Genomic DNA, 55,000 nt, shown 5'->3' with positions numbered 1-55,000 from the left:
TTTAGTTGCCTTTGTAATCACGAGTGATTGTTTAGTTATATATATATATATATATATATATATATATATATATATATATATATATATATATATATATATATATATATATATATATATATATATATATATATATATATATATATATAAGTCGTATGTATACGCATACTTGCGAAAGACTCGTGACAACCTGGTGTCTTTTCCGAAGTTCCCGTCATTTATAAAGACTTACCATTTTTCTACAGTATAGTGTTGAGGGTGTGGACGTGTGCTTTGAAGTATCGTTATTATAAAAGCATTGTGAATCACGCTCAGACAGGTTTTGGCGCCAGTGTTTCCGTATTCATGATCATTGTGTTATAACTATTAGCACAATGGGAATGTTTTGCGCACTTAAGTTAAATCGTGAAAGTGCGTCCTCACGCGCTATTATTGCGTCCGTACTGTTGTCATATAAACGCCACTGTTACCATGCGAAATTCTCGAATGGAAATGGAGGCGAATGTGCCTCCCCTCCGTATACGCCGAGACCATCTGGCCCTGTCATACGGTGTGCAGACAACGAGAAAAAGTAATATCGGCAATGTGGCCTGTACCCCCCTTGGCACCGAAATTACCATTTTGGGTGATTTTAACATACATAATGTTGAATGGTTATTGCATTCTGCCCGGACTGATGACGCTGGTCTAGAGTGCGAGCTGTTTGCGGAATCGTTTCATCTCACCCAGTTGGTAAAGCAACCAACCAGAATGCCTGATAATCCTGACCATAATGCCCATCTCTTGGATTTATTCTTGACAAATAATCCAGATCAATACAGGATAGAGGTACTGTAACCACTTGGATCCTCTGACCACAATCTCATCAAAGCCTCATTAGTTAACCCTCCCACACCTTCCCGTTCTGAACCTGTCAGGGTGACCCGATGGCACTTTGATAGGGCAGACTGGGATGGATTTAGAGATTGTCTTGCTGACATTCCATGGCAGTCTTTCTTCTCTAGTGATCCCAATTCTACCCAGTCGCACATTTGTGACGTAATACTAGCTGGTATGGATTTTTTCATACCAAGTCAACAGTTCACTAAAAGATCGAACTCTCCAAAATGGTTTGATGGCAACTGTGCCAGAGCAACAGCCCAAAAGTCATTAGCATATAACTCTTACTTAAAATCAAAAACATCTGAATCACTCTCCCAGTTTAAAATTGTTAGAAATCATGCAAACAACTGTATTAAATCTATCTAAATCAAACTTTCTTCAAAAGCAAGCATCAGAACTACTTAACAACCCTAAGGACAATAGAATATTCTGGTCAACTCTTACTTCTTTCAATAATAAGTTTAACAAGTCATCATTCATTCCCCCACTAAAATCTTCAGATGGCAACATTACAAATGACCCACGTGGGAAAGCAGATATCTTTGCCAGTACCTTTGCCAGAAACTCTACCATAGACGATACCAGCCAGAATGTCCCAGTACTGGAACTTGATTCTCCCGAAATTGACCCACTTAAAATACAGACAAGATACGTAAAATCCATCCTAGACAATTTACCTACCAACAAAGCTCCAGGCCCAGGTGGAATTCCGCCAATTGTTTTGAAAAAGTGTTCCCCTGAACTTGCCTCTGTCCTAGCTAAATTATTCAGACTATGCATACGTACTTCTTTATTCTCAAATTCATGGAAAGAAGCCAATATCCACCCAATTCCGAAGAAAGGAAGTTCGTCTGACCCCTCCGATTACAGACCAATAGCTGTCACATCTTCTCTTGGTAAAGTATTTGAAACTTTAATTAATAAGCACATTGTTAAACATCTTGAATCGAACAACTTAATTAGTGACAGATAATATGGTTTTCGCAGCGAAAGATCCACCATTGACATACTCAATCTCTTAACTCATACCATCCATCAATCAATTGATCTTTTTGGGGAAACTCATGCAGTAGCTCTTCATATCTAAAGCTTTTGACAGAGTATGGCACCGTTCCCTGCTGTCCAAACTCCCTTGCTATGGACTAACGTCTTTTGTTCCTTTGATTTCTTCATATCTTAGTGACAGGAAAATAATAGTAAAAGTAGATGATGTATATTCCAATTTCCACTCAATCAACGCCGGCGTGCCGCAGGAATCAGTTCTGGCGCCAACCCTATTTCTGGTTCATATTAATGATCTCTTATCTGTCACCCACAATCCCATTCACTCATATGCAGATGACTAAACACTACGTAGTTCATTCACACTCGGACACCCATTTACAAAGTCTAATATCTCTACCTCTCAACTCAGTACAGCCATCTCCATAAATCAAGATCTAACTACGATCAGTGAATGGGGACAAAACAACCTTGTCTCTTTTAATGCTAGTAAAACTAAATATATACAGTTTACTAATAGTCAGATACTGCCAGATTCGTACATTACCTTCAATGCTACTAATATTCCCATCTCCAAAAGTATTGAAATTCTTGGCGTCTCACTTAACAGTGCCCTCAGCCGGACCTCTCATGTCAGATCACTTGCTAAAACCGCCTCAAAGAAACTTGGATTATTGTACAGGGTCCGTAACTTCTGTGCTGATGAGCAGTTAGCTATAATTTAAAAGAGTCATGTGCGCTCTCAGCTTGAATATTGCTCACCCTTGTGGAATGGTTGTGGAGAGGTTGCATTAAGACAACTAGACAAAATTCAGAACAAAGCTGTTAGAATCATTAACAACCCTGTCATTACATATAAACTACCTCCCCTGCATGTAAGAAGGAATGTTGCCTCCCTTGCATTATTTTACAGATATTTTTTTCGACAAATGCTCAGACGAAGTTGCGTCCATGGTGCCACCTCTCCATGCCTTCCCTCGTGCTACATGGGCATCTGGTAGCGGTCATGACTGGAATGTCACTCAGCCATATTGCAGAACTTCTGCCTATCAGAATTCTTTCATTCCCAGAATTGCATCTCTCTGGAATTCGCTTCCCCAGAGTTGTTTCCCTCCAAATTTCAACCCATACCTGTTCAAGTTTAACTGTTACAGATATTTTATGAATGGAGGACGCCAGTAATCTAGTGTATGGATTGTTTTTTTTTTTTTACTCATTTGTTTTTCCTTCCTCCGTTCTGTTGTTTAAAGAAAAAAAAAAATCTTATGCGGGGGGTGCCGTTCGCCTTCACTTACTAACCCAGGAGCTTGGTGTGGACCTCAATGACTGTGACAAGTTGGTTTAAAAAAATATAGCGCCTTGGGAGCCACCCGGCTTTACTGTGGATGTATCATAGCTCCCAGCACCAAAGGCCAAGGCGCCGGAGGCGGAGGTCCACCACTTGTTTCGTAACATCATCGTTCGTCATTTGGGGTCCCACTAATTGTACACCGACGGTTCCAAGTTGAGTGAATGTGTGAATGCTAGTGTGTTGTCGACAAAGTGCCCTCAGGTATCGGTTGCTGACTCATACATCTGTGTTTACCTCCGAACTTTTTGCTGTTGACAAAGCCATATACTATGCTCTAAATTCTCAGCATGACTCGTCATATTTTCAGACTAGAAATCAGCCCTTCAGGCAATTGCATCTTGCACTACGGACTTGCACGAGATCCAGGGCCGCATCGTTAATAAGTTGCATTCATGCAACAAGTCATTCACGCTGATCTGGGTGCCTGGTCATTGTCGTATCTACGGCAATGAGCAGGCTGACTTACTTGTAAAGTCGGCTGTAGAGCTCGAGGAGACTTGGGACGTTCCTCGTGATCTACGGTCGAGTCCCTCTCTTGGAAAGAAATCAATAAATCTTCTGTGGCAAGGTCAGTGGACCACAGTAAATAATCCAATGTGTAAGCCGTAACTGGGCGACTGGGACACTGCCAACCGTCCCAGTCGTCTTGAGGAAAAAGTATTGGCAAGATTGCGGCATAATGCCATCATGGTAACGCACATGAAACCGTACATGGAAAGACGATTCCCACCGCACTGTGACATCTGTGATGCGGTGTTATCTATCAGTCATATCATCCTGCGCTGTCAGCGATTTATTTGTCAACGTGCTTCACTTACAAATTACTGCGGCGCAGCAGACGTCCCCTTCATCCTATGTGATGGGGACATTGTTATGACTGATAAATTGATGGCTTTCTTGAAAGAGACCGGACTGATCAGAGTGATGTGACTTTTTTACTGTATGGTTTTGGTTTTTATCAACTGTAAATATGTATATATTGTACTATTAATTAGTGTTGACAGTTGACATATTTGAAATAGTTCCTCTTCCCACTGATCTATTTCTAATATAGATGTTCCCTACATTAAACCCCATTCCTCGCCTGACAGTCACCAGCTGATGAGTGCAACTGTGCAATATAGAAAGGTATTGGGCACTTGCAGTCGATGGTGGTCTGTTGGGCGAGGTCCTTCACTTTTTGTACATATTATGTAAATACATTATACCATCTTGCTTAACTTATTCTAATTAGGGCCGACAGCTGACGTATATGGAATTGTTCCTGACTTGTCTGGTTCCCTTTCATATATTGATGTCCCCTATATTAGGTTGTGCCTCGACTCACAGTCAGCAGGTGATGAATGGGTATGTAATGTAGAAAGGCATTACAAATCTGCAGTCGATGGTGTTCTCTTCGTCGAGGTATTTTTCTTATCATTACTGTACTGTAGGTTTAGCTATTTGTCTTTTTGGGATTTAGTATAGGTTAACGATTTGTCTGTTAGGTTATTAGTTTTAGAGACTTTAGGTTTAGGCTTTTTTTTGTTACAACGTAGGTCTTAAAAAAATTAATAATACAATTAAAATTATTATATAAATATGTACGTGTGTATGTGTGTATGAAAGTGTGTCTATATATATATGTATGGATGTGTATGAACGTATATATATATATATATATATATATATATATATATATATATATATATATATATATATATATATATATATATATATATATTGTTACGGAACAGCGAAAGATAATGTACACTTTAAGTGAGAATACTAAAAATCACTACTGTCCCTAAAAATCACTACTGTCCCGTAAAGTTCCAGGTTCAAAACAAAAGAGTTAGGTAAAATTACAAGTTAAAGTTTAATGCTCAAACTAACAACAAAACATTCAGGACTCATAAAGATAATGTAATGGCAAAAACAGGTTAAATATATGGTTAACTGCAATAGCCTCTATTAACATGAAATTAGCAAGAGTAAATTTACCTAAGTCAGCCCTGATAAAATGAAAATACACTGGGTAATGCTCAGTTAATGCAAGATAAATTATTACAGATACAAAATAATATTAAAACTGGCTGACAAAATGAATCCTACATAAATTACAAAAAAAAAACTCACTAGGCCTACAAATCAACACCTTATGCTACACAGCACAAGGAAAAAATGCAATAACAATTATACTCAAATTACACAGCTTCTAGATGGTTGGAGACTTTCTGAGCACTCACAATAATAATAACTGTACAGGGGAGGACAGAGATGTGAACAAAATGAGGAGTAGATCTAAGTGGCAATTAATGTAGAGACTGAGCTCATTATATAGGGGCCGGCAGAGCTTGATACAACTTGTAAGAAGGACGCGCAAATGAAGCCATGGGGACAAAGAGTTGACAATCCCGCTCTGAACAACAGAAAGAACGACTCACTCTACTATAACGGTAGAAGGGGGGGACTGAGGCAGAACACGCTCGTGATCAAACATGCAGCATACTGTGCGTTAAAATTACACAAAGGATGATGAAATCATAGGCTATGTAACACCTCCCCACAAAGAAAAAAGAAATTTACAAAGGAAATTTCTTATTATTCTAAAACAATCTGTAAACCTACTTATGTACCTAGCCTTTCCGATCTTGTCTATGCAATCTTCCACGCGAGGGAGAGGGTAAGTGTCTGCCTTGGTTATCTGATTAACACGTCTGTAGTCGATGCAAAGCCGCTGTGACCCACCTGGCTTAGGGACTAGAGTGACAGGAGAACTCCACTCGCTCTGACAGGGCTCAATCATCTTGTGGTCCAACAGGTAGCCAAGCTCCTTCTGGATGAGAGGAACTTTCACTGGGTTCATACGGTAAGGAGGCAATTTAATTGGCTTTGCGTCTCCAACATCGACATCATGAATCAACACAGTGGTTCTTCCTGGAGTGGCACGGAACACTTGCGGGTACTCCTGCAGTAATGCCGAAAACTCCTGCCTTTCCTCGGGAGGTAGATGAGAAAGCTTAGTCTGGAGATCATTCATGATATCAGGATTCTTCCCCAAACTATCACTCAGACTCATGCTGCATGGGAGAACTTCACTTGCAGACTCGGGTGGAACAGCTACAGTGCAGACTGGGTTATTTTCATCCCGCCTGTGATATAACTTTAGCATGTTGATGTGACAAAGTTGCTTGTTCTTTCTACGATCTGGTGTGGCGATGACATAGTTGACATCACTGAGTTTCTTCTCCACGAAATAAGGACCACTAAACTTGGCTTGAAGAGGTTGCCCATGAACCGGTAGCAGAATCAAAACCTGATCTCCTGGCTGAAAGTGGCGTAACCTGGACTTCTTATCATACCAAGTCTTCATCTTCTCCTGAGCAGCTCCTAAATTCTCTCTCGCCAGCTGTAAAGCAGTGGACAGCCATTCTTTGAACTTCATCGCATACTCCAGCAGGTTGACGTCATCTTCCTCCGACAGCCAGCATTCCTTGAGTAACTTAAGGGGTCCTCTTACTTCATGGCCAAACAGTAGTTCAAAAGGTGAGAAGCCCAGTGATTCATTTGGAGATTCTCTTGCAGCAAACACAACGAATGGAAGACCTTTATCCCAGTCTTTCTGATGTTCCAAACAGTATTTCTTGAGCATCGATTTGAGTGTTTGATGATACCTCTCCAACGCTCCTTGGGTCTGGGGATGGTAAGCTGAAGACGTGATCTGGGTGATGCCCAACTCTTTCAGAGACTGCTTGAAAACATTTGACATGAAATTACTTCCCCGGTCTGACTGTACCTCCTTGGGCAGACCAAACTTGTGAAGAACCCCAGCATTTCCTTAACCACGTTCTTTGCTGAGATATTTCTAAGTGGAATGGCTTCAGGATAACGAGTAGCCATATCAATCAGGGTCAACACATAAGAAAATCCTGAAGAAGTCTTAGGATGAGGGCCCACAATATCCACCAACACACTGGTGAAAGGCGCCTCAAAAGGAGGAATGGGAACTAGAGGTGCAACCTTTTCGGTCTGATTACACTTCCCCACAACTTGACAGGTGTGACAAGACTTACAATACCAGGAAACATCCCTGAAGATACCTGGCCAGTAGAAGTGTTTCAAAATGCGTGCCACAGTCTTCCTCACTCCAAGGTGTCCTGCCAAACTGGAATCATGAGCCACTCTAATGATATCCTGCCTACAAACACGAGGGATGACAACTTGATGTACAACCTCCCATTCACAGTCGGCTGATGCTGTTGGGGGTCTCCACTTCCTCATAAGTACTCCTGACTTTATATACTTACAAGTAGAAGCACCGGCTGACTCTTCCTCACTGCAAGCAGAGTTAGCTAGACCTTTCAACTCAGGGTCAGCAACCTGCAACTCAACCAACTCTTGACGAGACAAATTATCAACACTACGCGATACTGCCTCATCTGGTGAGTGGTCCAAATTAGCAAGAAAAGTGTCAGCTAGGATAACATCATCATCATCATCATTATCCTCTAAATCACCAGTAACTTTAGACTTAGCCCTAGTGACAGCACATGCAGGGAACACATCAGGGACATCAAAATCCTGGGTCGCAGTCACAGGCTCAATAGACAACTGAGGAGCTGGACACACCTGACTTCCACCAATATCATTTCCAAGTAAGAAAGTTACACCTGACATTGGGAGTGTCTCAACCAACCCAACCATAACGGAACCATTAGCAAAACCAGACTCTAAATTCACTCTGCACAGAAGGACAGAGAATTAATTATTCCCTACACCTTGTAAGATTACAGTTTCATCAGAGGAATTAACATTAGAGCCTAGAACACTGGTCAGCATAAGGGATTGGCAAGCACCTGTATCACGATATATTTTAACTGATTTCCTGTCATTACTGTCCAGAGGACTGACAAAACCATCAGACAGGAAATTAGCACATGAACTCTTGAGAGTGTCACTCACGTTACTGCACAAAAGAGGAGCTCCATCATGAGAATTTAAGTTACCCCTCAAAGCAGGTTCAGTTAACTCAGTTAAAGAATTCTGGGAACTCTCAAGAGTGGACACTAGACCAACTGACTGAATATTTAAAGACTCCTTTTTGTTCACATCACGCTGTCTCCTGAAACATTTCTCCGTAGTATGACGAAGCTTACTACAATAAGTACATTTACTTTTCTGAAATCTAGAGGTGAAGCTGGTATTTACTTCCTGAGAAACATCATCCTTATTCTCTTTCCTGTTACCTGTACTCTGAGTAGAGGCAACGTACTTACTCTCAGCTTTCCCTTTTTTCTAGAATATCTCTTGTGAGTGAGAACATATTCATCAGCTAAAACTGCAGCATCAGACAAATTATCTATTCTTCTCTCATCAAGATATAGGCTTACATCTTTATTAACACACCTCTTGAAGTCCTCCAGCAAAATCATCTGCTTAAATTTACCAAAATCAGAATCCACATTCTTAGAATTTAACCACTGCTCTAACAGATCTTCTTTGATTTTTGCATACTCAACATGGGATTGCTTATCTTGCTTGTAAGTTGTCCTAAATTTTACTCTATAGGCTTCAGGAACAAGCTCATAGGCCTTAAGAATCAAGCTCTTAACTACATCATAATTATCAGATTGATCCTGAGGCAAAGATGCATAAGTTACTTGAGCTTTACCGGTGAGAACAGTTTGAAGGAGTACTGACCAATACTCCTTGGGCCAATTAAAACCTGTAGCTACCCTCTCAAACAACTGAAAATACTTTGTTAAATCAGATTCATTAAAAGGAGGGACAAGTTTAACATTTTTAGCCACATCAAAATCATCAGAGCTAGATGATCCAGTTCCACCTTGTTTCATGCGATACTCATGGTCTGCCTGAATCCTGGCAAGTTCAATTTGTGCCTGTATCTGTGCCTCCTGAATACGAGTATTTGCCTGAAATTCAGCCTCCTTAGCTTTTGCCTCCTGCAGGGCTAGCTGTAACTTAGCTAATGCAATCTGCGTTTGCTCATTTGGAGGAGTTATATTAAACAAGCTTTCATTAATCATGTCAACAATTTGATCTTTAGAATGATGAGAGCGAACAGCAATTCCCAATTGTTGAGCAACAAGCTTAAGTACATTCTTTGTTCTGTTTTCTACATCACACACTGTTTGCACATTTGACAAAAAATCTTTGGCTTCATCAAGTGTAGTAATAGTAGACATCATGAATAAGTAACAGTCACAAAATATCAAACAATATCCTTATGATAATATCCTGAATATCCTGATATGAGGTCGCTAAATTTATGTTACGGAACAGCGAAAGATAATGTACACTTTAAGTGAGAATATTAAAAATCACTACTGTCCCGTAAAGTTCCAGGTTCAAAACAAAAGAGTTAGGTAAAATTACAAGTTAAAGTTTAATGCTCAAACTAACAACAAAACATTCAGGACTCATAAGGATAATGTAATGGCAAAAACAGGTTAAATATATGGTTAACTGCAATAGCCTCTATTAACATGAAATTAGCAAGAGTAAATTTACCTAAGTCAGCCCTGATAAAATGAAAATACACTGGGTAATGCTCAGTTAATGCAAGATAAATTATTACAGATACAAAATAATATTAAAACTGGCTGACAAAATGAATCCTACATAAATTACAAAAAAAACTCACTAGGCCTACAAATCGACACCTTATGCTATACAGTACAAGGAAAAAATGCAATAACAGTTATACTCAAATTACACAGCTGCTAGATGGTTGGAGACTTTCTGAGCACTCACAATAATAATAACTGTACAGGGGAGGACAGAGATGTGAACAAAATGAGGAGTAGATCTAAGTGGCAATTAATGTAGAGACTGAGCTCATTATATAGGGGCTGGCAGAGCTTGATACAACTTGTAAGAAGGACGCGCAAATGAAGCCATGGGGACAAAGAGTTGACAATCCCGCTCTGAACAAAAGAAAGAACGACTTACTCTAATATAACGGTAGAAGGGGGGGACTGAGGCAGAACACGCTCGTGATCAAACATGCAGCATACTGTGCGTTAAAATTACACAAAGGATGATGAAATCATAGGCTATGTAACAATATATATATATATATATATATATATATATATATATATATATATATATGTATATATATATATAAATTTACCTTAATGACCAGGGGCTTCGGCCCCAATAGTCGATAGGCAAAAAAAAAAAAAAAAAAAAATGACATACCACAAAGCCAGCCAGGAGACTGGGCGTGTGTGCTGGGCAATCCCCAGGCCCTGTCTTCCCCCATTACTGTTTTTTAATCAGCCGATACCCCACTGACCGGGCTAATGTATGGCTCGACCTGCACTATAGGTGCAGGGAATCTGTAACCGAATAAACATGCGAAAATCAGTTGAGGGCTGAAATTTACGTGAGCAGGGGCTGTCGACGGAATACCTTAATATTTGTTTTCCCGTAATGTAAGCTCCACTGTTGAAACCGCATCCACACCCGGACACTCGTATGCCCATAACTCAGATACGTCTTAGCTTGTACAGATACCATAGTTAGAATTTATTATTATTATTATTATTATTATTATTATTATTGTTGTTTTACGGTTTTGAGACCCCTCGTGTCCTGCCCAGCATTGTATCTATTGTTTACTTATTTTTAGGATTGCGGGGTATTATCGTGCTTAAAATATTTTTGATATTTGTTTTTGTGACATTTCTAGTAATTATTATTTTTTCTAAATTGTTCATTATTGTTCATTCGTTATCCCTTTGTAAAATTTATTTTATTAGATTAAAAAATTTTCTTCTATTTTTATTCCCCTAGTTCCCCGTTATTATATTATTGCTCGAGGGATGAGAACCTGAGTTATTGCTCTGAAATGTGTCTGTGCTTCAAATTTCTCTTTTTATTCAGTATATATATTTTTTTCAATTCTTTAATAATGCAGTCAGATCATCATAAATACTTTGATATCCCTTGTGCCACCTTCAGAGTCGAAACAACACACATCTTATACACACACACACACACACACACACACACACACACACACACACGTTATCGTCACAGGGATGTGGATTATTCATGGATTTTAGATGCAAAGACTCTGATATGTTTTTCTTGTCAGAGCTAGAACTCTTAGCATTAAACTGACAGATACTTTCGGATGCGTATAATAATAATAATAATAATAATAATAATAAAAATAATAATAATGATACTATAGTAGCGGCGCGCGACTCTGAGGTTGTTATTATCTTGCCCTGGCAACCTACCATTCAAAAGTGCATCTGATTTCGTGTATGAGACGCATGTGATTCGTGTATAATATGTCCGTGTAAAATAATATTCGTGTATATTATATTCGCGCATAATAATGTGATTGGTGTATAATGTGATACGAAATCGGACGCACTTTTGAATGGTAGGTTGCCAGGGTACGATGATGACAACCTCAGAGTCGTGCGCCGCGACTATAATAATAACTAAAATAAAAATAATGATAATAATAATGATGATAATAAACCAGACGTGTTTTATTGACAATTCACACTTCAGAATATATCGTCAAATCCTGGAGGGAAGGAACGGTTAGGGAAACAAGTATCTTTCCTATGCTTGAGCGATACATAGAGGAAAAGTCGAACCATTTGAAACACCCATTAGTTAGATAGGAGTTTTGTTGTCCTTCGTCAGGTAAAATTTTCTTCAGACTAATATGGGAGGATATCTGAGTTTTGTACAGGTCCGTCCAGCTCTCGAATTTTGAAACATGGCGCGAAGTGCGGTCGTGGCGGAAATGATACAAAACTTTCAACATTCCATTTAAATATATCAGATTTCTAAATCACAAGTGAAAAGGAACGAATATTATTTGAAAACTGTAGATTCCTGTGTTTCACGATATAATAGCTCACGAGCTGTAACTGCATGCCGCCAGAGTATTGAAATATTTACTGTTCCAAACTCCAAAGGTTAAAAGTATAAGGTATTGACATGGTATAATTTAGACTGTGTAGACAGACTGTTTGACCAGCTGTTAACGAGTTTGTGTTTGCTGTTTATACTCTCTTTTTCATTCAGTCTGTTTAGAGCAGCGGTTTAAATATTCACGCCCTCCCTCCCGCTCGCCACGAACCTAGGTAAGCATATCCATCCCTCCTTCCCCCAGCCGTTTCGTACAATCGTCAACTCTGGAACCGTCTCCCTCTGTCTGTTTTTCCTACTGCCTATGACCTCCAGTCTTTCAAACCTAGTGTGTCCAAGCATCTCGAAATGAACGGATCTTGAATCTGGATCTTCGTTATTTTTTTTTTTTCCTTGGAGGGAACAATTTTGCGGGCTCCTGGCCTTTGGTTTCTTCTTTCTTGCATTAAAAAAACTTAAAAAAAACTCTGACTGAAGGCATATTCCAGAATTACCATTATTTTTGCCACAGGTTCAATAAGACGTTAACCCAGTTGCATACAAGCTGCATTACTCCTTCTGCTATTCACTATCCCTCTTGCGTGGGATAGGGGGGAAGCTGAGGGACGTGTGACTGGGGTTTGGTCTGTCTTGCAATATTAGGCTTAAACGTATCTTTAATTTTCTCTCGAAATGATTAGATTAGAACGGAAATAAAAAAGAGCGACCAGGCGAAAGACACGAAGGAAAAAAACCAATGTATTACACGGGTACAAAGAAAAATGTTTTGAAAACTGCATGTAAAGCCACAAATTTAGTATTCATGTATATGTTTAGAGGTACTGAAATTTCTAAGTTAGATAGAGTGTAATCTGAATACTAGTCTATAAGGCTCCTATTCTAAGTTGTGGTTCATGTGTTAATGATCGCTATAGGGACAACTTTATTTTTACATGTATATATCTCTGTATCTATGCATAGGTAGTGTAACTGGGAGTGTTGAGCTATGGGGGTTCACCCATCTGGTAGATAACGAATAACAGATGTGGGCAACATCCCCTTGCTTGTGGTGCGTCGTTGCCGGGCGCCAAGTTTAAACCTTAAACAGAATAATAATGGGTATGCAATGCTTTCCGTATTATTGTTGTGAAATGCTTACTAATAAAGCTGCTAGAATCCAAATATGTGAAATTAATAGTCAGATAAGGCAAACATAATGTAATTTGTGAGGATCAAGTAGTTCCGCTTGCCTTAGCCGTCACTAGATGGCTTAAGCTACCCCAAACTCAGGGCGGGATGGCGGTAAATTCAGTATTTAACTGTAGTAAGGAATGAATCCCAAATTTTCCCCAATTCAATCAAAAGTCCTAACGTCATGTGTACTCTACTATATAAATAGTGAAGAGAATTAAAACCCACCATATTGCAAAAACAGTCTCATTTGACTAGATGTAGCGTCCCTATGTGCCCAGCTAAGCAGCATTGGCTAACCAGACGTTGTGGGTAACAGACGTTGTTTCAGGTGAGCTGTACACATTCCTCCTTTCTACCCCCTTGCTTGTTTTAATCTTGTCGTGAAGATTATGAAGTAATGTTGTTAAAAGCTTAACGTAGGCATTGGCTAACCAGACGTTGTGGGTAACAGACGTTGTTTCAGTCCACAGACACCGTGACTTTGGGGTTGCACGAGGCTATCATGTGATATTGCCCATAGACTTGTTGTACACACACACTTACACTACCCACAAATAGATTTATAACTGAATGTAGTAGCAATTGAATTATGAATCAATCAGGTGAACTTTTTTTTTTTTTGATAGTAGATAATGTACAGAGTTTTGAAAGTTAATGTGATCAATAACGGAATAGTGAATTTAACTCATCAACCGTTTTTTTTTTTTCCTCTTCTTTTATTAATAGGTTAGAAATATTGGGAGTGTTAAAGTGAATTTAGTGGTTGTAAGGATATGTAATTTCGAATTGTTCCTCGAGGCTAAGCAAGCCCGAGTGATTATGAAATATTAGTGAACTGTGTGATGAGTTTAGACTGGCCCGACGTATTAGTACATGAGTGAATATTTTTGGTTCGAGGCTATGCCAGCCCGAAAGGACAGTCCAGGTCATTGAATGTCCCAGTCTTGAGGCTATTGACGAGCCCAAGAATAACTGATCGAGAATGAAATGTGATGAAGTCAGGAGTCATTGTTAAATATTCAAATTGTTTCGCTTGGTAACAGTACTGTATTACTATCGCCCAAACTAGTACTTAATCTACAAGTCTTTTCATATTATTAAAGGTCATGTAATTAAAAAAAAATGTCTGTTGTTTAACACGTATAGATTTATTAGAGTAAAGTATATGCAATTTTGATATCCAACCAAGGGAATTTTGTCCTCTCATGCATGACTCACTCCCCTTCCAGTTCAAGATTCCTCCGCTTTGGGAACGACTAACACATGTGGTACTAACTTATTCTCGACTCGGCTAAAAATACAAACGTTACCAAAAATATCCTTTATACAATTAACCTTATCATTCAAAGTCGAAGTTACTCCCCCCCCTTTTGTTTTTTTTTTCTTTGGTGAATACTTTATCAGTCATTGAGGGGAGACTAAGTTGAGTACCCTTTGTATTATCAACAAGTAGTCTGGTTAGTACTTGGATGGGTGACCGCCTGGGAACACCAGATGCTGTTGGCATAACGTTCTCCCTACGTGTCAAGTGGGGTTGGTGGAGGATTAGTGCCCCTCCCTGTAAAACAATTAACTCTAAGCCCTTGACCACCCGTTTGGGATACATGGCGTCTGGCAATGAGTAAATGAGTAAGTTAAACAGAACAATCCTGATAAATAATTATGGGATAAAATTACCATCATTACACTGGGGAACAACAACGGTGGGAAATGCACTTTCTCATCATTACCGTGATGAACAACGGTGGGATAAAAATCCTAGCATTACACTGGTGGCAGCGGTGGGATGGCCATTCCCCAGTTAGTGGCGTTGGTGAGAAAGTGAAGGGAAGTGACTAGCAAAGAGAGTGAGAATGTTAAGGGTAGACTGGAGTGGGAATGTGACATTGTATTTTTGTGGATTGGAAGTAATGATATTGACCAAAATACTACCCCTCAAGAAATTTTATGCCGCGCCAGGGTGATTGTTTGCCAATTAGAACCAAGAGTGTACCAGGGAGCAAGTGCCCCTATTTCATTCAAGGACTATAAAACTGTAAGGAACTCTGTCAATCAGAAAATTCGCCGACTCTTGCCTAATCAAAACCTGCAATTTAACTGGGCTTACTATAGTAATAATCTAGATGATGAAGTACACTGGAGAGGCGCAGTTAGAGAGCGAGTGGACACAAAATTTATCAAACTTATTAAGGCCTACAGAGACAATGTAAGTGACTAGACCTACTCAAAGGTAATGAAGGTGTTCACAAACAAAATCCACAATTCTTTTACAAACACCAAAAGAGAGAAAGCATTCCAAAATCTAATTTTCTGAGTAAGGGTGGAAAAGATAATTAGGGTCACCATGTCTCTGTATGGACAATTATTTGGACAATCGCAGCCGGAAGCTGATCATCCGTCCCAAACAATGAGAGACCATGTAACTATCCAATTAGATGAGGCGGATAAGCAATTCGGTACTGCGAATAGAACGTTGCCTTCACACTCGACCCCTTGTTCGCACACCATGACTTCACGGGTCTCTCTCATAAAACCGTGCGATATTCCAATTTTGGAATTAAATCAGCTTCAAGGGATAGAGGCCACATCTCGCCTCGAAATGTTTTGTGAGGCGGTTGAGCAAGTTGATACCAGTAATGCGATCAGAATCCAAGTTGCCAAAAGTCGAATGGGTTCCGAACTGGCCACTTTCATCCATAATTACCAAAAGAAACATTTTGCACTGTCATGGCCCGAACTAAAAAAATTCTTGAGCGCGGAGTTTGCCATTGAATTGAGTGTAGATCGAGCATGGCAAGAGCTAGAAAGTATGACTTATGACTGTGACGAATCACCCCAGGCGTTTGTACATAGATTCATGTGTAAGCACGCGGCTCTTGAAACGAAGTTTCCAAAAGAAAAGTTTCCCTCGCGAGATAAACGAATTAAGAAGAAATTGTGGTATGGTCTTCCACTCGAGTCCAGGGAAAAATTGGAAGGTTACCTTGATGACGGATATCCACTCAGCAAATTCATTGACAGGATCGAAACTGAGAGGCAGCTTCTCGAAGAGAGGTACACCACCCGAGTTAATGCAATGCCGGATAGGGACAATAAAAGTGAAGTTCCCTCAAATACAAACGTAGTGCATACTCCACCAAGACCATCCCATGATAACTGTCAACCCGAGTCAGACAAGGAAGTGACTGAATTGAAAGCTCTATCTATCTATCTATTGCCAGATGCCTCAATCCCGTTTGGGGTGGTCACAAACAAATCGCCTCCAAGTCGCCCGGTCCCCCGCCATTTCACTGCCCTGCTCCCAACTCACACCCTTCTCTCTCATATACCTCTCCACCCCATCCCTCCATCTCATCCTCGGCCTCCCCCTCCCTCTTCCCCCCTCCACCTCACTCACATACACTCTCTTCGTCAGTCTTTCACCCTCCATCCTCTCCACATGGCCAAACCACCTCAGTGTGTTCCTCATGACGCTTCCTATCACATCCACATCCACACCACAACGCTCCTTTATATCCTCATTCGTCAGTCTGTCTCTCCATGTGACTCCACAGGCTCCTCTTAAATAACTCATTTCCACTGCTCTCACTCTTGACTTGTGTCCTTCCAACAACGTCCAAGCTTCACTTCCGTACGTTAGAATTGGTATCACAATACTGTCATGTAGTAACTTTTTCACTTCCATGCTCACTTCCCTGTTTCTTATCACTGCTTTCAAAGAACCACCAACATTTCTTCGCTGCTGTACCCTTTCAAGCATTTCACCCTCCAAACCTCCATCCTTACTCATCACACTACCCAAATACTTAAACGTACTCACATTTTCCAATTCCTCAACATCCAACCTCGCTGTACATTCACTGACTTCACCTCTCTCAAAGACCATCACTTTACTCTTCCCTCCATTCACCTTTAGATTCTGTTTCTTACACACTCTCCCAAACTCATCCACCAAGCCTTGCAGCTCCCCTTCGTCTTCACTCAACAACACAGTATCATCTGCAAACAACAGCACAGGGAGTTTCCAAACACTATCCTCTCTCACCAGGGCCACTCCTACATCCACTACCCTACCTTGTACCTCTTTCATTACCCCATCCATGTACAGATTGAACAACCATGGAGACATGACACATCCCTGTTTCAACCCAACTTTCAAAGAGAAAAATTCACTTAGTTCACCATCCACACGCACTGCAGCATTCGCACCATCGTACATACTCTTCACAGCATTCAACAACTTCCCATCTACTCCATATATTCTTAACACTTTCCACAATCCTTGTCTATCCACCCTGTCATATGCTTTCTCCAAATCCATGAAAGCCGCATACAACTTCTTTCCCTTCTCTAGAAACTTTTCCACTAAAGATCTAAGAATGAATATCTGATCTACACAACCTCTTCCCTTCCTAAAGCCTCCCTGTTCTTCTCCAACTAATTTCTCTGTTCTTTCTCTAACTCTGTCAATAAGTATCCTACCATACACTTTTCCTATTATACTAAGAAGACAAATGCCCCTATGATTACCACATACTTCTTTTTCCCGTTTTCCCTTGTACAAGGGAATAATTATACCTGACTTCCAATCCTCCAGGACTCTACCTTCCTTCCAGGCCAATCTGCACATCTTCCACATCCATTTTACTACTATCTCTCCCCCATGCTTCAGCATTTCACCACACACTCCATCAATTCCTGGGGCTTTCCCCGATTTAACTTTCTTCATTGCTTCCACAACTTCTATCCTACTGATTTCTTCCTGTCTTCTCACCTCCATCCTTCTCCCAGCCATTCCCCAGCCACTTATACTCGCATTACTTCCATCCTGTATGTTCAACAATTCTTTAAAGTGTTCTCTCCATCTGTTCACTTTTTCTCCCTTCTCCATTAGTAATCTACCATTTTTATCTTTCACTCCCCTGCTAACTTCACTTCCACCCTGTCTTACTCTTTTCAGAACATTTTCTTACAGTCCCTCCACTTTACACTCAAATTCCTTCCAAATTCCTGATCCACTCTCTTCTTACTCTCTCTTACTAATCTTTTCACCTCTCTCTTTCTTTCTACATATAACTCTCTCTTCCACCTCTCAACTTCTTCCACGCCCCTATTTCTCATCCATTCATTGTATGATTTCTCTTTTTGTGCCACAGCCTGTCTCACCTCTTCAGTCCACCACGCTGTTCCTTGCACCCCCCTCCGTCTTCTCTTCCTTCCACACACCACATCACATGCTGCACATATTTCTTCTGTAAATATCCTACACACACCTTCCACGTCTCCCATCAGCTCCAATTCATATTTGCCCAATCGTTCCTCCACTTCTTTCTTATACTCTGCCTTTTTCTCATCCTCTTGTAATCTTTCCACTCTCCTTGCAACTACTCCTTCCTCTCGTCTTTCCCTTCTTCTATTCCTCCATCTTACTTGAATTCTAATTCTGGCCACCACCAAGTAGTGGTCAGAAAGTCCACTCCCCCAGCCTCTATAAGCTCTTGCATCCATTACACATCTTCGCATCCTTTCATCCACACACACATAATCAATCATTGCCTTCCTTTCATTCAGTTCACCACCCACCCTTCTCATCACTCGCCATGTATACCTGTGGATCATTTTATGCCTGAAGAGGGTATTGGCTATCACCAACCCCCTCCCAGCACAAATGTCCACTAACGTACTCCCATTCTCATCTATCTCAGCAGGCACACCCCACTCACCAACTATTCCATCCACTTTCACATTCCCAACTTTACCATTCATATCACCGATCAAAAACACTCTCTTTTTCCTCCCAGACTTTTCCATGCACACTTCCACATTTGTCCAGAACTCTTCTCTCACTCTTCTAGCACGATCTTGCGTTGGCGCATACACACACACAATCACCCACATTTGTATTCCAACTTTCAACTTTACCCACACAATCCTTGACCCAACTGATCCATACTGTCTTATGCTCTTCTTCCATCTTTTACTCACAACTATACATACTCCTTCCTGTGAATTGTTTTTGCTATACAATGATAATTAACCCATTTACTTGTATACCTACTAAACACCCCTCACAATTTTTTCCACAATTATTAAATATCCACTGCATTCCTACCTTCATTGTGTCAGGAGACACCAATTCCATTTTTACCGGGGGAGTATTGTACCCATACTATATTATTCTCCTCATATAATTATGCCTTTTATATTATAACACCTAAAACCTATATATATGTATATGTAACCAGTACCGTTGATGGAATCAGCACACTTCTCTAAACTGCTGACTTAAGCTAAGGTTCCCACGCCCGCTGCTCGCTGTGAGGCAGTATGGGGCTAGCCATCAAACAGATCACAGCTATAGAAGTTCTCTCTGTAATAAACCTCCATTATACGTCACCTCAGATCTTTGAAATAAACCTGAATGGGAAGCAAGGGGCCATTGAAATACACCTACCCCACCTCTCATTTGCTGCCACTTTAGCATCACGCACAGCCCTTCTCGCCCTATTCCTTCTTTTCCTTATACCTCTCATATGACACCTTATCCTTCCTCTGCAGCCACACTTCATATGCACGTGTCTTCTCAGCCACAGCCATACTTACGTCCTCGCACGACCATTCAACCAGTAAAATATTTACAGTACAAAATATTCTATCAAAATAATTAAAAAGAAAACTGTAGTCCACAAAATATTACACCTTATACCACAAAGCAAATATAAACCAAATGCACAAGAAACGAGCGAAAATTCTATTTGAACACCTCCAGTACATCATAAATTATCGTACAACTTATGTCATGGGGAAGGGTATCGATAAGTGAACAAATCATTTAGACTGTTAATAGGATAGTTGTGTCTTATATCTCTTGTTAATGGGCAGGCTTCAACCACATGCCTTTCTGTTTGTACTAGGCCACAAACACACAATCGTTCCTCAAGTGGAAGGCCTCCACGCCCCAGCCTATTCCATCGTCCCACATCCACCACCTGGCTGTGTCCAGATACACGGAACTGTGTGAATGGTATTCGGTGGAACTCATTGATTATTTTTTTTTTTTTTTTTTTTTTTTGTAAATGTCGCGTATAGAGTAATTTGGGTTCATCTCTTTGTATATCAGACACCTTGATGAGTTTGAGGTGGTAATCGCGTTGTGACCATTCCTGATTAATGAAACCTTATTCGGAATTTAGTTTCTAATAAAGTCTGTCACTAGTTTGCCTGTATAGGTATTATCATCCATAGAAATTTTAAATGCCAGTGACAAAGGATCATCGTGCATAGTGGACGTTTCGGACCACATCTTGTTGAAGAATTTATATTGATGGTATCTGACCAAATCTGGCAGCGACAGGCATCCTACTTCAGCGCAGCACACGATGTTCGATGTGGTCCTTCTTATCCCTAACAGTTGTTTTAATGTCCAGTTGTACAATTTGATGACTGGCTTGATATCAGCCCCAACCCACGACTCACACCCGTACATGAGGGATGACATCAACGCCGCATCAAATACCCGTCACTTCACAATTAATGGCACATCATTATTCTTTTTAATAAACGATACAAACTTCAACAGGTGACACATCTTATTCTTTACATGTAGTCTGACGGCCGATGACACAGAACCGTCGCTGGTTAGCGGTGAACCCAAGTAAACATAACTTGTACAGTGTTCAACCACAAGTTCGTTCACGCAAATAGGTTCATCGTCCCCATCACCACCATTTATTACAAAGAATTTGGTTTTACTATTGTTTATAATCATGCCATAATATCTACAAAATTGTTGCAATAACTATCTTTTTTATCATATTTTGCCTACGTGTTGATAATAGCACAGTATCGTCCATTAGTACTAAAATGTGCAACCATTCTAAAAATCTTTCCTTTTCACAGTTTTCTTTCATCACTCTCATTAACTCATTCACAAAAATTATGAACAAAAGACACGAAGCTGGCGAACCTTGCCTAACCCCCAATGTGGCTGTGATGGCGACACCACCTAATATACTTTCGGTTACACGGTACATTGCCACTATCGCTGCCAGCATCAACAGTTCAACACCCCACATCCCAGTCTCTTTAATACCGTGAATAATTTTTTCCTAGGGACTAAATCGTATGCTTTCCTAAAGTCAAAGAAAGTCACAAACAGCATTATCTTTTTACGTCTAGCTGTAGCAGTGAGAATTCGTTAAGCAACAATGTGCTCCACACAACCTCTGCCTCTCTGTGCCCCTGCTTGGTCTCTAAATGGCAGAAACCACTGACTCAATCTCTCGCACAGCACCCTGCCATATAGATTAGAAATGCTGTTAATCACACTGATCCCTCGATAATTATTGGTGTTTGATTGATCGCCCTTTTTAAAAATCGTGACCACTTTAGCCCTTATCCAAGACTGTGGGTAAACACCTGATACGAAAATATTATTAAATAGGGTCGTTGTAGATGATATCCACTGTGCTGGCAGGAGTGAAAACACACTAGGTGGGAGTCTGGTCCACACGCTTTATCAGGTTTCATCATCCTCACTTGTTGATACACCTGTGTGGGCGGGGTAGGCTCATCTATGACAGGAATATAGACACCTGTGTTCACATCACCCTCGCCCCCACCAGCCACGTCTGTGTGATTCAGGACAGCCTCAAAATGTGCCCTAAATTTCTCGTCACTGGGACTCAAAGCATCACTGTGTTTATCGACACTATTTTCACCCTTCCAATTAATAGCTCTCCACACCCTGGCATCGTCCGAATCACGTAACAGCCACTCCCATCTCCCTAGATTTACACCACTCTGCTCCTCTTCCTGTTCATTTGCATACACACTGCTCTTGACACAGTCATGTAAGACACTTGTTATATTTCTTTCAAAATCATCAATATCATCAATATCCAAGTTTCCCTCAACTGGACTAGACTGTGAGACTTTGTATGAAACATTTCCTTATCAATTTTGTTAAACTGCAATGGTCTCCTAACCAGTCTCATCCTCCCAGCACTACCATGGAGAATGGCGTGATCCTCCAGCATAGTTGCCCTGGCTAGTAGGACATCCAAATCAACACTTGTGCTGGTAACGGTTACCGTGATTGGGGCGTGATCAGAGGGGAGATCACCTCGCTGTGACACAGAGAAATCACTTAAATGGGCAATCAACGCCGGAGACAAGACACGTGTCCAACTCAGAGATCCATGCATCACGCCTCCGGTACATTTTATTCCCTGAAAAATGTTTATGAAGACTCTTGAGATTATTAATCACAAGCAGAGTATTGTCAACACACATGGTCGACAATAATTCAGCATTGTCATTAGGGGCATTGATTTCATAGGGAATCTCCGGATAAGAGAATTCATCAAAATTAGGCAGCTCTATTAATGACAATAACCCTCTCACACTGTACCAAACCTCGCATTCATGTCGCCAATTATAATAACTCCATTATTCATATACCTAGAGTTTACCTTATCCTGAATTGATGCGAAAGAGTTATGGGAATAATACTGTGAACCATTTTGCGGAATAAAACAGAAACCAAACAACACCCCTTGTATATTGCGAAATTGCATCCACACTTGATCTCTTGTGCTTGTGTCAATATCATGCACCAAATGAGAAAGACAATTCCTAACGCATACAACTGTCCCTCCCCGGTCAGCAGAGCCAACTACCTTACTTCTGAGCATTACGTATCTAGGGAATGACACAGGTAGGGGAGTTTTAACTTCGGTAATGCAAATCACATCATGATCAAGTAGTAATCGTTGTACATTAGGTTTTTCCAATTTCGTACATACATCATTAATATTCCACGATAATATTCTCATGTTGCTCACATGCTGTGGTGGATTTATAAAAACTGCGGGTTCCAACTATCGATAACTGCGTCATCTTTGTACCGATTTCGTTCTTGTGTGTCAAGACGAATGATGCAACCGGCATTTTCCGGGCGTGCCTTCTTCGTTGCCTCAGCATCCCGCAGCCGACGCCACTCCCTCCTGACACTGGGGGGGACATCTTTTTTTTTTATGTATATTCTACTATAATTATCTTGGGAACTTTTAGGATGATTAGCATTGTCCAGGATACAGGTACGTTGACTCTTGTCTGCCAGCGTGAACAAGATGGGACGGCGTCGAGACGTCCTAGTCTCACCGGATCGTGCGTTGCCTCCAAGCCGACTATGTGTACCTGCTACGCTATCAACGCCAGTTTTTGACCAGATCTTGCGAATTTTATCTTCATCTCATACAGAACCATCTGTTTGTAACCTTTTTGTAGATATTACATAATATGTAAATATAGTATGTAAGTAGTATGTAAGTAGTTGTAAGTAGGATCCAAGTAGGGCGTCAACGCTCGCTTAGTGTTATGTCTACGAGGTATGAGTCAAGACTTCCGAGTTGCACCGCTTCTCTCTCTCTCTCTAGCCGGTGGGAAACCGGCGATCAGTAGCTGTCACAACGGGTCTGGGGTTGGACGTGCAATTGTTCACCATCGCTGTATATTGATTCAAGACGGTGTTTAATATATTGTCAGAAAACTACTACAAGACTTTGCCTTTACCTGCAAGTGACGTAAAGGGGGGCCATTGACAGCTTTAACATTTGGGGGAAAGCGAGTGGGATAATAGTGAATTACGTCTTCTGTGGGCCGGTTATGCTGTGTCTGTCTTCCCACGCTACTGTTTGCTGCTCTTCCCACGATGACACACAGCCTATCTCCGCCCTAGCCTCCAGCCCTGTTTGCAGTCTTGGTGTGGAAGTGTTCTGGCAGTTTTGATGTAATTTTGGGAATTTCCTCCACATCAATGCCCCCACCTATCACCACGCCACCACAACCAGTGAACAACGCAAAGCTCCTGCTCCTATCAACCTACAACCTGCCTTGCCTGCCTGCCTGTGTTCCTGTCCAGCCTTTTGTAACGGTTAGTTTCAGCCCCCACAAACTCCACCCCAGACCCCACTCCAGGAAGCAGCCCCCAAGCGCCGCCCGACGCCGTTACGTCATCGTTTACCCCACCCACCACACACACCGACGTCACCCAGGGAGCGTGGCCAGTCACACCGAGCTACGTCACAGTCTCCTGCTCCTATCAGCTTCTCGTTCTGCCCAATGGAGAGCCGCACCCAGTGACGTCACGGACGCTTCCACCCAATCACGAGGAGACGAGAGCCTCACTTTTCTTGAGCCTTCGGACAAGACCACATCTCACTACAAAGTATTTCCTACCTGCATTTTCATGCAATTCCTCATTCCACCACATTGATTAATCCCTTTCTACAGAGAAGCCAAGCTGTCTGTATAGATTGTGGTATTTTCACCATTTACTCTCATCCATTCATTGCATTTTTGTCCCTCATTTTTCATTCAGTCAGAATTTTTCGTTCACTCACTCCTACTTCATCCCAGTTTCTCCCACTCATACTCAGCTGTAAATAACGCATTCATTTTCACTCATATTCATTGTATATAAATAATTTCTTCACAGATTACAAATATTTTTATTTATTTATTTGCTTACTTCCTACTCTGTTAATGTCCTTTTTTAAAAGGGTAGATCTCTCATCTATTGAACCTGACGGTAGCACAGAGAACGCTGTATGTAGTGATAATGTAAATCTTCGCAGTGGCAGATCTTATACCGAACCAACCATAAGTTCCCTACCTGTTTCTACTACACCTGTTACTCCTACCCTAAATCCAGATATATTAACTCCAGATACTCTATCATCTTCTCCAACTGATTCTCCCGAAACCACTCAGTCTCCTCCACAGCCTTTATCCCTCCCTACTACTACACATACACACACCACTACCGCCATGACACTTCCTTCCCACACACCGTCTCAGTTCACTACCGTGCCTACTTCCACACCTTCGCGGTCTCACCCTCTTCTTACTATGGCAACTCAGAACCCTCCACCTCCACAATCCATATATTTAGATGATGTGAATAGACCCAAATTTACAGGAGAGGATAGTACTGTTTCGATTTACGATTTCCTCAGAGAGGTCGAAAACGACCTTCATAATCGCCAGATTGTAAATGAACCCTTGAAGGTTTATACCTTCTCAGTCGACTTCACCATGGCAGATCATTAATAGGAGCCGCTATTCGTGCGGGGCACTTCGTTTGACACGTTTAGCCAATGACTCATTCAATACTGTTGCCAACATTCCAATTCTGCATCCCTTATAGGATTAACTAATCTCTTCAAGCAAATGCAGGAAGACATGAAGGTACATCCCCAACATGCAAAAGTAATTGAGGCAGCCGCTACTATGAGGGCGACGAGTTCAGAGTTGCTCCAATTATTCCGTGGTACTCAATGGGTAACAGAACACAACGGGGAGATCATGATTACATTAGTTTTGCAGACTTGTTCAGTTACTTTAGATTTCTCAATTGGCTTTCAGACTCCCAAAATCAAATAGCGCTACAAGTTGGCTTTAAACCAGGAGACAAAATAATGGATGTAGGTAAAACAGTTGTAGAGAGGTCAGGAACAGACTTCACTCGCCAGGTCGATTCTTACAGTTCACCCTCTCCCTCTGCAGGTGGTACTGCGGGAGTACTACACACCAGCATCACTTCATCTGATTCCTCTTGTTCACGGCCAACTACAAGAACCAAACCTAGTAATCGGTCTCACTCACAATTTCGTTCACCTTCTAGCGGTCGTGACAATTCAACTCTGCGACGAAGCAAACAATTCTTAATTCCGTGCTGGCACTGCGGTAATGTAGGTCATAGAGAGTCTAGCTGTGCATACAAAGAAAGACGTTTTTGCTCACGGGAACGCCCGGGCGCACCTTCGCGGTCCCGACGTCTAACTTGCAAGTACCATAAGAATAGCACAACTCACTCCATGGACGAGTGTCGTTACCTTAAGAGCCGTCAGTCGGGGGAAGACGAGCGCTCGGATCAGAGAAATATAACCTAACAGTAGAAGATCCGCCGGTGTCTGAAAATAAGACAACAGAAATTAACTCCCCATTCGTCAGGTAGGACCTATAACATCTTCAGGCTTAGTCATTCTAGGATGGAGCGAAGGGGTACAAAGCTCTTTCTTTATGGACAGCGGATCTATGGTAAATCTAATCTCAGATACCTCTTTAAACAACATTAGGAAAATAAAGAGTTGGGATCCTCGAACCACCTGACATTCGCCTATGCGGTGTGGATGGCTCAGAATTTCAGGTCAAAGGAAAGATCACACTAGAAGCACAGTTTGATAAAGCCTTAAGACCCTTTGACGTAGAGTTTCATGTCACTAATGATCTTAGGTATCCAGCGGACACTCTCATTGGCTTTTCGACAATGGCCCAAGAAGCCATTACTCTCCTCCCTGCTTCTCGTTGTGTACATGTCAATGGTTTCCCAATATCTAGTATGGAATATCCACGTCCGGTACTTTCCCAAACCGACTCAGTTATTAAGTCTCACATGATTCCAACAGTAGTCAAGAGTAACCAAATACACACGCTGTTACCTGAGCAGCCAGGTACACTACCATCTAGTACTACATCCTCTGAGCATTCAATTATAGATCGTATCAACCCCTCTTTAAGTGGCACACTAGCCGACTCAGACACGTCTCATTTAACTACCTCAGATAATGTGATTGATGTTTTACAACACGCAGAGATAAGACGTGCAGTAACAAATCAGTGCACAATTTTGTTGCCGCACAAGTTTACCAAAGTCTCTGTTCGTGTTGTGGGTGCGAAAGCAGGAGTGGATGTACTAACCTTACCTGAGACATGTTGTATGAATGGCTTAGCTTATGAGTCAGCTTTGTATACGGTGCTGGAGGATGGTTTATGCTACTTGTATATTGCAAACACAACAAACGCCGCTTACACATTACGAACGGGAACTCAGATTGGCGATTTCTTGGTATACCCAGCGGCCGTACGTGTGTGCCAGGATTTCCCATACCTTGTTGCCGATGTATGCTCAGTTGCTCAGTCCACCAGTATTCCATCTAATCTTGATTCTCATGTGAAACAAAGTGATTTCCCAAAACACCGACATCAATTAATTAATCTCTTGCGAGACTATCGCGAAGTAGTAGCCCTACCCGGTGAGAATATGGGCAAAACAAATTTGGTAAAGTACAATATTACATTACAGCCAGGTGCTTAGCCAGTATATATTCCTGCCTACCGTTTACCACATAGCCAACGTCAACAAGCCGATCATCTTATTCAGGACATGTTGGATAATGAGGTCATTGAACACTCTGATAGCCCGTGGAACAGCCCACTATTTCTGGTTCCAAAGAAAGATGGTGAGTTACGACCAGTCATAGATTACAGATGCGTGAATGCACTGACTGTCCCGCACAGATTTCCAATTCCTGTAGTCACTAATTTGCTGGAATCCTTAGGCGAAAACAATTGTGGTTTTTCCTCCCTAGATCTTTTAAGTGGTTACTGGCAAGTCGAGATGGAAGAATCATCTCGTCCTATCACTGCCTTCAGTACTCCATCCGGTCATTACCAATTCCGTAGACTTCCATTCGGTTTGAAAAATGCACCTTCAGCATTCATGCAATTAATTCATACAGTTTTCTTCGGCATGATAGGTCACTCAGTTTTTGCTTATCTAGATGATGTCATAATCGCTAGTCACTCAGTGGAGGAACACTTAGAAAAGTTAGCCGAAGTGTTCACTAGACTCAAACAAGCTGGACTTAAGATCAAACTATCAAAGTGTGACTTTTTATGTAAGAAACTCTAATTCCTAGGACATGTTGTTGACGCTCACGGAATTCACACATCAGATGACAAGGTTAGAGCCGTGACGAATTTCCCAACTCCAACCAACACCGATGCTGTACGCAGTTTCCTCGGTGTCAGTGGGTATTATAGAAGGTTCATAAAATCGTACGCCAAGATAGCAGCGCCGTTAACAAAATTGCTAAAGAAGGATGCGCCTTTTGTGTGGGCTGATGAACAGGCAACCGCATTCACAACACTGAAAACTGCTCTAGCACAATCACCAGTTTTGGCATTCCCTGATTATTCTAAACCATTTCTTCTCTGTACTGATGCTTCTGGAGTAGGCCTAGGTGCCGTTTTCATGCAGTATGACTCCGAAGGAAAGAAACGTGTCATTGCCTACGCTAGCCGTGTGCTAAACTCCGCGGAAAAGAATTACAGCGTAACTCACTGGGAAGCCCTTGCCGTGGTCTGGTCCCTAAAACATTTCCGCGACATCATCTACAGATATCCTGTTCACATCCAAACCAACCATCTTCCCTTATGTGACTTGTTTCAGGGACATAACCTTACCAGTCGACTTGCACGTTGGGCAGTCACCGTGACTGACTATAATCCAACATTTGAATACGTTCCTGGAAAATCCAATGTCGTAGCCGATGCCCTCTCGCGGCATGTTGTCACAGTCTCAACCTGTTGCGACGTAAACTTAGCGTTCAGTTATGACACACTACGTAGGTTCCAGCGTGAGGACCCCGTATGGTCACAGGTCATATATTTCCTAGAGTCAGGCGATGATTCTTCTCTGCCAAAGTTACCAGTCCCTGTATCTGATTTCTTCCTCAACAATGAATTGCTCTATAAAAACTCAGTACTGACAGGTAACAACGTACCTCATCGCGAAGTTAAGCAACTAGTCATTCCAACAGACTTAATTCCTGCTGCCCGTCATTTAATCCACAACACCCCTCATGCATCACACCCTGGCAAAGACAGAAGCTTACGGCAAGCACGTCTGTCATATTATTGGCCCACTATGCGAAAGGATATAGAAGCGCACTGCGATGCATGTTTATCATGTGCCCGTCACAAGGGGACAACCAGTCAACCTGCTCCTATATTGCCGTACCCAGTACCATCTAAACCTTGGCAAACTGTCTCTCTCGATCTTCTGAAGCTGCCTCGCACAGAACCTGGCTTTGTTTATCTGTTAGTGGCAGTCGATCATTTCTCTAGATTTGTTATCTTAGTTCCATTGCGTGAAAAGTCTGCTAACACAGTAGCACATGCCTTTATTAATTCAGTTATTTGCCCTTTCACAACACCAGAAGTAATTTTAACTGATAACGGGTCAGAGTTCAATAATTCAGTTCTGGAAGAAGTTTGTCATCGATACGGAATTAAAAAATGCAATATAGTGGCCCATCATCCAGCCTCGAATGGCCTAGTAGAGCGCCAGAAGAGAAAGATATTGGAGAGTCAGCGTCACATAGTGGGAGATCAGACTTCCACCTGGGATGAATGGATTCCACAGGTACCGTACCTGCGTCAATTAATTCATCCATCAATAAGTCATTTGGAGAAACACCATTCTTCATCATATATGGCTTTGACAAAAGACTACCTTATTCACTGTCGCAATCCAAGCCAGATCCGATCTACGACTACGATAACTATGTGCGAGTAAACCTATCCAACTTCCAGAAAATTCATAAATATGTTCAGGATAATCTGGCCCTTACAAATGAGGAGATGGTACGTAACCAACATGCCACTGCCGCAGATGTTGCCATCCAAGTAGGTGGCTTAGTTTTTGCCCTAGATCATGGCAGAGAATCAAAACTAAACAGTAAATTCTTGGGTCCCTTCCGTGTCATATCTCGTAAAGGTAATAAATTCGAATTAAGAGATCCGCACAAGGCAGAGACGACATGGGTGCATGCAGATCATCTCAAACGTGCATCAAAACGCATAGTCTTGGAGGAACCACTAAGAGAAACCACATCCCCACAACAAATTCCTACTCAGCCTTCTTCCTCTTCTCTAAAACTTCCTTCTGACATTACTATTCAGCCTTCCCCTACTGTTAATGACTATCGTGCCAAATTGCGTTCTGCCACTAAGTCTCTTGCATAACGTTATCATCTCATACTGTCGTTAACATCTGTATCAACATCCCCTCTAAGATCACCTCATTTTATTAGAAATCGACATCCCAATGACACGTTATTGTAACCACTCTACCTGCCCATCTGCTGGAAATTATATTATATTCGTTATCAGTTCAACCATCTTCAAGATTCCTTCCCTCGCCAAACGCCTGTGGGTCGCTCACGAGTGAAACGTGGACTTTTTGACCTTGGAGGAGAAATCCTCAGTGGATTATTTGGTGTGGCGACTAACCGTGAACTTTCTGGTTATAAAAAGGACTTAATCCAATTATCCAATGCCATCGAGTCCCAAAACAACGTGTTACGTACTGAACATTTTATGATGCAACAGATGAGTCACCATCTACATGATGTTACTAATGCATTAAATAATTTTACGATTGTTCTTAAGCGTGAAGTATCACAGACTAATATTTCAGAGTTGATGTATGTTAAATTACATGTTGATAATTTGCAGGTTTCTCTGGACTCTCTTGTCTACCAAGTTACTAGTGTAATTCGTATTTTAGTCAATGCTGTTGATAGTCGTGTGACCCTAGATTTGGTATCTCTCTCTGACCTTCGTTCTACCTTGGAATGGGCTCACTCAACATTCGGCTTGTCTCCTATGATTCCATTTTCCTCTTTAGAACACTACTACCCAATACTAGAGGCCACATTCCTTACTAAAGATATAATTGTTCATATTCCTCTTCGTTCTTCCATCATACTCGATCTCTTTCACATCATTCCTTTTCCCTTCTGTTACAATAACTCCCTAGTACAAGCCTCTGTCTCTTCAGAGTACTTTTTTCTCTCCCATGATCATGTCTATATTGCCTTCCTCTCCTCAAGTGACCTCGGTAGATGTGCCCTTCTCACACCCAACTCGCGTGTTTGTGCTGCGTACCTCATAACAATTTCTCCTGGCAGCGTTGCTCCTTGCGAATCTGCCTTAGTCCGTAACTTCTCAGTACAACCTGTCTGTACCTTCGTTCCGGCTCCCAAAAGCCAGGTACACCATGCTCGTCTAAATCACATCCGCTACTTCTTTTTTAGTGTCTCAACTCCAGTCAGTCTTATTTGTCCAGGGACCCCTGTCTGTTCACTATCCGCAATTGGTTTATATAAGGCCCCTGATTACTATACAGTAAAGTCTGAGTCTATAATAGCCCATGCCACACATTATCACTTCGCACTTCGCTCCCACAAGTATGACATCTTAAAACCTATTAATACTACCTTTCATCTACCAACAGACAATCTTTCTATCACATCAGAAAACCTACGTATGTTGAAATATCTAAACAATTCTAATTTCATTATGAACCAGTTCTCTTCAGCTTTTAACCGCTCCTGGTCACATCCAGTCTTTGTATTTCCTCCGGTTGTCTTATGTTTTCTAGGTTTTATTGCAATTGTTTGTATCCTGTATTGTTGTCTCAAGCGAATGGACAAAAGGTTGCATGAGATCCGTGTAGCAACAAGGTTAGTGCGACAACCAAAAGACCTGGAAATTGGTAGTTCTGAGTAATATTCATTTTGTGATTATATATATATTTGTAAATTGACCAAACCTATATGTTTATGCTATTTTTCCAACATGGCCATGGACTGTAAATATATTAATCCTTTCTTACATCCAACTTTGTAAATTATGTAGCAATATCTCATTTATTACTATGTAATCCCGGTTCACTGTAAACTCAGACCACTTGTATTCTTGCCATATTATGACTTGATGGCCCACCACTGTATCAGGAGACACACTTTTTGATGAGGGGGAAAATTGTTTGTAACCTTTTTGTAGATATTACATAATATGTAAATATAGTGTGTAAGTAGTATGTAAGTAGTTGTAAGCAGTTGTAAGTAGGATCCAAGTAGGGCATCAACGCTCGCTCAGTGTTATGTCTACGAGGTATGAGTCACGACTTCCGAGTCGCACCGCTTCTCTCTCCCTAGCCGGTGGGAAACCGGCGATCAGTAGCTGTCACAACGGGTCTGGGGTTGGACGTGCAATTGTCCACCATCCCTGTATATTGATTCAAGACGGTGTTTAATATATTGTCAGAAAACTACTACAAGACTTTGCCTTTACCTGCAAGTGACGTAAAGGGGGGCCATCGACAACTTTAACACATCCAGTGCCTCGTGTTCATCAGCCACGCTCAGGATCACGACGTTGACCTTACGCTCCCTCCGATCCAGCACTTCCAAGAACTGTTGCTGCTTCGAGATAATTTCCTCCTGCATATCCACCCTAGACTTGACTTCAATGTAGTTCTTACTAATCGGACTGTCAGGAGACGTAATCATATCTTTCAGCCTCTGCATTTCATTCATGACCTCTCCAAGCCTCTCGTTGATCTTTGTGAGCTCTCCCTCTTCATTAGATGATAATATGGTATCTGTTAAGTCATCTTTGTTGATTTTCACAAGCTGGTGACGCTGTAACTTCCGCAGCTCAGTAAGTGGTATGGTAGTCATGGCTCCGAGACGCCACCACAGCTGATCCAGCTGACGAACCAGGAACAGTCAGGTGTTGAAACACACACACACACACACACACACACACACACACACACACACACACACACACACACACCTCATTTATATTTCAGAAGCCATTTTTCGCACTCAAACATTTTTCACCTTGCTCAGAGCTCATCATATTTACAATGGAAATTGTTGAAGGAGGAAGCAGACTTTACATATGTGTAATTAACCTTCTTTGGCTCTGGTGGGCTTCTTTGAGGTGTGTGAAGCAGGGCAGGTAAAGATTTTTTTTTTTTTAATCTGCGTCCTTCTCTGGGTATAATCAGGTCACTTCGTTCCCTGAAGCAAAATTCCGTCATATGAAAACAAACCAGCCCTTCACTTCATCAATCTCCCTTACACACGCCCACTCCTTCAATTTCGACCTCGTTCTTGGTCTCCATCTCCCTACCCGTTCGTTCTTTCACACTCTTCTATACTCATTTTCCTTTAAGTTGGCCTAAAATTGCCATCTTTCTACCTTGAATACTGAGCTGCAACAGTAGATTAATCTTGAACTATGGGACTAGTTGCCAAGACGTCCTAAGGAGAGGATGTGGAGCCGTAGTACTGCCTTTTTCTGTCCCTGATCGACGTGAAATGAGCTGTAAAGGATCGAAATCTAGGCCAAGTTAGAGTAAAAAGATTATGGCACTGCTAATGGGAAATAAAAGGACAGTATATCAAATGGAAATGGAGTTTTAAGAGAGAGAGAGAGAGAGAGAGAGAGAGAGAGAGAGAGGGGGGGTGGATGCAGCCATCTTGAACCCCTTGAAGGATTTTTTTTTTTTTTTTTTTAGATAATGAATGGAGGAATGAAAAACAATGGAAAAAAAAATAAGTCCATGTGCCTAAAGGCATCCTCCATTCATAAAATATTTATAACAACTGGATTTAAATTGAAGTTGATTAAATGTTTGTGGGAAACAACTCCCAGGAAGTGAATTCCAGAGAGTAGTAGTTCTGAGGATAAATGAATTTTGATAAGCAAAGGTTCTGCATTGTGGGGGAGAGAGTGTGAGTTCATGGGCGCTCCTAGCTGCCCGAGTATTTCGGGAGAAAATGTGAAGGGGAGGAACAATTGAAGCCAGTTCGTCAGATCACTTACGGTAAAATTATCGATAAAATAATGCTAAAGAAGCAACATCTCTATGTACCGATAATGGAAGAAGGTTCTGCGTAATGGCAGGATTATTGATCAATTTAATGGCTTTATTCTGAATTTTGTCCAACTGCCTCAATGCAACCGCTCCACATCCACTCCACAGTGGTGAACAGTATTCGATCTGAGAACGCACATGACTTTTGTATATTGTGGCCATCTGGTCGTCAGTGAAGAACTCACGAACTCTGTACATAAGTCCCAATTTTTTGGAAGCATTTTTAGCAAGGGATTTAACATAAGCTGTCCAGCTCAGGTTGGGGTTTGGAGTAACACCTAGGATATCAATTGTAGTGGATACAGGAATATTGACATCATTTAAAATTATGTGAGAGTCTGAGGGATTCTTTCTGTTGGAGAAATTAATGTATTTAGTTTTCTGAGCATTGAATGAGACCAGATTTGTTAGTCCCCATTGATTAATTTTAGAAAAGTCCTGGTTCAGAGAAACTGTTGTGTTTATTTGGGAAGTTATAAAGGTAAAGGATGTAGTAAATGTGAAAGAACTATGAAGGGTCGAGTCATCAGCATAAGAGTGTACTGGGTTGTGAGTGACAGATAGGAGGTCATTTATATGAATGAGAAAGAGGGTTGACACAAAAACTGATCCCTGAGGTACGCCAGCGTTTATGGAATGAAACTGAGAATAAATTGCATCTACCATGACTGGTATTTTTTTTTGTTATGAAGGTAAGAAGAAATTAGAGGAACCAGTGATGCAAGGCTATAGTGTGACATCTTAGACAATAAGGCCCGGTGCCATACTCTGTTAAATGCTTTTGATATATCAAGTGCTATTGTGTGTGTTTCACCGTGTTAATCTATTGTTTTGTTAATCTGATGGGTAAGAAGGCAAAGAACGTTCATGTCAAAATCCATACTGCCGGTCATTGATTAATTTATTGATTTCTAGATGCTTGATTATGTGTTTGTTAATTAGCGTCTCAAAAACTTTACCGAGAATGGAAGTTATTGCAATTGGTCTATAGTTTGATGGATCAGAAGTTGCCCCCTTTTTAGGAACAGGATGGATATTTGCTTCTTTCCAAGAGGCTGGAAAATTTGAGGTACGGTTGCATAAGCGGAAAATTTTTGCCAATACAGGAGCCAACACTGAGGAGCAATTTTTAAGTACTATTGAAGGAATTTCATCTGGACCAGTAGTTTTGCCTGCTGAGAGAGTCAATAATACAGCTTGTACGTATCTGGTGTGAATCATGAAAGGAGGTATTTGAGGGGAATCAAAATCAAGTACAGGAATACTGTGATTTTCTGTATTTAGAGTTGAGTTTGTTGAAAAAAAATCTCAACAAGAAGTTTGGCTTTTCAACGTGGGTCACTTACTAGATTTCCGTTGGGGGACTGGCATGGACGAGGTGGTAGTGAAGTTACTTTTGAATTAGTTAAGGGTTGACCAGAATATTTTGTTATCATTTAGGTTGTTTAGTAGTTTTTTAGCCTGTCTATGTAGAAAGTTTGATTTTGAAAGATTGATAATAGTTTTGGCGTGGTTTCTGATATTTCTATAATAGTTAAATGCTTCTTTGGTTTTGGTCCTTGTATAAGTGTTATAGGCTATTGTTTTATGTTCTGTTACTCTAGCACAACTGTGGTAAAACCATTTAGGAGATTTACATCTTTTTCTGTACCTATGATGGGGAATGAATGTTTCCATGCCGACTTTAATGAAATCCTGTATGTGGCCCTATGTGGAGTTTGCATCTTGGCAGAAAAGGAGGTCCAATGAACATCCAAATAATTATGGAGTCCCTCCCACTCTGCCCTGTCGAAGTGCAATTTAGTCATCACGACAGGTTCAGAGCAGGAGGGTGTGATAGGTGTTAAACTAGTGGCTTGAATCAGACAATGATCCGAGGATCCGAGGGGGGACTTCACTTCAACATTATAATTATATGATTTGGTTGTTAGAAACAAGTCCAATAGGTGGGGATTTTGATTGGGGTTGCTGGTACACGGGTGGGTTGACTGACTAACTGGGTGAGATCAAATGAGTCTGCAAATAGCTCATATTCAAGACCAGAGTCATCAGTTCTGGCTGAATAAGTGAGCTATTCAACATTATGGACATTAAAATCACCCAGAATAGTAATTTCTGATGCAGTATTAATGTTGAGGACACTTAGTTGTGAAGACAGAGAGTCAAATAAACTCGGCTCTAGAGGGACATTAGGGGACGATAAACACAATAGAAGTACTTAATTTTACCAAAAGAATTTAATTTTTATATGGAATAGTCGAAATAAGGACAATTAAATTTAGTAATCTCCTCCAGGGCAATTTCTGATTTAGCAAGACAACCTACGCCTCCTTTGGGTCTGAAATTTTGAATCAAGATATAACCACGAAATCTAGCTAAATCGGAGGTGGAGCTTACTTGTGTCTCTGTCAAAAATAGCAGATCAGGGGATTAAACTGGAGGAAATTTTGAACAGAGTTGATGTTAGAGTGAAGTCCCCTAATATTGCAAAAGAAAATTTTACTGCACTGACAAGCAGATTTAGGGCGCCGCAACGCTGGAGGTGGCACAGTCGCTTGATGACGACCGGGACGGCCCTGTGCAGACGACCTAGCCCTGCCTGTGATGGTCACCGGAGAAACCACCGCACTAATTCCCAGCATAGCAGCAGCCATGGTTCTTTGTATGTGGGGTAGAGCAGGGATGTGTTGTGGAATGTGTATGATATGTAATGACAAGATCGGTGTTTTATGGAGAGAGGATAGCTGGTTTAAGGCAATGTGATATAATGTGGATGTGTGTGTTGTGTAAACAGGGCAGCCTGATGCCCTCTGATGTTTGAAGCAGAAAGATGTGTAACCAGCTACCAAGGCCTAGGAGAGAAAACGGAATCCAGGCTACTCCCTGAGTCTCCCGTTACCTTCGCAGTAGTACTTCCCTGGGCGGGGCTGCCTACCCCTACTGCTTCAGCTCAAAGGATTTAAAATCTTATGCGAAAATAAAAAAAATAAGATACCAGTGACTTCACCCTATTTTAAGTAGGCAAAGGGTCATGACGATGATGATGATGATGATGATTTTGATGACGATGATAATATATTTGATGACAATGATGACGATACTGACAATAATGATGATGATGATGATGATGATGAAGGTGATGATTACGTTTTTCATGACGGTGATGGCGATGGTAATGATAATAACAACAATGATGATGGTGATGATGATGATGATGATATTCATAGTAAAAGTCAAAGTATTCGCTCACGAATGCGTATCGCCCGCCATCAGTAAAAAAAACTAGGTCAGTAATGCTCTGGCAATCGGAGCATATCATCGCAGCTTCGTCAAAAATCCCCCAAAAGTCTTAGGATTTCGCTCGCAGCGTTTCACTGTCTCTTGCGTTCCTGTCTAAAATCTTCTAGCAATCGGAGGCATGTCATCGCAGCGTCACCAAAATTATTAACCAACAAGCCAGATATCTTGAGATACTCCCTACAAAGTTGGGATGCAATTTGTCCGCGTGATTTTGAGATATTTTGCACACACACACACACACACACTTTCTCTCTCTCTCTCTCTCTCTCTCTCTCCTGAATCCTGAACTGGGTAAATCAGAGCATCATAGCAAGTTTTCCCCATATACCAGGTGCACCTCGACGCATATAATACCGTAAATCCCAGTAACTAACAGCACAAGAGAGATAATGGTTCGTCCTATGTTTCACAAAATGTCAGCAGTATTCTCTAACAATTGCCTTGGTTTATGGTTAATTAGATGAGATATTAACATTATACGAGCTGTGGATATGTAGTGTAATTAATCTCTCTCTCTCTCTCTCTCTCTCTCTCTCTCTCTCTCTCTCTCTCTCTCTCATGGTCACGGTAACTCTAGTCATAACAACAAAACACGTCATCGTATCTATGAATATCGATACACACTGATAAATTTTACCTAGACTCTCACAAAAGATATATTTTTCTCTCAGCTGACAGACAGATGGTTCAAAACTGTCTCCCTTTTGCTTTGGAATGCTTAACTCTCCTCACCTCGACATACCTATGATTTTAAGTATTTTTTTTATATGTCCCTTCTTTACTTCCATTTTAATACCATGTATAACACTGGGTATTTATAGTGCACACGTATCGTCTGGTATTAATGTGTAAAGTGGTAGAAGTGGTATATGTGTGAGTGGTATAAGGAGATGGAGTGGATGGTGCTATGAAGTAAAAGAAAAAAAAAAAAAAGATTATAGAGAGGAAAACTAAGTCTTGGGCCCGTATTCTCGTCGATCATGGAGGCTCCCTATCACCTCTTCTTTAGCAATTAATTTTTGGAGAAATCTGATTAACATAATCTCGCACGTTATATATGCAGATTGTAATATTAGAATGATGTACATGACACATAAGAGGAGATCACGATGTCACAAGCAAAATAAATAGCTTAGGAAGAGATGTTAGGGAGCTTCCTTAACCGACGCAAATACTGGTGTCTACAGTACATTATCCCTCTCACTACTAGGACATGGGACAGGTCAAAGAATAAGTCAAAACTACTTGATGCGGAACCTTCTGGACCATTCAACTCATTCCCTTGGCGTGGTGTGGTGTGGTTTGGTGCAATGGGGTGTGTTGTGGTGCTGTGTGGTGTGGTGCAATGCTGTATGGCGTGGTGTGGTAGATTGATTATATGTAATGCGGTGTGAAAAGGCTGCATCATGTGGTGTGTGGTGTGGTATGATATGAAATGGTTAAATGGTGTGGTGTGGTTGAGAGATTATATGTAGTGTAGTGTGGGAGGGTTGTACGATGTGAAGTGGTGTGTTATGCTATGAAATGGTAACATGGTGTTGTGTTGTGTGGTATAGTGATTATATGTGGTGTGAAGTGGTGTGGCACAATGATTATATGTGCTGTTGTGTGGTATGTTACAGTGATTATATGTGGTGCTGTGTGGTGTGGTACAGTGTTTATGTGGTGTTGTGTGGTGTGGTACAGTGATTATGTGTGGTGGTGTGGTTTTGCTGAAGTCACTAATGTCTACGGGGGAGAAGCGCTTGAGGTCTGAAAAATAATTAGTGAGAGACAGAAGGAGAGAGCCTTCTCTGGAGATGCTCCCTAATCTGAAAGGTATACCAATATAGCCCTTGGAAGAAATTATACTCACGTTTTGATAATTCACTTGTGAGGATAGTATAATTTTGCCCACTCTTTCATTTAAGCAATCCGCTACACTATGAAATCAAGACAAAACTCATTATCTACAAGCGATAATAACGGAAACTGACAACAAAAACATCTCGAAAAGTTAACACATTTCAATTTTAAAGTAGAAGATTCCAGTGCCATGAAAAGAATTGCCCGGAAAGCTCACTTCATCAATAAACCAGACTCGTTTCAACTCCTCCCTCCAATACCCAAGAGCCCAGAAGCTAAATTTTTACCCCCGTCTTCAGACCAACATTAACTTTGCTAGTCTTGCTTTTTTCTCGGTTATATCTCCTGTCTTCCCTTCTTTAAGAAGCCAAATAAATCAACGCCCCGATCTGAACCCCTGAAGCTTACAAAGCCATCTTCGTACCGACATCACCTTTCTTTATCATATTGTCTACTTTATCACTTTCTCGTTTCTCTTTATCATTAAACCAGATCTACTTCAAGTTTGTCATTTGAAGCTCCGACTTCGCCTTTTCTGCCTATCTTCACATCCGCACTGCCTACCGGTTTGCCTTAGTTTATACATTTCTAATTTCCATGGGGTTTACAATCTTTTATTTCCTTTCAGTAATGCCGATTTGCTTCCCTTGCTTCAACTCCATCATCCAAAGCTCCGAATCCATCTTATTTAGCTCTATCCTTACACCATCAGGGTATCCTTGCTCATCTTCGTGTTTATATTAGACTTCATTCGTGTTTACAATATTGTTTCCCCTTCAGTAAACAAAACTTGCTTTACCTCCGCCATTTGAAGTTCCAAAGCCATCTTTTTTAACGTAATCTTTATTCCGTCATGGTATCCTTGCTTATCTTCCTGTTTACATCAAACCCCCTTCCTGTTTACAACCTTGTTTCTCCTTCAGTAAACAAAACTTGCATCTTCTCCTTCATCCGAAGCTCCGAAGCCACGATTTTTTAACCTTATCTTTACACCATCATTGTATCTATGTTCGTGTTCGTGTTTGCATCAGATTCCATTCGCGTTTACGATCTTTTTTTCCTCTTCAGAAAAACACAACTTGCTCCAACTCCACCATACGAAGCTCTGAAGCCACCTTTTTAATCCCATTCTCACACCCGTACCACCTCCTTCTCCCTGATCCTCTCTCAAATCCTGTGTGATCCTCAAACGGGCTTTACTGTCCCGCAAAAATTCTGCCGTCGTTTTTAGCCTACTGCCGTGGCTGCACTACGAAGGGGGGAGAGAAACTTGTCTATTCATTCGGTCTCCCTGCTTGGAAACACCACTCGTTGGGTTTAAATGGTTTTCTGCGTCCCACCTGGTGAAATGCTTATACTTTTTCGTGTGGCACCTCGTGGAATTTTTATATATATAGAATATAATATACAGTATTATAGTGGTTAGTATATATCCCCGCCTGTCACGCGGGAGACCGGGGTTCGATTCCCCGCCGGGGAGCCACCCCCCTAGGGGTAGTTTTTTTTTTTCAAGAATACTCCCCCAGTATCCCTGCTTGTCGTAAAAGGCGACTAAAAGAGTAGGCGGAGGGTTAGTGCCCCCCCTGGAAAACAACTAAATAAAAAAACAAACAATGAGCCTAGGACAAGGACTGACCAAACGATGACGACAAAGGACCGGACAAAGGACATGGTTATTGGAACGTGGAATGTAAGGGGAGCGAATGATGAGGTGAAAGAGAAAGAGATTGTCCAGGTGCTTGAGGGTGCGAAAGTGGATGTATGTGGAATAACTGAAACAAAATGGGGATGAGAAAGTGTGAGAGAATGGGAGTATGGATGGGGTATATGTGCAGGAGTAGATGAGAATGAAAGGGCAAAGGAAGGAGTATGTATAGTTGTGAGTAAAAGATTGAAGTAGAGCATAAGACAGTATGGATCAGTTGGGTCAAGGATTGTGTGGATAAAGTTGAAAGTTGGAGTACAAATGTGGGCGATTGTGTGTGTGTATGCGCCAACGCAAGATCATGCTAGAAGAGTGAGAGAAGAGTTCTGGACAAATGTAGAAGTGTGCATGAAAAAGTTTGGAAGGAATGAGAGAGTGTTTTTGATCGGTGATATGAATGGTAAAGTTGGGAATGTGAAGGTGGATGGAATAGTTGGTGATTGGGTTGTGCCTGCTGAGATAGATGAGAATGGGAGTGCGTTAGTGGACATTTGTGCTGGGAGGGGATTGGTGATAGCCAATACCCTCTTCAGGCATAAAATGATCCACAGGTATACATGGCGAGTGATGAGAAGGGTGGTTGGTGAACTGAATGAAAGGAAGGCAATGATTGATTATGTGTGTGTGGATGAAAGGATGCGAAGATGTGTAATGGATGCAAGAGCATATAGAGGTTGGGGGAGTGGACTTTCTGACCACTACTTGGTGGTGGCCAGAATTAAAATTCAAGTAAGATGGAGGAATAGAAGAAGGGAAAGACGAGAGGAAGGAGTAGTTGCAAGGAGAGTGAAAAGGTTACAAGAGGATGAGAAAAAGGTAGAGTATAAGAGAGAAGTGGAGGAACGATTGGGCAAATATGAATTGGAGCAGATGGGAGACATGGAAGGTGTGTGTAGGATATTTACAGAAGAAATATGTGCAGCATGTGATGTGGTGTGTGGAAGGAAGAGAAGACGGAGGGGGGTGCAAGGAACAGCGTGGTGGAATGAAGAGGTGAGACAGGCTGTGGCACAAAAGAAGAAAGCATACAATGAATGAATGAGAAATAGGGGCGTGGAAGAAGTTGAGAGGCGGAAGAGAGAGTTATATGTAGAAAGAACGAGAGAGGTGAAAAGATTAGTAAGAGAGAGTAAGAAGAGAGTGGATGAGGAATTTGGAAGGAATTTGAGTGTAAAGTGGAGGGACTGTAAGAAAATGTTCTGGAAAGAGGTGAAAAGAGTAAGACAGGGTGGAAGTGAAGTTAGCAGGGGAGTAAAAGATAAAAATGGTAGATTACTAGTGGAGAAGGGAGAAAAAGTGAGCAGATGGAGAGAACACTTTAAGGAATTGTTGAACATAGAGGCTGGAAGTAATGCGAGTGTAAGTGGCTAGGGAATGGCTGGGAGAAGGAGGGAGGTGAGAAGACAGGAAGAAATCAGTAGGATAGAAGTTGTGGAAGCAATGAAGAAAGTTAAACCGGGGAAAGCCCCAGGAATTGATGGAGTGTGTGGTGAAATGTTGAAGCATGGGGGAGAGATAGTAGTAGAATGGATGTGGAAGATGTGCAGTTTGGCCTGGGAGGAAGGTAGAGTCCCGGAGGATTGGAAGTCAGGTATAATTATTCCCTTGTACAAAGGAAAAGGGGAAAAAGAAGTGTGTGTGGTAATCATAGCGGCATTTGTCTTCTTAGTACAATAGGAAAAGAGTATGGTAGGATACTTACTGACAGAGTTAGAGAAAGAACAGAGAAATTAGTTGGAGAAGAACAGGGAGGCTTTAGGAAGGGAAGAGGTTGTGTAGATCAGATATTCATTGTTAGATCTTTAGTGGAAAAGTTTCTAGAGAAGGGAAAGAAGGTGTATGCAGCTTTCATGGATTTGGAGAAAGCATATGACAGGGTGGATAGACAAGGATTGTGGAAAGTGTTAAGAATATATGGAGTAGATGGGAAGTTGTTGAATGCTGTGAAGAGTATGTACGATGGTGCGAAGGCTGCGGTGCGTGTGGATGGTGAACCAAGTGATTTTTTCTCTTTGAAAGCTGGGTTGAAACAGGGATGTGTCATGTCTCCATGGTTGTTCAATCTGTACATGGATGGGGTAATAAAAGAGGTACAAGGTAGGGTAGTGGATGTAGGAGTGGCCCTGGTGAGAGAGGATAGTGTTTGGAAACTCCCTGTACTGTTGTTTGCAGATGATACTGTGTTGTTGAGTGAAGACGAAGGGGAGCTGCAAGGCTTGATGGATGAATTTGGGAGAGTGTGTAAGAAACGGAATCTAAAGGTGAATGTAGGGAAGAGTAAAGTGATAGTCTTTGAGAGAGGTGAAGTCAGTGAATGTACAGCGAGGTTGGATGGTGAGGAATTGGAAAATGTGAGTACGTTTAAGTACTTGGGTAGTGTGATGAGTAAGGATGAAGGTTTGGAGGGTGAAGTGCTTGAAAGGGTACAGCAGGGAAGAAAGGTTGCTGGTTCTTTGAAAGCAGTGATAAGAAACAGGGAAGTGAGCATGGAAGTGCAAAAGTTACTACATGACAGTATTGTGATACCAACTCTAACGTATGGAAGTGAAGCTTGGACGTTGTTGGAAGGACACAAGTCAAGAGTGAGAGCAGTGGAAATGAATTATCTAAGAGGAGCCTGTGTAGTCACATGGAGAGACAGGCTGACGAATGAGAATATAAAGGATCGTTGTGGTGTGGATGTGGATGTGATAGGAAGCGTTATGAGGAACACACTGAGGTGGTTTGGCCATGTGGAGAGGATGGAGGGTGAAAGACTGACGAAGAGAGTGTATTTGAGGTGGAGGGGGGAAGAGGGAGGGGGAGGCCGAGGATGAGATGGAGGGATGGGGTGGAGAGGTATATGAGAGATGGGGGTGTGAGTTAGGAGCATGGCAGTGAAATGGCGGGGGACAGGGCGACTTGGAGGCGATTTGTTTGTGGCCACCCCAAAAGGAATTGAGGCGTCTGGCAATAGATAGATAGTATATACAGTATAACTATATATATATATATATATATATATATATATATATATATATATATATATATATATATATATATATACAGGGTGTAACGCGACGTATGACAATAACTTACACAAATGATTTATCATGTAATTTTGAGCATATTTTGTTCTATAATCATATGCTCTCTGCGACCCCAGTTCAGTACCCAGCATTCGGCTGTTTAAGAGTAAAAGCTTCGTGCCGTGCATGGGCCATTGGGTGAGAGCTTCGCAGGGCGATGGGAGACGAGTATTATTAGCTTATATTGTACTATACATGCAAATCCCATATCCTATCAGTACACGCGAGTTTTAAGAAGAAACTTTACGTAGTCTATTGATTCTTTAACATCGCCATGCATTCATGCAATTCTTTTGCACAAATCGACTGAAATTAAGGTTAAAATTCAAATTCTATGGCTTGAAAGGGAGTAGGGAGGGAGGGACGAGAGGCTGGTGAGTTGTGCCAGTTATGTAATGTTTAGTTTGGAGGATATTGTTCCCAGCATTATTATAACACCCACAGCTCATTCAGTGAAAAAACATTACTGTACTGAGTTACCAGCAGTACGTTAAGTCAGTAGTAATATTATTATTTATTACAATTTTTCTGCTGCAGGTAAACGTGGCACCATTTTTTTCATATGATGTTGACGTGAGAACTGTGATACAGGATTGCCAATGTAACGACTGTGCAGCTAGGCCTATTTTTTGCTTCTACGTAGCGGCACAATTTAACATCTGGCAACATGATATCTAGCTACATTCTGGATAGGTTTGTCATTTTAGGTGATATTCTAGAGATTTTATCGTATTTTCTAGCGATGTTTTGCAGTGTTTACTATCTAGCGACATTCTAGCAAGTTTTCAGGATTAAACTAGCGAGATTGATGATAGGGATTGGCAACCCTGGGTCCACTGTCATTTGAACGGGAATATTTGCAGGGGAGGCACACACCTCAATTGCTGTCCTGCACGTTCATCTGTTCAATGGGTTCAGCTTCACTTGTTCATGAAACAGCATTCCATGTAGTACGTACAGCAATGAAGAATATGCAGATATCGTCTTTTTTTTTTTTTTTTTTTTTTTAACGGATTCTGCGATTGTAATGCCAGTGCTGCAGAGAGGAATACAGGTGGAGATACACAATGGCGCCACGTTTACTTGCAGCAGAAAAATTGTAATAAATAATTTTCTTCCTGACTTAAAATGAGACTAACCTCCCTTTAAAATACCGTTTTTTTCACTGAATGAGCTGTGGGTGTTATGCTAATGCTGGGAACAATATCCTCCAAACTAAACATTACATAACTGGCAACAACACACCAGCCTCTCGTCCCTCCCTCCCTACTCCCGCGCAAGCCATAGAATTTGAATTTTAACCTTAATTACAGTCGATTTGTGCAAAAGAATTGCATGAATGCATGGCGATGTTAAAAAATCAATAGACTACGTAAAGTTTCTTCTTAAAACTCGCGTGTACTGATAGGATATGGGATTTGCATGTACAGTACAGTATAAGTTAATAATACTCGTTTCCCGTCGCCCTGCAAAGCTCTCACCCAATGGCCCATGCACGGCACGAAGCTTTTACTCTTAAACAGCCGAATGCTGGGTACTGAACTGGGGTCGCAGAGAGCATATGATTATAGAACAAAATATACTCAGAATTACATGATAGATCATTTGTGTAAGGTTTTGTCACACGTCGCGTTACACCCTGTATATATATATATATATATATATATATATATATATATATATATATATATATATATATATATATATATATATATAAAATCTCTTCTGTGTGGAGAAGCATGTGGATTGACATGGAGGGACAGGTTGACGAACGAAGAAGAGAAAGAACGTTGTGGGGTGGATATGGATGTGATTGAGAAGATTAGGAGAAATACACTGAGGTGGTTTGGACATGTGGAGAGCATGGAGAATGTGGTTTGGACATGTGGAGAGCATGGAGAATGAAAGACTAAGAGGTTGTGTGTAGGTGAGGTGGAGGGAGGGAGAGGGAGGGATAGACCGAGGATATGGTGGAGGGATGGAGTTGAGAGGTATACTGTATGAGGGAGGGGGGAGTGAGTTGGGGGGAGGGTAGTCAAATGGTGGGTGACAGAGCAATTTGGAGGCGTTTTGTCTGCGGCCACCCTTTGCGGGATTAGGACGTGGGGTACAGATAGATAGATTTTCTGTGTGACGCCTCGTGGAATGTTTATTTTTTTTCGTGTGGCGCCTCGTGGAATATATACAGTATATACTGCATATATATATATATATATATATATATATATATATATATATATATATATATATATATATATATATATATATATTCACACATATACATATATATATATATATATATATATATATATATATATATATATATATATATATATATATATATATATATATTCACACACACACACACACACACACATATATATATATATATATATATATATATATATATATATATATATATATATATATATATATATATATATATATATATTGTTACGGAACAGAGAAAGATAATGTACACTTTAAGTGAGAATACTAAAAAAACACTACTGTCCCGTAAAGTTCCAGGTTCAAAACAAAGAGTTAGGTAAAATTACAAGTTAAAGTTTAATGCTTAAACTAACAACAAAACATTCAGGACTCATAAGGATAATGTAATAGCAAAAAACAGGTTAAATATATGGTTAACTGCAATAGCCTCTATTAACACGAAATTAGCAAGAGTAAATTTATCTAAGTCAGCCCTGATAAAATGAAAATACACCGGGCAATGCTCAGTTAGTGCAAGATAAATTATTACAGATACAAACTATTATTAATAATTGCTGACAATAAGAATCTTTACGTAAATCACAAAAAAAAAACTCACTAGGCCCACAAACCAACACCTTGTGCTATACAGTACAAGGAAAAAATGCAACAACACTTATACTCAAATTACACAGCTGCTAGATGGTTGGAGACTTCCTGAGCACTCAATAATAACGGTACAGGGGAGGACAGAGATGTGAACAAAATAAGGAGCAGATCTAAGCGGCAATGATGCAGAGACTCAGCTCATTATATAGGGGCCAGCAGAGCTTGATACAACTTGTAAGAAGAACGCGCAAATGAAGCCATGGGGACAAAGAGCTGAAAATCCTGCTCTGAACAACAGAAAGGACGACTTACTCTACTATAACGGTAGAAGGGGGGGACTGAGGCAGAACATGCTCGTGATCAAACATGCAGCATACTATGCGTTAAAATTACACAAAGGATGATGAAATCATAGGCTATGTAACACCTCCCCACAAAGAAAAAAGAAATTTACAAAGGAAATTTCTTATTACTCTAAAACAATCTGTATATGGCATTACAGAACATGCAAAAGTCTTTCCTAGTGTTACAAAACATGAGATCTCCCTAGCACGTTCAGTCATAGGTACTTGCCAGTATCCCTTTAACAAATCAAACTTACTTATGTACCTAGCCTTTCCGATCTTGTCTATGCAATCTTCCACGCGAGGGAGAGGGTAAGTGTCTGTTTTGGTTATCTGATTAACACGTCTGTAGTCGATGCAAAGCCGCTGTGACCCCCCTGGCTTAGGGACCAGAGTGAAAGGAGAACTCCACTCGCTCTGACAGGGCTCAATCATCTTGTGGTCCAACAGGTAGCCAAGCTCCTTCTGGATATGAGGAACTATCACCGGGTTCACACGGTAAGGAGGCAATTTAATTGGCTTTGCGTCTCCAACATCGACATCATGCATCAACACAGTGGTTCTTCCTGGAGTGGCACGGAACACTTGCGGGTACTCTTGCAGTAATGCCAAAAACTCCTGCCTTTCCTCGGGAGGTAGATGAGAAAGCTTAGTCTGGAGATCATTCATGATATCAGGATTCTTCCCCAAACTATCACTCAGGCTCATACTGCATGGGAGAGCTTCACTTGCAGACTCGGGTGGAACAGCTACAGTGCAGACTGGATTATTTTCGTCCCGCCTGTGATATAACTTTAGCATGTTGATGTGACAAAGTTGCTTGTTATTTCTACGATCTGGTGTGGCGATGACATAGTTGACATCACTGAGTTTCTTCTCCACGAAATAAGGACCACTAAACTTGGCTTGAAGAGGTTGCCCATGAACTGGTAGCAGAATCAAAACCTGATCTCCTGGCTGAAAGTGGCGTAACCTGGACTTCTTATCATACCAAGTCTTCATCTTATCCTGAGCAGCTCCTAAATTCTCTCTCGCCAGTTGTAAAGCAGTGGACAGCCGTTCTTTGAACTTCATCACATACTCCAGCAGGTTGACGTCATCTTCCTCCGACAGCCAGCATTCCTTGAGTAACTTAAGGGGTCCTCCCACTTCATGGCCAAACAGCAGTTCAAAAGGTGAGAAGCCCAGTGATTCATTTGGAGATTCTCTTGCGGCAAATACAACAAATGGAAGACCTTTATCCCAGTCTTTCTGATGTTCCAAACAGTATTTCTTTAGCATCGATTTGAGTGTTTGATGATATCTCTCCAACGCTCCTTGGGTCTGGGGATGGTAAGCTGAAGACGTGATCTGGGTGATGCCCAACTCTTTCAGAGACTGCTTGAAAACATTTGACATGAAATTACTTCCCCGGTCTGACTGTACCTCCTTGGGCAGACCAAACTTTGTGAAGAACCCTAGCATTTCCTTAACCACGTTCTTTGCTGAGATATTTCTAAGTGGAATGGCTTCAGGATAACGAGTAGCCATATCAATCAGGGTCAACACATAAGAAAATCCTGAAGAAGTCTTAGGAAGAGGGCCCACAATATCCACCAACACACGGGTGAAAGGTGCCTCAAAAGGAGGAATGGGAACTAGAGGTGCATCCTTTTCGGTCTGATTACACTTCCCCACAACTTGACAGGTGAGACAAGACTTATAATACCAGGAAACATCCCTAAAGATCCCTGGCCAGTAGAAGTGTTTCAAAATGCGTGCCACAGTCTTCCTCACTCCAAGGTGTCCTGCCAAACTGGAATCATGAGCCACTCTAATGATATCCTGCCTACAAACACGAGGGATGACAACTTGATGTACAACCTCCCATTCACAGTCGGCTGATGCTGTTGGGGGTCTCCACTTCCTCATAAGTACTCCTGACTTTATATAATAACAAGTAGAAGCACCGGCTGACTCTTCCTCACTGCAAGCAGAGTTAGCTAGACCTTTCAACTCAGGGTCAGCAACCTGCAACTCAACCAACTCTTGACGAGACAAATTATCAACACTACGGGGTACTGCCTCATCTGGTGAGTGGTCCAAATTAGCAAGAAAAGTGTCAGCTAGGATAACATCATCATCATCATTATCCTCTAAATCACCAGTAACTTTAGACTTAGCCCTAGTGACAGCACATGCAGGGAACACATCAGGGACATCGCAATCCCGGGTTGCAGCCACTGGCTCACTAGACAACTGAGGAGCTGGACACACTTGACTTCCACTAATATCATTTCCAAGTAAGAAAGTTACACCTGACATTGGGAGTGTCTCAACCAACCCAACCATAACGGAACCATTAACAAAACCAGACTCTAAATTCACTCTGCACAGAGGGACAGAGAAGTAATTATTCCCTACACCTTGTAAGATTAGTTTCATCAGAGGAATTAACATTAGAGCCTAGAACACTGGTCAGCATAAGGGATTGGCAAGCACCTGTATCACGATATATTTTAACTGATTTCCTGTCATTACTGTCCAGAGGACTGACAAAACCATCAGACAGGAAATTAGCACATGAACTCTTGAGAGTGTCACCCACGTTACTGCTCAAAAGAGGAGCTCCATCATGAGAATTTAAGTTACCCCTCGAAGCAGGTTCAGGTAACTCAGTTAAAGCATTCTGGGAACTCTCAAGAGTGGACACTAGACCAATTGACTGAATATTTAAAGACTCCTTTTTGTTCACATCACGCTGTCTCCTGAAACATTTCTCCGTAGTATGACCAAGCTTACTACAATAAGTACATTTACTTTTCTGAAATCTAGAGGTGAAGCTGGTATTTACTTCCTGAGAAACATCATCTTTATTCTCTTTCCTGTTACCTGTAGGCCTACTCTGGGTAGAGGCAACGTACTTACTCTCAGCTTTCCCTTTTCCTCTAGAATATCTCTTGTGAGTGAGAACATATTCATCAGCTAAAACTGCAGCATCAGACAAATTATCTATTCTTTTCTCATCAAGATATAGGCTTACATCTTTATAAATACACCTTTTGAAGTCCTCCAGCAAAATCATCTGCTTAAATTTACCAAAATCAGAATCCACATTCTTAGAATTTAACCACTGCTCTAACAAATCTTCTTTGATTTTTGCATACTCAACATGGGATTCCTTATCTTGCTTGTAAGTTGTCCTAAATTTTACTCTATAGGCTTCAGGAACAAGCTCATAGGCCTTAAGAATCAAGCTCTTAACTACATCATAATTATCAGCTTGATCCTGAGGCAAAGATGCATAAGTTACTTGAGCTTTACCGGTGAGAACAGTTTGAAGGAGTACTGGCCAATACTTTTTGGGCCAATTAAAACCTGTAGCTACCCTCTCAAACAACTGAAAATACTTGGTTAAATCAGATTCATTAAAAGGAGGGACAAGTTTAACATTTTTAGCCACATCAAAATCATCAGAGCTAGATGATTCAGTTCCACCTTGTTTCATGTGATACTCATGGTCTGACTGAATCCTAGCAATTTCAACTTGTGCCTCAGCCTCCTTAGAACGGGCCTGAAATTCAGCCTCCTTAGCACTTGCTTGAAATTCAGCCTCCTGAATACGAGCCTGAGACTCCGCCTCCTTAGCCTGAGAGTCAGCCTCCTTAGCACGTGCTTGAAATTCAGCCTCCTTAACACGAGCCTCCTGCAGGGCTAGCTGTAACTTAGCTAATTCAATCTGCGTTTGCTCATTTGGAGGGGTTACATTAAACATGCTTTTATTAATCATGCCAACAATTTGATCTTTAGAATGATGAGAGTGAACTGCAATTCCCAATTGTTTAGCAACAAGCTTAAGTTCATTCTTTGTTCTGTTTTCTACATCACACACTGTTTGCACATTTGACAAAAAATCTTTGGCTTCATCAAGTGTAGTAATAGTAGACATCATGAATAAGTAACAGTCACAAAATATCAAGCAATATCCTTATGATAATATCCTGAATATCCTGATATGAGGTCGCCAAATTTATGTTACGGAACAGAGAAAGATAATGTACACTTTGAGTGAGAATACTAAAAAACACTACTGTCCCGTAAAGATTCAGGTTCAAAACAAAGAGTTAGGTAAAATTACAAGTTAAAGTTTAATGCTTAAACTAACAACAAAACATTCAGGACTCATAAGGATAATGTAATGGCAAAAAACAGGTTAAATATATGGTTAACTGCAATAGCCTGTATTAACACGAAATTAGCAAGAGTAAATTTATCTAAGTCAGCCCTGATAAAATGAAAATACACCGGGCAATGCTCAGTTAGTGCAAGATAAATTATTACAGATACAAACTAATATTAACAATTGCTGACAATAAGAATCTTTACATAAAAAAAAAAACCTCACTAAGCCCACAAACCAACACCTTATGCTTTACAGTACAAGGAAAAAATGCAACAACACTTATACTCAAATTACACAGCTGCTAGATGGTTGGAGACTTCCTGAGCACTCAATAATTACGGTACAGGGGAGGACAGAGATGTGAACAAAATGAGGGGCAGATCTAAGTGGCAATGATGCAGAGACTGAGCTCATTATATAGGGGCCGGCAGAGCTTGATACAACTTGTAAGAAGGACGCGCAAATGAAGCCATGGGGACAAAGAGCTGAAAATCCTGCTCTGAACAACAGAAAGGACGACTTACTCTACTATAACGGTAGAAGAGGAGGACTGAGGCAGAACATGCTCGTGATCAAACATGCAGCATACTGTGCGTTAAAATTACACAAAGGATGATGAAGTCATAGGCTATGTAACAATATATATATATATATATATATATATATATATATATATATATATATATATATATATATATATATATATCATCCGGACCTCCTTTCTCATCCAAGGGGAGGGTGAGGAGTAGTAATGTCTAGACAGCCCAAAATTGCCCCAATCCAATAGGCCACGCTTCCATTTACTCGTCATTCAAGCCCCCGGAATCCCGGCTCTATAGGATACGCCAAAAACATTTACCACGTTCTGTAGGTTCACATTGTCGTATCCGACAGTCAATCCAGATGCTGCCACGTTAAAAATTGGTGCCAAAAATCCCTGATCATACACTTCTCCTCACAAAATTCATCCAGCCATCTCGATCTCCTGTCAGTTTCCTAGCCTCACCGACTTCCAAACCTTTCTTCCTCACACATTCATCCACCATATCTCTCCGCCTTCTCCTTGGCCTACCTCGCCTCCTCCCTCCTTCGAATTCGCTCAGATATACCTTCTTTACCACTCTATTGTTATCCATTCTCTCCACATGATCATACCATCTCAGTACACTCTCTTCAATTCTGGTGTCCACCGATTTCACTCCGCATCTTTCACGAATCACATTATTTCGTATCCTATCCACCCTCTGTACTCCACATACATTCCACTGTAGTCCCATCTCCACTGCTCTTACTCTTGACTTTTCATTTTCATGCCACACCATAGTGTCACATCCATATGTTAAAGTTGGCACTAACAATCCTTCATGTAAGCCTCGAGCAGCTGCAACACTCAAGCCTCTGTTTCTTATCAAGGCCTTCATTGTACCAGCTACTTTTCTTCCTTGTGTCAATCTACTTTCAACTTCTTTTGCACATTTTCCTCTTTTTCCTATCAATGTACCCAGGTATTTGAACTCTCTCTCCAATTCCAGTCTCTCTCTATTCACTGTTACATTGCACTGAGAGTCACCTTGTCTCTCAGTAATGATCACTTTACTCTTTTCTACATTTACCCTCAAGGAACGACGCTTACAGACATCAGCAAAACTCTGCACTAGCCTACCAAGTTCTTGTCCGGTACTTGCAAGCAGTACTGCATCATCAGCATACAACATATTTGAGATATTCCATCCATCACCATTCATTACCAATGCCATCCCTCTCTCTATTAATCATGTTTTCACTTCTCTCATCATCTCATCCATATATACATCACACAACCTTGTCGCACTCCCACACTGATCGTGAACCATTCACTTAGATGCCCATTAACCCTGACACATGCTTCATTACCATCATAAAAACTCTTGACAGCACCTAGCAGCTTACCCTCTACACAGTACATGCGCAAACCTTTCCACAATCTTTCTCTGTCCACTTTGTCATATCCTTTTTCCAGATCCATGAATGCCATAAACACCTTATGGTCCTTCTCACAAGCCTTCTCTACTATCTGTCTCACTGCAAATATTTGGTTCACACATCCTCTGCCACTTCTAAAGCCACCCTGTTCATCACTCACTAGGACTTCTGATATCTCTCTTACTTTCTCTATAATGATTCTTCCATATACCTTCCCTACCACACTCAATAAGTTTATACCACGATAATTCTTGCACTCACTTCGTTCACCTTTATTTTTGTACGGGGGTACAATCACAGCCTTTTTCCACTCTGCAGGCACAGTTTCACTCATCCATGCCTTCTTACATATCTCCAACAAGCACTTCATTCCATTCTGTCCACTACATTTAAGCATCTCTGCATACACCTCATCAACCCCACCTGCTTTCCCATTTTTCAGCCGTTTCATAGCACTCTTCACCTGTGCGAGTGTTACGTCTCCTGGCACATTCCGTCTTTGCACACCCCCAAAACCAATCTGCTCTCTCTATCCCCATTCATCAGGCTTTCAAAATATTCTTTCCATCTGGTCATGACTTCATCTCCATGGGTTAATAATCTACCACCTGCATCCTTCTCACCATGCCATTTCTTTCCGCTTTCACTTCTACATTTCCGCACCTCTTTCCAGAACAACTTTTTATTTTCAGAGTAGTTCGCATGCATTTTTCTTCCTAGATTCTCATTTACCTCCTTTTTCCTCTTCACTAGTCTCTTTACGTGCTTCTTGCTCTCAACATATTCGGTTCTTATTTCAACTGAACCCCTCTCCTGTAACCAGTTTAGCCACTTCTTCCTCTTTTCCTCCACCGCTCTCTTTACCTCCTCATCCCACCATGCCGTACCTTTCTTCTTTGTTGTTACTCTTGCCACACGACACACCGCTTTAGCATTCCTAACTAAGCAATCCCTATATGCATTCCACAGTCTGTCCAGTTCCATTTCATTCCAATTCAGTAATTCTAACTCGTCCCCTACTTTGGTCCTGTATTCATCTGCCATTTCTTTGATCCTCAGCTTCTCAACTTTCAGTCTTTCTCCCTGACTGCTTCTCTCCTGATCCACCTCACTCCTCTCAGCTTGATCTTGCATACCACAATCATATGATCTCACAGACCTCCACATCGTCCTCTCACAGCCCTCGTATCAGCAACCATTCCCATCATCGACCTCTCTACGAGCACGTAATCAATCAGGCTTCTTTCAACACGATCCCCGTTCCCTCTATACCATGTATATTTATGTGCATCTCTGTGTTTGAAATACGAGTTACAAATGCATTACCTCCTCTCCTGACACACACACACACACACACACACACACACACACACACACACACACACATACACACACAGATATATATATATATATATATATATATATATATATATATATATATATATAGCCTCCGGGAGCTTTTGCAAATTTTACTTCAATATCCTCGTGTATGCTATTTATACTTTTTCATCTCCTCCCTACCACCCCAAAGGAGTATGATCTGTTGCAGAAGGGCAACTTTATTCTGCAGTCCACCGGGTTCACGTTTCAGATGAACCTGGAGCTACATCTTCCATTATTACTACTATTAATGATAGTTTACATTGCTGATGCATTGGTGACTAATGATGTGCATTAAGTAAAATAAATCGCTAAAGAAGAGGCGATACCAACTAGTCCAGGGCAAGGGAAACAGGATCGAAGGTCTTAAATCAGACAGCGTGTGTCGTGAGTCGGCGGACAAGGTGTGGTGAGTTAGTGAGGTGAGCTGGGGTGAGTTAGTGAAGTCCTGGTGGCATAATGACAGCAAGGAGCCCGGCACGATTACAGCTGAGAGGCCAACACGGGTGATGTAC

The 55,000-nt window shown here is 41.2% G+C and overlaps 1 protein-coding gene across 1 annotated transcript; it reads right to left on the bottom strand.

Annotated features, from left to right (window-relative positions):
* Nucleotides 1-23,171: 23,171 nt before the first annotated feature.
* LOC145390893 (uncharacterized) lies at nucleotides 23,172-32,691 on the bottom strand. The gene is made up of 3 exons (XM_080265633.1): nucleotides 32,303-32,691; nucleotides 30,296-30,303; nucleotides 23,172-23,566 (listed from the first exon to the last, which is right to left on the bottom strand). The coding sequence occupies exons 1-3, from the start codon at nucleotides 32,689-32,691 to the stop codon at nucleotides 23,172-23,174; spliced, it is 792 nt and encodes a 263-aa protein (XP_080121759.1).
* Nucleotides 32,692-55,000: the final 22,309 nt, after the last annotated feature.

Source organism: Coenobita brevimanus, chromosome 16 (genome assembly GCF_032717465.1).
Source record: "Coenobita brevimanus isolate Jiangsu-jjx chromosome 16, ASM3271746v2, whole genome shotgun sequence".
In the NCBI taxonomy this organism is placed as follows: domain Eukaryota; kingdom Metazoa; phylum Arthropoda; class Malacostraca; order Decapoda; family Coenobitidae; genus Coenobita; species Coenobita brevimanus.
This window is presented reverse-complemented; position numbering and strand designations above follow the sequence as displayed.

Coding starts and splice junctions, on each gene's coding strand:
- LOC145390893 (XM_080265633.1), bottom strand. CDS start 32,691: ATGACTACCATACCACTTACTGAGCTGCGGAAGTTACAGCGTCACCAG.